General features: G+C 36.3%; 2 protein-coding genes across 5 annotated transcripts; one reads left to right on the top strand and one right to left on the bottom strand.

Moving 5' to 3' along the window:
• Window positions 1–24216: 24216 nt before the first annotated feature.
• On the top strand, window positions 24217–30042 carry LOC137400575 (uncharacterized). The gene has a single exon (XM_068086904.1). The coding sequence runs from the start codon at window positions 24217–24219 to the stop codon at window positions 30040–30042; it is 5826 nt and encodes a 1941-aa protein (XP_067943005.1).
• A 9521-nt stretch (window positions 30043–39563) lies between these two features.
• Window positions 39564–52087, bottom strand: LOC137400232 (glutathione S-transferase 3-like). Of its 4 annotated transcripts, none has more exons than XM_068086562.1 (5): window positions 52077–52087; window positions 45030–45190; window positions 44247–44345; window positions 41537–41778; window positions 39564–39961 (listed from the first exon to the last, which is right to left on the bottom strand). In XM_068086562.1, exons 2-5 carry the CDS (start codon window positions 45163–45165, stop codon window positions 39797–39799), a joined length of 642 nt encoding a protein of 213 aa, XP_067942663.1. In that variant the 5' UTR covers window positions 45166–45190; window positions 52077–52087; the 3' UTR covers window positions 39564–39796. The 4 variants fall into 4 exon arrangements, with proteins under 4 accessions (XP_067942663.1, XP_067942660.1, XP_067942662.1 ...); XM_068086559.1 differs by lacking the exon at window positions 52077–52087 and adding an exon at window positions 49285–49322; XM_068086561.1 differs by lacking the exon at window positions 52077–52087 and adding an exon at window positions 49289–49312.
• Window positions 52088–62955: the final 10868 nt, after the last annotated feature.

Genomic DNA, 62955 nt, shown 5'->3' with positions numbered 1-62955 from the left:
GGTCTTAACTTTTATTAAACCAAGCTTTTCAAGCTTTTTGTGGTGATTTTTGGCCGAATTAATCTGTCTATTTATGTATAATCCGATCAGATGGGTAAGTTTTAAGATACTGTCGACACTTTTTAAAGACTTGGAAATATATTTACATAGGTTTATATGTGTTTTGTATCGTTATTATACTTCAACGACTCTACAAAAAAATGGTTAAATTTGTTGATGAGATTTTGTTACAAGGGTTTGCGACACTGTTGATGAATAATTTTCGTAAGTTGTGTGCACATGCATTTATCATAAAAACTCTCAAACTTCGCTCCACTTGTTTGGTCGTGGGATAAATAAATGTATATATTATGGTGAGATACAGTGATTTGTGGTTTTCCTTCCAGTTAGCATCTGACATCCTGGGGTAGTCTGTGTGTTGTGTCTAAGATGAATAGGTGATTAAATTTCTTTTCTGTGTGTATTGTTGTCATCAATGGTCATAGATAGTAGTTTCTGGTTTCCTTGGCAAAGTAGGTTCTCCTGTTTTCTTCCAGAACTGATATCTGACAGTAGTTTGAAAAAGCTTGAAAACCTTTACAGTTGTTTTCTTTTTCCTCTTAATTCATTTGAGCTGTTTAAAAAATGTTTGTTCAAGATATGAAGTTTAAAAGTTAAAATGGTAAATGTCAAATATGGTAGGTTATATAAAAATAAATTTTCTGTCCAAAGACTTTTTTATTACTCGCAACGCCGGGTAGTACAGCTCATAGTTGATGGCAGTCGATTAGCTTCCCATCACACTAATGTAATACAAACCTAGTATGACTATCTATCTTATCTATGAGTACCTGATTGAATTAACTCACTTAACACTATCTATTCAGTGCCTTTTCAAGTCATGTCGGAAAGGAATTGCTTTAAATAATAAGCATGTATTAGAGTAATAAACTATAATCATCATTTCTTTAATATGAGCATTAATTACTATCTGAACTGTGGAAATTCATGATCCTTGTTTAACCATTCTCATGGCTGATGTTATTGATCTAGTCTAGGGCTGGGCAAAGATTAATAACATTCAGCCAATCTCGGCTGAATGTTATTCGGCTAGTCAATCACTGCGATTGACTAGCACAAAAAGGGGCATGGCCTAAACGCTCCTTGTTGGTACCGGAAACGCTCGTGTTGTTATTGCTCTAAGGAAAAATAACTCTATGGCCTAGCCTGTTTTGACAAACTGTTGTTTTACTCGCCTCCTCTTCGAGGGACAACTCCGCAAAAACAACAGTTTTTCAAGACAGGCTACTCAAACCTGGTCAGTTTCTGGGTCGTCTTTTGTAGGGGTGGAGCTTAATCCAGAAATGCAAAAGCTTAGTCGTCCTACCATAGACCTATTAACCATTGAACTCAAAACCCTTGGAATGGCAAAGGTCATTCACGAGTATGGAAGTCTGGCCGGCGCCATGTTAAGTTAACGTTTGAGTATACTTCATTGTGTTCAATGTGAGAAAGAAATCTAGTTTAAGATTTAACAGCTATGGAAGATCAATGGAACAGACTACTGAGATTACTACTGATAATTTATGTAAGAGACAGAAGGGTGTAGGCACGCAGTGCTATTGCTATTCCATGAACTGCAAACATCGCAGGAATGAACTTTCAAAGGAAAGGGTATGACATACCTACTACTAGTTCTATTACTGTTGCTAAAGTCTACTACTACTACTAGTTGTGGTACTACTAGTTAGTGCTGCTACTAGTTCTACGACACCCAGGCCTGCCAACCTAAGAGTGGGGAAATGCTTGAGATGTGGTTTTGGGGCAATTGTTGTATCAACGATAGTATATATATATATTTATACATTGTATAAATATTATCATTGATACATTAATTGCATCAATATAAAATTTTGGAAATTGGGACAAAAATCTCACGAATTTCTCACTCATTTTCATTTTTTCTTTAGTGTGATTGTGTGAGTCACACGTCCAATGCGTGAGTCTCACGCCCAATGCGTGAGATTTGGCAGGCCTGACTACACCAGTCACTTGGTGAGTGAGAGTCGATCAGTGTCACTACTGAGTGTACAAGTTTGACTGTATGTTGTCGGTGATTAGATGAATTTATAAGCTAGTGAATGAACTTTTTCCTCCTTCAGAACTGTCAGGGTTAGAAAGTTTGAAAGTTTGCAGAAAGCAGCAATCCCGCTAATATTGGCATCGCGGATATTATAATGCTAAAACAAAAGCGTGATAAACTGCCAAGCTAGGAATACATCAGCATTGGAAGCTCTGACAGATCAGCGTATCAGACTGCTGCTAAAAGGCCAAATTGAAATAGCAACTCAATCAATGGAGATGGGCACTCCTATAGTTCTCCTTGCAACTTGTTTTGACAATGACGCGATATTGCAATGATAAGCCGGAGTAGCAAAGTTCACAACAAGTACATAATATTGATATTGCAAGGCCTACTACTACTTGTAGGCAATTATTGTAATAGACAACAATTATGCACCAGTAATTTGTTTTCAAGTGTCTGTAACTCTATTTCCTTTAGAAGAACAAAAATAACAGTAATGCTGTCAATACTCACTAGCCAAAGCAAAAATAACAACACGCTTGTATAATTAGCCCTATTAGTTATGGCCTTTCTAGGTTTAATAGTTACACGCAGACAGTGAGGAGGCGTGTAGTGACGAGGCGTGTAATGACGGCTTCTTCTGCTGGCAGGGGGCTGAACGAATTCTATTTACTCAGGGCTTTGTATTTTATGGCTTCCCGCCTCTTTGGGTAGATTGTATTTGCTGTATGTTCCCTCCTCAATGGGTTGATCCTCTGCAGGCTGTCTGCTGCAGGCTCCTATGGCTTATATTAGCCTCTTTCTGCGCCCTCTTTCTGCGCCCTCTTTCTGCGCCCTCTTTCTGCGCCCTCTTTCTGCGCCCTCTTTCTGCGCCCTCTTTCTGCGCCCTCTTTCTGCGCCCTCTTTTGCTGCTTGGCTCGCTGCCAAGTTGCTGTGCCTGACTCGCTGCCAGATGCGCTCTCTATGTGCCCTCTTTTTGCTACTTGGCTTGCTGCCAAGTTGCTGTCTCTGGCTCGCTGCCAGATGCGCTCTGCTTTGGCTTGCTGCCAGCTCCTCCTTATATACTTGTTCTCGGATTAGTGTCAAATGTCACTGGATTCTTACAACATTTTCGTAATGTCTATTTCTAGTGCAGTGGTTCCCAACTACCTTGGAGCCATGGACCCCCTGAGCTATTTATCTAAAAGTCATGGACCCCTTTATAAACATCATAATATATGGTGTTTATAACAATGTATTGTAAACTGGCGTACATTATAAATTAGAATAATATAAGAGTCAATAGATTTGACATGTTTCTATCTATTTACTTACATAAAGGAATGCTATACTAAATTGCTTTGACTGTTAATTTTTAGTTTGTTAGTGCGATAGATTATACTTCTTGTTTTTCACCAAATTCTCGACCTTTGTGGAAATGGTTGACAAAGCGCATCGGATGTCATTTTCAAGTCCTAGTCGGTTTTGTTGTTTCGATTTGAAAACAACCATGGAGGAGAAAGCGGACTCGCATAATTATGTAGACACAAATGGGAGCAGAGTTTGAAGGGTATGTTTGGCTGTCTGTGGATGAATCATGGAAGGCCAAAGTTCTTCAATGGTTCTATCTTCATAAACATCTTTGGTTATTTTACTGATCTGCTAGTTTGATTTTGTTGTCAAATAAATATAGTTGCCAAATATTGTCACAATTATGATCAGTCAGCTGCCATTAACAAGCATTCATGATATTAAAAGTCGCCATTGTGAAATGACCCAAATTTGGTTTTACATTTAGATTTTGAGTATGAAAACTACACTGCACAGCGTTGCTGCTGTCCCATCTTATTGGCCAGGTCAAACAATGTGACAACGACAAAAGACTGCTATTTCATATTATAGGTGGTAAAATATTAATCAAACACTAGAGAAAAAAGACCGTTGTTTGGGTGAATTCGGGTAAATTATATTCAAATTTAAGCATATACTAAGACCCCTACCAATCTGAAAATTGGTAAAAATAAGTAAGTTGAAATGTTTTATTTTCCATGGATCTTAGTAAATCGCTGAAATCGAAGAGGGAAAGAGAGAATTACGTGTTTGCTGGTTACAGGTTTTGTTGTGTTGTACTACAAACTGGAAATCAGGTAATATCCAGCGATTGACGCACATAGGTAATAAAAGTCTAGACCCAAAAACCTAACAAGACAACGCGACCACCCCGCGGGAACTGCATTAGCCCGGTAATCCAGGCTAGCACAATCCCAACAGACTTCGATCATTAAACCCCGCTCATATGATAGCCGTTTTCTATCCTTTTAGGGTTTTATATCATTGATCCAACCACTATGACAGAAATAGCTGTAAATATCTAGCTAGAAAAACCAATACTGGCACCAGCCTGTGGACCCCCTCAAAACCTCCTGTGGACCCCTAGGGAGTCCATGGACCACCAGTTGAGAACCACTGTTCTAGTGTCTCGGATGCCAGCCAGCGGTCCTTTCTGACATTTGATATATGATGCCTTGACAGTTGACATCTTATGGGATTCCATGATGATGCGATACGCCCGCCCGTGAATGAAACTAATGATTTGTACAAGACTTGTCTTCTATTTCAGCCAGCATTCTTTTTCTGTCATTTGATATATGCTGCCTTGACAGTTGACACCTTATGGGATTCCATGATGATACGATACACTCGTGAATTAAACTTAAGTCTTAAACTTAAAATTAAACTAAGACAATAATTTTTACAAGATTGGTAATAACATGAAAACCGTCAATAGCTGATTCATATAAAATGGATTTTGCTACAATATTCATTCTGAGACAGTTACAATAATCTATCTTACATAAAGCAAAAGATATATTCATATTTCTTGCTTTTTTATATTCATTACATCAATTCTATTTTTCAAAACATTAAAATTCATGCATAGTTATATTATGATTTCACAAAGTCATATTATCTATAATAAATGATGTTATAAGCTATATCTATAAAACGTGTTGTAAATATTCGATTCGTTTATGACTGGTCGATGGTTCGATGTATGTATGGCCTTGCTTGTGCGTGTCCCTGTAATTGATTAGCGTACGGCTATACTTCTTCATGATTAGTGGTGACATCATATACAGTCAGGCTTGTTAATATCTCTTCATCAACTGGAATGGTTAGACCGCTACTATGTTTGGTACATGAGAGCATAGAGGTAATACATCAATTATTACGTTGTTTGTAGCAGTGGGGAGAGATTGCCATTAGTCTTAGTTTTTCCAAGCTTCCTATGCCGGCGTTACCTGCCAAACAATTTACTTATAAATTGTTTTGACAAGCAACAGCTGTTGTAGCAAGGCTTCCAACACGGTTGCTGACCTAGCTTGGCAGATTTTTCATGCTGCCCTGTCATCACTTTTATCACTGATGCAATCCTATCTCCGCAGTCTGACTGCTGATCTGTCAGAGCTTCCAATACTGATGTATTCCTAGCTTGGCAGTTTATCACGCTTTTGTTTTAGCATTACAATATCCGCGATGCCAATTTTAGCGTGATTGCTGCTTTCTGCAAACTTTCAAACTTTCTAACCCTGACAGAACGAAGGTTTTTTACTATTTAAATTTGAAATTTTTATTATATAAATATAGCAGTAAGGAGATAAGAGTAATAGTACTACTGTTATTACTACTGTTGCTAACTAACTACTACAGTTTCATTTTAATTTTTAGATTTCCAAACAAAGTAACTGAGAACAGTCGTTATTTACAATGGTATCGCAACCGCAGAAGAGTGAATAAGCCTGGTCCTTGGGCACTTGTCTGCAACAAAAATTTCACTGATCCATGTTTTGACAGAACAGGTCAAAATGTTCGACTGTAACCAGATGCTGTGCCCACACTGTTTACACTGCCCAGTCATTTAATTAAAGGTTTATTTTTCAATATTGAATGGTGATTTTTATGAGCGCTGCTAGGTTGTTCTATATATAAATTTAGATATATCTAAATTTCTTTCAGAAACCTCAAACAGCACGCAAAACAGCGACAGCTGCCACAGCAAGTGCTTATGAATATGTCTGCAGCTTAGCAGAAGATGTTGATGTGAGTCTCTCTAGTAATGCATCTGTGGCAATGGTTAGTACTTCTTTGCAGTATTTCTGCAATTTGTTTGTTGTCATTTCTATTGAAATATTTTTTCATTCTTCACTTTCTATTGCTCATGGGTGCAATCCATTTTTGATCCATGCTTGATAAAGAAATTTCCATTAAGCGTTATGCCTAAGATCACCGAGATTGATTTCCAGCAAAGATTGCCACATTTTCATTTTACATAGCGATATGATAGGACTTTGACCTATTTTATTTTAGCTTATTTTATTAGCTGTATTGTTGTATCTTAAGGGTACTATGTTTCATGTGAATAAGACATTCATTTTTGTTGATTTTCTGTAATTGTTATAATTGATGCTTTTGTTTAGGTGGTTGGAATAATAATTTTACTGTTACTCAGTTTAAGGCTACCTTTCGCAAACTTATCAGCAAATGTGGTGCAAACTTGGACACTGGTAAGACAGGTAATGTTACTGCTCAAAACGAGATTCTCATCATACAGGCTACTCTAGAAGTTGATCAGTTTGTGGAGCCCAGAATGATTTCAGATGTCAAACTTCTGTTATAGGTAACTGTATAGTCTATATAGCTGGCTACATTGTGTGAAAGCTAACTAAAGTGCTGTCATGTGACATTGGCCGTCAGTCGCTGGTTACCAGTAAGTCAAGTATCCAGTACCGACATCTCTATACTCTACTCGAGCTACAAAACAATGGAGGACGGGTGTCATCAGGATCCTGCTAGGTTAGCTGCAAATCGATACTTTCGTATTATCGCAAAGCCAGATCCACTCCGTTGTGTGGTGTATGTTATCAGTAGTGTAGGATTTAGTGATGTGCTATGCCTTGGGAAACACTTTATGGACACAGCAGATGGCATATCCAACCACTGCTTCATTGATGAAAAACCTTATTCAGTCGTTTTATAATCTTCGATGGTATCATTATGCTAAAATCGAACATTCAAACTGCAAGGTGCATATTTGCGGCATAAAATACTAAAGCAGTACTTTTTAAAGGCCAGTAATAATGTAATCACTGTAATATTCATCTGTAGCTGTTGTTGTACTGCTATTTCTAATCTGATTTAGTTCTAAGAAACTCTGATGCACCTTGGCTCAATATCCAGTGCTATACAAATCTCCTTTTACGCAGTTTCTGTAACGTGTATGTATAGGTTTGATCATCTGATTACACTCATTCCTGCATTTCCTTGTTTGCATTATTTTGATTATCCTCTATTACAACTGTTTTTAATTTTCGTTTAGTTGTTGCAGTAGTTTATTCCATTTTTCACAGATTCTGTATTATACATATCATACATTCATGAGCTATTATCACTTAAATCTTGAAAACGGTTTGTCTTGGCAGCATATGTTTTGTTTTTATCGAAATACTTTATGTGCTAAGTTTCTCCATTATGGTTTATGCATATATAATATAATCTGTAATATAATGGAACAGTTGTTATTTGTCTAAATATATCATTTGCTGGATTTATGCATCTGTAGTACAACAGTTTGTATGAATAATATGGTCCACAATAACCTATTTTACATTCACTTATCATTTATTATAGTTTACTCCATATGTTATAAATAGGTTTTCTTTTATCAGGGCACTCTAAATGTTGTGTAGGAGAAGTTTTCATTAGCATCCAGGTGGAAAACAACTATTCAACATGTACGTTTCTGTAATTTTTCACTGTTTGTTTACAAACGGAATTAGTACACGATTAGCTCCCCAGTATGGCGCATGCATTACGTATCCCTATCAATGTAAAAGTCACGTGATTGCCATTCCAGAAGTTTAAAGTTCAATGCTATTAACTATACTAGACTAGGCAATGCCAAGCCAGGGTGTCCTACAAAAATAGCCACATTCTTTGCGATGTAACGCCATTGCTTTGTTCACATTCTCCTAGTCAGGCAAGTGAGTCATCATTGTTTACATTGAAAGAATGAAGAGACATTTTTGTTGCTACAAGTAATTTGACATAACTACTAAAATACACCAGATATTTGTTTCAAATTTTAGATACAAAGCTTATGCACTATGCACTTTCTACCCTGCAAATTTTTAAACATAAAGATGAATATTTCTTTGTAAAGTACGAGTAAAAATTATATTGATCTATTCCAAAAATATTGCAAAATCATCAATGTTGCCCATGCTATGGGCAACATTGATAATTAACATGTCAGGTAGCTACGTAGATGTACAAACTGATTTCAAATGCATACACACTGGTAAATAGTACACTGATCGCAGTCTGCCATAAATAACTAGAAATTGCCGTCATACAACCCACGAACAAAGTGATAATGGAAAAAAGAAAGGGTACTGCTGGTTGAGAAATGCAATATTAGCAGTCAAATGGCACTGCAGTGCAATAGGAGAACTGCAATGGTAGCTGTTATGTACTGGGTTTTATTATGTACAACAAACAGCAATAATGAAAGGAAAAGATTATATGTTTATATCTCTCCCCTGCAATAGGAGAAATGCAACATTTGAAGTAAAATGGCAAGCTGCTGTGTAATATACACAGTTTGAAAGTTGGTTGTGTTGAAGAATGTAGAATGGTTTTAACAGCGATCTGTAACCAAAGTGAAAACATTGGTCATGATCACAGAAACCATGGTTAAGTCGGGGGGGGGGGGGGGGGGGGGTGGGGGGTGTGAGATTTAGAGTTATCTACACTAAAAGAAGGAGAAAAATCTTAGTTATTCTGCAAAAAAAATTTGATTCCGGCTTAATTACAGCAGATTTTATGGTCAATAAATTGAATGCATGTTTACCATTAGTGCGAAAACATAGTTCTGAGAAAACTGGTGTTAAAATTTGAGAAACGAAAACCAATGCACAACTTTGTTTTCTTTTCAAAACGTCATAGCAACCAATATCAAGAAGTGATATTTATCTAAACTTTTGTATTTATACGCAAACAATTATGCTGAATTTAAAAATCTCAAAAAATTTTAGTTGGTTGTCATGGAAATAGCTGTATATCTATAAGAAAGTGTAGGCCTATAACTTAAATTTGCAGATACTAAAAACGGCTTGGGAGTACCACGATATTGGGCACAGCCGTAGTATCATCAACAAAATCTTTAGAAAAATAATAACAGTAATATATTGCACACCATCGGTCACTATATACTTCAATCTTATAAATTCGAAGGATTATTATTATAATTAAATCTTATAATATTCTTATGAAACCAAATAATTATTCTTATAATTAAATATTTTTGCAAGATATTAAAAACGGCTTGGCAGTACCGCGATATTGGGCACAGCCTTAGTATCATCAACAAAATTTTTAGAAAATAATAACAGTAACACATTGCCCATCAATGGTCACTATATATTTCAATCTTGTAAATTCGAATAATTATTCTTATAACTAAATATTGTAATAATCTTATAAGAATCGTTAAAAATATATCATCGTCATTTCCTTTGCTTTCACTGCTTTAGACATCAGTTGGAATACCAAAGTACTCATTATAAGTGTCCAAAATGTCAGTTATCTTTAAAATCGGCAAAAAGGAAAAGATTACTTTTTAGTACTTTTACGTTAATTACAGAAACCTTCGGCAATTGGACAATGCCATAGACTGGTGAAATGTGCACGTTTTTCTCATGAAATGCACATGATTTAATGGTTCTACTCTCTGTCGCACGGCTTTATCGGCGTTTCGTTAGCCGGTCTTAATTTTGATTAATTAAGGCTTGTCAGGATTTAATGGCGATTTTAGGCCAAACTAATCTGTCTAATTATGTATTATTCGATCAGATGGGTAAGTTTGAGTATATTGTCGAGAATTTTCAAAGACTTAATAACATATTTAAATAGGTGAATATGTGTTTTGTATGGTTATTATACTTAAACAACTCTACATAAAAATGGTTAAAATTGTTGATGAGATTTTGGTACAAGGGTTTGCGTTTGGCCATTCGCAGATACTTTTCGGGAGTTGTGTGCACATATGCATTTATCATAAAGCTCCCAAAAAAAGCGAAGCGAGTGTTTGCTTGTGGGAAAATGTTGGTTCTTGGGTGTTATGCAAACAGCATAACACCCAAGATAACTGAGCATCAGGATCATAAACAGTTATGTTATAATTCTGATAATATTGATAATAAGAATGAATACCCTTAGTACAGCAGTTGACTTTAGTATGGCAGCCATCTTCCTACCATGAGCTTTACGATAAGAGTCTATTGTGAAATGATCACTACAGAGCACAGAGTATTTGGAAGGCATCCAGTCTTTGTTGCGTCTGTGTAGGTATTTTTCTTCCGATGGAAAGGTGTGCAAACTCAGTATACTGTCTTTTGCTGGAGTATTAGAACACCCAAATGCACAGCAAAAATTTCTACTCTTGCCCTGCAAAATATTCAGTAAATGATTACATTCTTAAGAGACCATCATAAAGTAAAAACCTTTCAGGTTGGGTTTAGCTACATCTATATATATATTTCTCAAATGTGGTCGTATGTGTATTCGTCGTTTTGATTGTCCAGCTATAGCTATTACTTTAGCATTGCTCCTACACGTTACGCTACGATGCCTCTGTCTATATTTATATACAGTAAAACATGGATAACTCGAACTTCACGGGACCGAGCGGAAGTGTTCGAATTATCAGAGGGTTCAAGTTATCAGAGCACTGTCGCAAGTCCATGTATTTACTTATTTATTAGTAGATACATGTACATATACAAACTATAATATAAATCAGAATCACAAATGGCTTGTTTCAAATTAGATGCTGCTAATGTAAAGTTTAAAACGTTTTTATCAAAAAGTAGAGATTTTTCTATCAGTTGAGACTGGTTTGTTGTTTGAGGTGATGTTATTGCCAGGACGTTTTTTAAATTGACATTGGCAAAACTTGATCGTTGTTGAAATGCTCAAAAGAAAAGACATCTTTTTCTTTTGAGCGTTTTACCCACGATCAATTTTGTCGATTTTTCTTGAAGTTTATGCAAAGATTACCTCACTTTACCTTGCTTCCGAAGGGCGGTCGCTAAGCGAATGTTTGGTATAAATCAAATTTCACCAAACCTTTAGAAAAGTCGTTGACAAAAATATTTTGCCGATGGTGGTAATAACGACGCTTACAAATTACGAAAAGTTGAGGTTTACCTCTATGGCTTGGAATAAAGTGATTTTCTAAAGCGATAACAACCGTTTCGGTAGCCGTTGGGCAAAAAACGGTTCGAGTTAACAGTGTTGAGTTCGAGTTATCTATAGCAATTTATCATTACGTGGGAACGGACCAAAGAAACCGTTCGAATTAATCATGTGTTCGAGCTATCTGTGGGCGAGTTATCCATGTTTGACTGTATGTATATATTTCTCAAAGTATGTCTGTATAATATACAGACATACTTTGACAACATATATTTTATGTTGGTCTGTTGGTACGCATTCCGGCTATTACTAGAACAGCAGAGCTGGACAACAATGCAGACGCAAAGTCATGGCTTACCGTCATTAAAAGCCTAGCCTTATTAACTAGCTTAGTGGAATTTTCCATTGGCAATATGCCAGGCTACTAGCTTGAAAGGCACTGTTGTTTGACAAAGTTTTCAAACCTTTACAGTTGTTTTTATTTTTCTCTTAATTAATTTGAACTACACAAAACACTTCTCTCATAATATGTAGTTTGAAAGTAAGAATGGGAAACGTTGTTATATGTTAAATACAAATCAATTTTCTGTTCAAAGACTTTTTTATTACCCGGGCAACGCTGGGTGTTGCAGCTAGTATATATATATTTCTCAAAGGTGGTGTGCCCGTCCGTATGTGTGTTTTTCCGTCTATAGCTATAGGGCACACTGATTATTTTACCAATGCGGCTACGCATTACGATGCTCCTGCTAAAAATATTTTTTGTAAGGTTCAATTACTACATCTAAGTTGGAGGGCAATTCTTCTCATGCGGACAAGTATACTGTATTTGTGAGAAGCGCTTCGACATTTTCTCTCCTTTCGGTCAGACAAAGTACGATATCTCATTTTTTTATTTGTACCGGTATCGAGAGATAATAGTATCATCGTACTCAATGTTTTGATGGATGTCTTCTGTTGGAACAGTAGAATTTTTAAACACAAACTTCTATGCAAGAATTGTCATTATTAATTCAACCTATTCAGGATTTTTATTTTGTTTTCTCAGTTCGTAATAATTGTATCATTACCGAACCATCCTTTATAGTAATCGTAGCAAAACCGGCTTAATTTAGCTATTACTTGCTAATTATTTCACATTTATATCTAAACCCTTTAATAGTTGTTTTATTTTTTGTAATTTGTTTGACCTGCACAAGTCTTTTTCCTTATGATGTGGAGTTTGAAAGTTACAGTTGTTTGACACAGTTTGAAAACCTTTACAGTTGTTTTTAGTTTCTCTTTCAATTTAGTTCAACTACACAAATACAAGTACACTTGTACACAACTACATTTTTCTCATGATATGTAGTTTGTACAAATACAAGCACACTTCTACACTTCTACACTTCTACACAACTACACTTCGTTCATGATATGTAGTTTGAAAGTACTGTAGTTTGAAAGTTAGCATGGCAAATGTTGTTATATGTTAAATACAAATCAATTTTCTGACCAAAGACTTTTTTATTATCTGTGCAACGCGGGGTAGCAAAGCTAGTTCTTAAATATAACACCACAAGTGTCCTTTTGCGAGATATTGCCGAAGCCGAGGCCGGGCCGTAGTCTACACACACAAAAACAACAAAGGTTTACGTAGTTATGAGCAAAAACAAAAGTATCCACCCAAGTATCTCACCAATCCGATGAGAAGCACACACAAAAACTAAACCAATCAATAGAGCCACCCATTATGTCCAAATATTCCAAGTTTCAAGTCATGTCTTGCACAACTCACCTTATGGTTTATCAAAACTTGTCCCAAAGTCCTAATTAATTTGAGACTGTCCAATTGCTGTTTTAGAAATGGTCGCCGCTAGCCTAACCTAACGCCTTATTTCAGCATCTCAGTAACTATCGGGGCATTGATGAGTGCACCCGAACTTTTTGATTCCTTCTTTTAGCAAAGCCCGATAGTTAAGTGAGATGTTGAATCAGGACGTTAGGTTAGGCTAGCGGCGACAATTTCTAAAACAGCAATTGGACAGTCTCAAATTAATAGGGACTTTGGGACAAGTTTTGATAAACCACAAGGTGAGTTGTGCTAGACATGACTTGAAACTTGGAATATTTTGACACGATGGGTGGCTCTGTCGATTGGTTTAGTTTTTATGTGTGCTGCTTATCGGATTGGTGAGATATTTGGGTGGATACTTTTGTTTTTGCTCATAACTACGTGGACCTTTGTTGTTTTTTTGTGTGCGTAGACTACGGCCTGGCCTCGGCAATATCCCGCTAAAGGACAGCTGTGTATAACACAGCCATCATGCACCATACTCATTTACTAGCTTATGTCCACCTGCCATGGTGATGAAAAACTTCATGAAATTGGCAGCACTTCGTATACTACGCACTTGGCACCTCTTGGTGCGAAACAACTTTTCAAATTGTAGTGCCAGCAACGAACTTTAGAAAAACATTTTGCAAAACAGTTATTTGTACACATATCTCAAAAGAATCAACAAGGTTCCTTGCTCTATATATCTAGATACGTTTCACAACCACACTTGAGAATAATTGGAGCAAAGTTTACCTTTGAATCCTTTCCAGTGCTGGTAGTTGCTACACTCTCCATGACTTTCTACTTAAACTTATGGCCTGGACTAGGTGAAGTGAACAAAGCAATAACGTTGCGTCACAACGCAATGGTAACACTCTCATGAAACGGAAAAAAATCTTCTCATAAATACATCATTAATTATTCTGTATTTGTTTATATTTGAAAAATATCTTTTATAGCTGTAATATGATTACACTTTTGTAAATCGGTATTACATGAAATATTGAATAGTTACGATTATGTTCTGAAGAAATAAAATGCATATTAAAACAGTTGTCCACTTGGTTACGATTCTGAGAGCTTGAAAAAATTCTACTGCATTTTACTGTAAATATTTATGTTAGCGTCTCGTTAGACATTCATTGTAAGAATGAAGGCAACAGAAGACGAGTGTCTTATCTTTACAGTATTTGCTGCAAGCACACACTTTTTTAACAACTTTATATTGCCACTAATACTACTAAGTCTCAACTGTAGCACATTTTGAAACAACGACGGCATGTAGCTAACTAAGGAACATGGATTTAATTGTGTATCTACAATTTTATTTGACCTTGTTACTACAATAGTGCGTTGTCAGTAGCACCGCCAGGCTGTATCTCATCTGTTTGGTTCACAAAAAGTGTAAGAGACTAAGCAACGTAAAGCGAACTTTTGTAGGCTCCTGCAATGTAGGGCAGTTATATTTTCGGACCAGACAGTCTGCCTGCTGAGAGGCTTTCTAGGTGTAATATATCTTTCATCAGACCATACTGTCTACCAGCTTCGCATGCTGTAAAAGTTGCGTGACGATATCACCTTAGTGCTACTAGCGCACCTAATCATACGTAGGGCATGGCTGACAGCTCCAGCCTTGCTCCGCCGAGACCTACAGTAGATGGCAATGCTGCTCAGAGTACGACGTCACAGAAGCCTGCAAACTTCAGTGCCAACACTCCAGGTAACTTCCATGCACCAGTAGATGAACCCAGGCTAGACAGTACATCACGACCCCAAGACCAGTTTGTACCAAAAACTGGTCTAAGCTGGTGAAACCTGACATGTTCTCACTTCACTAAGCGGAAAGACACAGTAATTGTCATAGTATTAATTTGGTACAAATGTCTCATATATAACCAGTTTCGCATTCATAACTGCGCTTCTTTGCATGTTGGTCTGCAACAAGACAATAATATTCATACTTTACCTTTACATGGTTGCAGGAGAATATTAGATTAAACTATGCAATATCATTTTAGTGTATATTGATATGAACTCTACTATGTGTAGGTGAGAAAAAAACTGACAAACAGGATGGTTTAGGGTTTACACTTTCTAATACTGCTGTTCACAGGACCTTTGTTTATAACTATTGCTTATGTTTTCCAGCAGCTGCCATATTAACTCATATTATTTTGCCTCATGAACTATAACATCATAATTGTATATACCAAGGATGGTTATTGGTTTTTGTAGGAATTTTTAAAGTTATTTCCTTATGTACACAATTTCCTACACATTACATCCTGTATTATTATTGTCTGTTGTTTGAAATATGATTTATCATAATATCACTGTCTGTGCATAGTATTTTATGCATTCATAGTATGCCTTTTTACGTCTACTAGTACTTTGGCCATGGCCATACGGTGGGACAGGCACGACCCTTATTACAGTGAAGTATGTATACTGTGTACCTAGCCTGTGGTCCAACAGGGTTTTCTGTGTGAGTTAACCTGCCATAAATGATTATACTATCAGAAATCCGACAAACGGATCTCTGATTGAGGTGTTTTTGGTTCTCTTTAGTGTTTTTGATGTCTCTGGTTGAGAGTCTGAAATGTCTATCGGTGTCTTTGACGTCTTACTAGTGAACTTTAAACTATGACAACACACTAACATTACAGAGGCTATAAAAAGTTGTAGCAACTAGATGGAATATTACGCAAACATGAAGTTTGTTCTCATAACGGTTAAAACTAGAAGTTGCAACATTTTTTGGCAATTTTGAAGCTAAACAACGGTTTTTTGTGCATGATTTGAAATTTTTTATACAGAAGTAAAAATACATGAGCTTGTTAATATGTTTACAGTTATCTTGAAACTGTTGAAAGTATATTTTTGCGCCCAGAAAAAAGTGTGTGTTACTTAAAGATAAAAGCAATATGCAGTTTTACTTGTATTTTGCATATTGACCAGCTTTATAATACCATGCTTTAATAATTCTCATTTTCATTAAAAAATCTAAATGAGATATGCTATTTTATCTTATCACTTTTAATTTGTTGTTATTGATTATCCACTCCTTGTACTTTTAAGCCTAACTTCTCAACAACTCATAATGGCAAGAGTTAAAATATAAGTTTCTTCTCAATTATTATTTAGATTTATTTTGAAATAGACATTGATACTGTTAACCTTTAACATAAAAACAGCTATTATTCCTACAAGCACCCTATACAGGCTGTGTTTGCAGAAAAATACGAAAGTCTGTTTGTTATAGAATATTTATAAATAAGCTGTCACAAATTCTAGTCTTAGTTGTATACATGTTGGGTGCATACAGATGTGCGTGTGTGGTTTTATTATTACTAGTATGCATGGCAATCCCTTACACTATGAGAGATCGTCATGAGTGATGAGTATGATTATCCATTAAAGTAGTAATGTGATTGAGTTGTGTAGTGGTAACACGCTTGCCATGGAATCTGATGCCCTGTGTTCAACTCCTGTGTGAAGCAAATTTTTTTTCTTAACTCTCTTAGCGTGGCTTTGGACAGACGAACTTGTCTCTAATTATAGTGAAGATTAGCTGCGCAGACCTGGAGGTTCCGAGCTCAAATCCTCTGTGAAGCAGATTTTTCTTCCATCAACTTTTTCGCTATTACTGGACAGGCGAGCCAAAAAATGCTGACATTTATATATATACTCATGCTACAGACAGTACTTTTTCGGCTGTTGAAGCCTCATCAGTGCAGCTCAGAGCAGGAAAAGGAGACAAATCCCATCACCAATGAGAGTTGACTTCCTGCCATGAAACAACTAAGTTGCCTCACAGAATGTATATAGTGTATATATATGCCAGCATTCTATATATGTATACATGTAAGATATATATATATATCTAATATGTATATACTAACTGTGCTACCCGGCATTGCCCGGGTATTAAAAATCAGCTTATAAACAATTAGAGGTAATGAGAGTTGCCTGCTGCTTGCTGTTAGCCTGGCATATTGTCAATGGATAATTTGAGTAAGGCGAACGGGAGGTTTCGAGATCACATCTTCTGCTTTACAGATTCTTTATTCCAAGATTTTAATAGCTTTAGATAGACATATACAATGACGAATGACCAGCACTAAGAAATAAATATATAGATTCACCTTTGCCTTGTGTTTTTTACAATTTTATTGTATGGTACTTTGAGTCATATTTGGACATGTAGCATATTTTGCTTTGACTATTGTGAATATGCTCTGTGCATGACCACTGCATAACACATCATGCATGTCTCATGATTGCGTAATCGATGAGAAGTAGGCGTTTCTATTCAAGAATATTCTAGAAGTTTTGTTTTTGTTTATAAGCAAGCACTGCTCTGCGGTAAGAATCAATTCTACTTCAGAATTTATTAATTCAGGCCATTTAATAAATCTAATTACATACAATTTAATTACGAGTAAATAAATTTTGTTACATTTTAATGACAGATCACCTTGCTCATCTTATCATCCTAGTTACAATAACTAACAAGCTAACATTTATGAATATATAACTAGTGATACAACTCTTTGGCCTATCAAGTGCAAACAACTGAGTGAGTACTTGCAGCATGAGAAATGACTTTGATGCAGTTAACTACCAATTACTAACACAGTCAAATCTACCAAAGGAATCTACCAAATCAGGGAATCAAATCTACTAAAGTCTGTCATGAATTACAAAACTTCCTGACAGCATTTTGTTATAAAGCCATTAGAAAAGTACAAAGTTTGTCTACAATTTGTTTCGTTGACTCCTTATGTCTTAGTGCCATAGACATAGATAGCTAACCAATCCAATTTAAGCAAAGTTTAAAAAATTGTATGTGGCAGTTGCTTTATTTTATTCTGATGCTAAAACAAGATCATGAGAAGACAACTACATGTATAAAAAAAGTTAGGTCAGAAGTTAGAGGTTAGAAGGGCACAATGAGAAGACAACTACATATGTAACAGAAGTTAGGTCAGAAGTTGGAGGTTAGAAAGTTGAACCTCCTAACCTCAAAGGAGGAGATGGTTGCAGATGGTTTTCATTGGTTTAAACTTTTTTATTTCTAAGATAAAATATGATCAGCAACTTTTATCGCTTAGAATAACATAAACTATGAAAAACCACAGCCAATAAAAAGCACCAATTAAGCCAAAGGTTATTTTTTCAATTTAAAAATAAATGTTGCGTAGTCAAATCTACAGATAATAAATGACATCTAATACAACGCGTAGATATACATAGAAAAACCTTATCATTTGCATGTTTTAAAAAATGACGCAGCACGTGAGTGATAACTATTTCATTATAATAATAAAGATATATATATATATATATATATATATATATATATATATATATATATATATATATATATGCAGAATCGATCTGCTGGTTTGCATGCCAAGTATTGCAAATCATAGAAGATCAGCGATGGACTTTTTCAGTGCTACTTCAGTTGGTTTTTCAGCCTTTTTTTGTTTGTCTTTAAATAGCAGAATCCTAAACAAACCAACAAATATCATCATACAGTCATACCACTAGTTATTTTTAATTGAATATTTAATAGATTAAATATCAAAATTGAATATTAAACTATCCAATTATTAAATTAATCATTCAAATTTTGTATGTCTTCTTTAGACTCCTTTGTAAGACTGTTAGGATGCAAAAAGTTAAGGTGGGTTAAGGTTACGTTAAGAACTCAAGAGTTAAGGTACCGCCACACATGACAATTTTTTTGTTGGTTCTGACCGAAATCACGAAATGAACAAAAAACACAAAATTATTCAGCCGAAATTCACAGAATTGTGCAGAGCTGTGCATGCACACCTCTGCACCTCTTCACAACGATACAGAAATTAAAAACTCACAAGAGATAGCCAATTGTTTTAAACGACATTTTACATCCATAGGAGCTACATTAGCCAAGGCCTTTAACAACACTCCAGGCCTTTGAGACAATGTGGAAAATGTTTATCTGTTACCAACAGACGTGCAGTTTCAGTTCAGCAGTGTTGGTGGGGATTATGTTGATGATTTGTTGCGTGGGCTAAATGCAAATAAAGCTACAGGATTAGATTCAATCCCAGCAAAGCTTGTGAAAATTGCAGCACCTGCTTTAGCTTATGCTCTAGCTCATATTATAAATACCAGCTTACAATTAGGTATATTCCTTGACAGCCTTAAGATAGCAAAAGTTAAACCTTTGTTTAAAAAGGGTTCACCAAAGCTTTTATCAAATTATAGACCAATATCTATATTGCCAGTTTTTAGTAAAATTTAGAGAAAGTTGCTAATGCGCAAATATGTCAATATTTAGGAAATAACAGCATTCTTACGACACAACAATTTGGTTTTAGAAAAAATCGAAACACTAATCAAGCATTAATTGAGCTCACAAATAAAGTTTATCAGCAAAGAACCATGACAGAACAGTATTAGAGATATTTCTTGATTTTAGTGAAGCTTTTGACACTGTTGACAACAATATACTCATTCACAAATTAAAATATATTCACTTTTCATTGTCTTCTATTCACTGGAAAAAACCTACTTGGAATATAGACAACAAGTAACCTTTATAGAAACTATAAATTTAGCTTTTCAGGTATAAATTGCGGCGTTCCTCAAGGTTCTATCCTGGCTCCAACATTATTCTTAATATATATTAATGATCTTGTGTTATCTACTAATCATCTAAAACCTACACTATATGCGGACAACACAAATTTATTTTTTGATTCTAACAATTTGAATAATGACATTGATATAGTCAGTGAAGAACTTAAAAATATGGTTGGTATGACAACAATTTAAGTGACAATAAGTGATAGCATAACAAGTAAAACAACGATGTAAAAAAAAGACACACAATCAAACAAGACAACAACATGAGTGATGACAAGTGACAGCACAACGAGTAAAACAATGATAAAATAAAAAGGACAACACATACAATAAGATAAGAAATGTAGCGTCATGGCTCGACGTTTACTATAAAATGAAATTTAAAAGTTGTAGTTGTTTGAAAAAGCTTGAAAACCTTTACAGTTGTTTTCTTTTTCCTCTTAATTCATTTAAACTGCTTAAAATATTTTCTCATGATATGAAGTTTAAAAATTAAAATGGTAAATGTTGTATACGGTATGTTATATAAAAACAAATTTTCTGTCCAAAAACTTTTTTATTACTCGGCAATGCCGGGTAGTACAGCTCATAGTTGATGGCAGTCAATTAGCTTCCCAGCACACTAATGTAATACAACTCCAGTATGACTATCTATCTTATCTATGAGTTACTGATTGCATTAACTCACTTACTTAACACTATCTATTCAGTGCCTGTGCAAGTCATGTCGCTATGGAACTGCTTTAAATAATAAGCATATATTAGAGTAATAAACTATAATCATAATTTCTTTAATATGAGCATTAATTACTATCTTAACTGTGAAAATTCATGATCCTTGTTTAACCATTGTCATGGCTGATGTTATTAATCTAGTCAATCACTACGATTGACTAGCACAAAAATGGGTATCCTAAATGCTCCTTGTTGTCACCGGAAACGCTCATGTTGTTATCACTCTAGGGGAAGATAACTGTATGGCCTAGCCTGTCTTGTCAAACTGTTGTTTTACTCGCCTCCTCGACGAGGGACAACTCCGCAAAAACAACAGTTTGTCAAGTCAGGCTACTCAAACCTGGTCAGTTTCGGGGTCTTTTTTGTAGGGGTGGGGCTTAAAGATGTGGTTGCGTCAAAAAATTTGATTCAATGAAATTAAGACTAATAAAAGGCTAAAACATCAGCCACAATTTGATGTCATTTTTGTCTTTGTACACTAACCCTGTCCAGAGATATATGCGTTTGAATGAGGTCATATTTTAAAAAAGCTCACATTTCAGCGGGTGCTTCATTCGTGACGTAACGAGTGATACTTTTGAAAAGAATCCACGAGCGATAAATATAAGATCGTTTCATTAGCTAATCATCAGCACGAAAATTTTATATTGGTCGTAATAAATGTTATCACTCGTAAAACGCGTTGTCTGTGATCTCACATTTAGGGATTTTACTCTATTATTAAATTACATGGACATTGATATTTACTAAATTAATTAACATTGGTACTTTAATGAATAACTCGATCGACACATTTTATTGACGAACAACAGAATTGTAAAACTTACTGTAAAGTTACTGCGAGTGTGAGTTCGAGTTTTCTGAGCATCAGGTGGTTAAAGTGCTACAGAGAAAGATAGGAGAATGGAGGTAAATGTATTTTTTACTTTGAGTCTCCTATAGATATACTGTTGAGTTTACATTCAGATTATATTTCCCTGTTTGAAGGTATAATGTAATTTCCTGTGCGGGCGTGCGAGATGAGGACGCACAGTGAGTTCTTGACGGCTTTTTTTAATCTATAGCATCTAGCAATACAATGGCTTAGATTGATTAATATACTAAGGGTAATAGTTTTAGTACTCACGAATACATGTACTAATTAATAGAATTATAACTTTTTGCTATCACCAAACACCGTTTTATAATTTTTTATCGTTTCACCTAACTATACCGGTATTTGCTTCAAATTTTCTTTGGTAGTTTTAGCTAGTAAATTAGATTTATGATTTGGTTTTAGATGTTCACTTCTCACTTGTAGAAAGTGAAGAAAATCAATTGATCAACGCACACCTACAACTTCCTAAACCAAAGCTTCGAATCGTTGGATTGGCGTACTTATGCTTTTGTTAAAGATTTATTCATTTTTAAAATTACACTCGCAATCTATTTAACTTCCAATTTGAAAGCCTTCAGTAGATAGTCGTTAGAATGAAATATCTATGAATGACATATATTTATTGCATTTTTTTTATTGAGTACATGATGTTTATGTAGTCCCACCAGCCGAAGCAGTTTTGTCAGTGTGGAAGCTGCCATAAATGGGAAAGAGAGACTTGAATGTGTGCTGCATAAACCATGATGTTTTGTTTGAGTTTGTTGCAGTAGATGAATTTGCCCTATTGTCTGTTAAATATGGGTCTATGCACGTTATAGGTTCCAGGGTTACGAGTGACTCGGTAAAACCTTAACCAAGATTAGGACGTCGCGTGGCGTAAAAGGGAGATCTCACCAGGCCTGTATTCATTGGTTGCAAGTTGGGGCGGCTAATGTTAGGCGACTAGTTATGAACACCTGGGGGTGTAGAGGGGGGGCGTTGTAAGCCCCCAACAGGTTTCTTTTATGTAGGGCCTCAGCCGGGCCTTTCATGGGAAGTTTTAAAAAACTTTATCGGAAAGTATTAACATTTTTTTATTTTTTGAGATTCGTTTTGTTTTAGGTGATGTGACTGATGAGGCGTTTTTAAATTAAAATAGGCAAAACTTGACCGCAGTTAAAACGCTCAGAAAAAAGACATCGTTTTCTTTTGAGCGTTTTAACAAAGATCAATTTTGCCGATTTTATTTTAAGTTTATACGGAGGTTTCCACGCTTTCATGGGACATGGCCAAGCGGATGTTTGGTAAAACTTAATATTTTGCAAACCTTTATGTAAAGGAATACACAGTCTTGTTTGCTGCCAAATATGCATTATTGATTTTTGCATTGACCAAGAATGTATGACCCCCTACTGTCAGCCGTGAATGAGGGTAATTGCCGCTCATAGCAGTATGGCCCGATATGTGGTCACCAATCGCAGCGCAGACAGAACAATTAAAAAAGGTATTTTTTGCAACCAGGTCATTTCAGCAGCCTTATGATTTAGTTTCTCAGTAGTAACCCAGCCATAAGCACACACCTACTATATTGTACAGCAAACACTAAAGCAAGATTTTGACAGCCTACGGAGGCAAAGGTAATTAATTATAACACTGTTTTAATTGTGAATTATTGTGAATTATATAACTTTTAATACGCTGCCATTGCTAGAACCTTTTATTGTGTATCAGAGCTTGTAAATGTGTCACTCATATAATTTTAACTTGGCATAATTTGATTACTACATTCTCTATTTTATATTTGTATGTTTCTTTTATGCTAGGCTTCACGGTCATGATGCTTAATAAACTATAAAGGACCAGTGAAATCAAACCTCAACACGTTATATGACTGTCACAATCTTGAATAAAGCCTAGAGTTTTACCAAAAACTCTATAGTGAAGCCTCCACATCCGGAGTGTTGAAAAAGTCAGAACTACCCAAAGTGGTTAGAAAAGCTACCCATAGAGCTATAGCTACCCACAGAGCTATAGCTACCCACAGAGCTATAGCTACTCACAGAGCTATAGCTACCCATAGAGCTACAGCTACCCACAGAGCTATAGCTACCCACAGAGCCATAGCTACCCACAGAGCTACAGCTACCCACAGAGCTATAGCTACCCACAGAGCTACAGCTACCCACAGAGCTATAGCTACCCACAGAGCTACAGCTACCCACAGAGCTATAGCTACCCACAGAGCTACAGCTACACACAGAGCTACAGCTACACAGAACCTATACAAGCCCACAATACAGTGCCTACAGATACAGAGTGACTATATTGTCGTAAAGAAATTATCAGCCAGCCAAGCTAAGTTCAAATACATATATAAACATTAGCCCAAGCGGATCAAAGAACTATAGTAAGTGTAAACTGCCACAAGTATACACATACAGCATTGACAGGTATTGCATTTGTTACTACAGACAATTAGCGCTATTAACATTAGTACACAGCCCTCAGTTAGAGCTGCTATCAGTATATAGGTCAGCAATTATCATAGACTAGCAATAACATAGTAGTATTATTGCTATTATCAGAAGCCTGTTTTATATAGATAATTTTAATAAATATTAATTCTGCAACTGCCCTTGGGTGATAATCACTGATCAGTTACCTTTCTCAGCGTATCAGTTACTAAGAGTGTACCTTTGAGTTATATAATTTGTTTGTTATAATTTTAAGACATTTTATCAATAGATTGTAAAAACTAAGCCATAAAGCTGCTGAGTAGTAAATCCCACATTTTTAACCGTACAATTTTTGGTTGTCTGTCTGTGCTGCCTTTCGCGTTGCCACAGTTGGGCTTTGCGCGCTGCGATGGGCGACACCGATTCGGAATCTGTCAATAGTGAGCCAGGCTGTGTGCAAAGTGAGCAAAATTCCGGACACTTGGATAAACCCAGTGTTAGTTCTACCGAAAATACAGATAAAAGGCCTCAAAGAAAGGCAGCTCTTTCTTTAATAGGTCAAGAAAGTAAGGTATATCAAGTGAACATAAAAGTGTTGAAAGAGATAAATGTGCAGGTTAAGGCAATCGATTTCTTGTCAGATACAATTGATGCTGAGTCCGCTGAGAATGTTGTTGAAATGTTGAAATCAGTAGATACTCAATTTTGTAGTGTGTCAGATTTATACAATGAACTTGTTGATCTTACTCAAAATAAAGTTGATGAACAAACTGAGACTATGTTTGCTATGTATAAAAGCGAAGTTGACTCCACCAAAGAGCATTGTCACAAAAAACTCTATAATCTGGACACAGAAAGGCAAGAAGAAGAAAAACTCATAGAAGCTCAAGCTGCAATAGAAAGAACAAAACAGGCAATGGCAGAACAGCAGAGAATCTTTGAAGACCTGATGAAAAGACGAAGAGCGAAGAAGGCCCTTGTTGAGGCTGCGTCGATACAGCAGCAACTCCGGCAGGTTGACCTCCTTGACCAATCAACAGACTATACACAACAAGTGGGAGAAGATGTTAGCGAAGTCAATGCCATGCATTATCAACATCCACACGGAAGTGTACCTACAAGTCAACCATCAAGCAGCACCATGCATCAAACACACCAGAGAAACAGGAGAGACGAATTTATGCAGCAACAACACACGCAACAAGATAGCCTATTAGCCAGTCATAAAATTAACAGTAATGCGCAGCAAGGTCTTATCAGTAGCCAGCAAGAAAGCATGAAACAGTTGGGTGAAACCATAGCTGCAAGTTTGAGCAGAAGTTCCACAAAGAAGTCAGTTGAACCCGAAGTTTTCGCCGGTAATACGTTAGACTTTATGGATTGGCAAGTTGATTTAGACGCCTATCTTAAGGCAGAGAACATTGAAGGATCCGATCGTTTGAGACACTTGAAGAAATACGTAAAAGCAGAAGCTAGGAAATGCATAGATGGATACTTCCTAGTGGCTACTGCAGACGCATATGAATTGGCAAGGGAAAAGCTTAGAGAACGGTATGGAAATCAGCAAAGCATTTCTAGATCATTTAGACAGAGACTTGCAGAATGGCCCCGGATAAGTGCAAAAGACGGCCAAGGCTTAAGAGAGTTAGGCGACTTCTTGTGTCACATACGTAGTGCGATGAGCACCATACCCTCACTCGAAATCTTAAATGATTGCAATGAGAATGAAAAGATGATACAGAGACTCCCAGACTGGCTACGAAACCGTTGGGCTAGAAAGATCGCAAGGATACAAGTGTCAGAAAAGAGATATCCAGACTTTTGCGAATTCACAGATTTCATACAAGAAGAAGCACATGTAATGACATTAACAATATCACTAATTTCAACTAAAGAGAACAAAGATGATAAAGACAGAAGCACAAGGCAAAGAGTCCGGAACTACCAGACATCAGCTGAAGAAGAAAACACTTGTCTCTTCTGCAAGAGAAGACACAAAGTAAATGTCTGCTATACATTACAAGCTAAACCCTATGAGGAAAGAGTGACGCTCGTAAAAGAACACAACCTGTGTTTTACCTGCTTAACCACAGGACATCGTTCAAAAACCTGTAGAAAAAAGGACACCTGTAAAAGATGTAACAGAGCGCACCCTACAGTTCTTCACGACGACAATTGGAAGCCAAGAGGCAAAAGATCAGATGAACATAAAGACAACTCAAAATCTTCACCACCAAATAGGGAAACAAAAGAGAAAGGAGAAAGTAAAGCAAAGTCAAATACTGGCCCAAACACCGAAGTAAATGTAAGAAAAACTCAACTCAAATCAGAGATTCTCAGCATGGCTGTACCAGTCTATGTATCTTCTGGAAACAAAGAACTGCTTGTTTACGCTCTATTAGATACTCAGTCAGATTCCTGTTTTGTCACTAAGACAGTTGCAAACATCATCGAGTCTAAAGGCGAAAGTGAAGATGTCGTTGTATGCACATTAAACGGTGAAACGACTAAAAGAGTAAAGAAGTACGACAATATAACCATACAAGGCTATATGACAGATGCACATGTAACTGTAAGCGCATACGAACAAGACTATATAACATGCAAGAAAGAGCAAATCCCAACTAAAGAAAAAGCTAGCCGACTGGATCATCTCTCACACTTAGGAAAAGAGATACCATCTTACCTCGACATACCCGTCGGGTTATTGATAGGGTCTGACTGCCCACAAGCACTTACACCTCTCAGCTCAGTGGCAGGAGGCCCTGGAGAGACCTTTGCGATGGAAACCATATTTGGTTGGACGCTCTGTGGAGGAACAAACAAGAAAATCCTGTTGAAGAACGTCTCATCATATAAAACAGATACAAAGAAAGATAGCGAAATACTGAACATGCTAGAAAGGGACTTTAAAGATGCAGAACATGGTATCGCATCCCAAGAGGACATTCTATTTACAAAAATGCTTACAGAAGAAACTGTTCAAAATGAAAAGGGCACCTATGTTCTCCCACTTCCATTCAAAAACGGAGCACCCACGCTCCCAGACAATCGACCTCAAGCAGAGAAGCGCCTGGCACAGCTCATAAAGAAACTGAAGGAGGATAAAGCGTACAAAGAAGAATACGTCAAATTCATGGAGGACCTTCTGCAAGCTGGTCATGCAGAAGAATGCCCAACAACCACTCAAGATGAAACCACTAAAGGCTGGTACATACCCCATTTCGGAGTAAGACACCCAAAGAAGAAAAAGCTCAGGGTAGTTTTTGATGCAAGTGCTAAATATAGGGGGATATCCTTAAACGACACCTTGCTGCAAGGACCTGACCACATAAATAGTTTAGTGGGAATACTATGTCGTTTTAGAAAAGAGAGCATTGCTATATGCTGTGACATACAGCAAATGTTTTACAACTTTCACGTGCCAGTCAAACACCGTAATTTCCTCAAGTTCCTGTGGACAAACGAAGACTTCACTCAAACTAAAGAATTAAGAATGAAGGTTCATACTTTTGGCGCCACGTCATCGCCTGGTGTAGCAACCTTTGGACTAAGGAAACTGGCCACGGACTACAGTGATATATCTAAGAGTGCTGCACAGTTTCTACTAGAAGACTTTTATGTAGATGATGGAATCACCAGTGTTGCAAACCAAACAGAGGCTATAGAACTTATAAAAGACTCAAGAGACATTTGTTCAAAAGGAAACATTCGACTACACAAATTTGTGTGCAATGAAAGAGAAGTGCTTGCTTCAGTTCCAACCAGCGAAAGAAGTGAAACTGTAAAAAGTATAGATTTGTTCACAGATAAACTGCCAAACGAAAGAACACTTGGCTTAGAATGGGATGTAAACACAGATGAGTTTCATTTCACCAACAACGTGCAAGCTAAAGATGCCACAAAGCGTGGACTCCTATCCAGTGTCGCTCAAATCTACGATCCACTTGGCTTATTGGCACCCTTCATATTAAAAGGCAAGCAACTTCTGCAGATCTGTACATCTGACAAACAACCATGGGATGAACCTATCAGCCCAGAACTAAAAGTAAAGTGGGACGCATGGCTACAAGAATTGCAAGGATTGGTGATGGTGCGTATTCCAAGATGTGTAAAGCCATACACTACGATTCAGAGAACAGAAATTCATCATTTCAGTGATGCTAGCCTATCAGGCTATGGAGCTTGTTCCTATCTAAGATTTATAGATACAGACAGTAAAGTGCATTGCGCACTTATATTTGGAAAAGCTAGGGTTAGCCCAATGAAAAGTGTTACTGTCCCAAGAATGGAACTCCAAGCAGCTGTGATTGCCACTCGTCAGAGCATTCTCCTCAGAAAAGAATTAAAAATGCCCATCGACCGGGAATGTTTTTGGACAGACTCCAAAATAGTGCTAGGATATCTATCGAATGACACTAAAAGGTTTCACATGTATGTGGCAAATCGGGTTCAAGAAATCAAAGGAACAACGACATCTGAGCAGTGGGCTTACGTATGCTCAAAAGATAACCCAGCAGATACTGCTTCTCGAGGAGCAAGTATTAGTGAGTTGAGAGGGTCATCATGGCTGGATGGACCCGAGTTCCTAAAGAAACCAAGCTTAGACACATATCTGAAATCAAATTCAGTTGACAGAACCTTACAAGAAAATGACCCAGAAGTAAGAAGCATCAAAGTCTTCTCAACAAGTGTAGCCCCCACAATTGCTGAAAGATTTGATAGATTCAGCTCATACAGATCTCTGCTACACAGTGATGCGATTCTTAAGCAAATAGCAAAAACGGCAAGAAGTAAACAAACATCAAATATCTGGAGAACAAAGGCTCTCACGCCTAAAGAAATTCATGAAGCTGAAGTGTTCGTCATCAAAACGCTACAAGCGGAGACATACTCTGAAGAAGTAAAGGCACTAGAATGTTCTGAAGAAGTAAACAAATCTAGCGTTATTGCCAAGTTGAACCCATATATAGATAAGGACGGCTTACTCCGAGTTGGTGGGAGGATAAGAAGGGCGAGCGAACTAAGTCAAGATGAGAAGTTCCCAATCATCATAGCAAAACGCACGCATATAGCAAGACTGATCATTCGTAATTTACATGACAAAATACATCACTTAGGCCAAAGAAGCACATTGGCAGCAATTAGAGAGGCTGGGTTCTGGATAACTAATGGCACATCTATGGTAAAAACAGAGATTGGTAAGTGTGTCACATGTGCAAGATTGCGCAAACCATTGGAAACACAAAGAATGGGTGAACTACCAGCTGAAAGACTTGAAAGAACAGCGCCTTTTAGCCATGTAGGCATGGATGTATTCGGTCCATTTGAGGTAAAAGACCGAAGAACTGTCCTGAAGAGATGGGGCGTCTTGTTTACTTGTCTCTATAGCAGAGGAGTTCATATAGAAATGATAGAGGATCTCTCTTCTGGCAGCTTCATAAATGCTCTCCGCTGTCTCATATATCTCAGAGGACAGGTAACAACACTTTACAGTGATCAAGGTACAAATTTCATTGGAGCAAAGAATTTGTTACAGAAAGAGCTAGAAAGTGTAAAGGTCAAGGAACTGAAAGCATATCTCCTGAACAATCGCATAGAGTTTAAGATGAACACACCCAGCTCCAGCCACCAAGGAGGAGTATGGGAAAGGCTCATACGTTCTACCAGAGCCGTCTTAAATGGAATGGCACTGAAATATAAAGGAAGGCTAGACTCGCAAACATTGAGAACAGCCTTTTGTGAAGTTGCCAGTATTCTTAACAGTCAGCCTCTTACAGCCACAGAAATAGGAAACTCCGAGGATCCTTTAATTACTCCAAACCACCTGCTAACTGGAAAGACAGGACATACTCCTGCTCCACCCCCTGGAGAATTCTCAAATGGTGAGATATATGGAAATATTCACTGGAAGAAAGCACAACAGATAGCGGACGAATTCTGGAAGATCTGGAGATCAGAATACATCTCTCACATCAGTCAAAGACAGAAATGGACAAGCGCTAAAGATAACATCAAGGAAGGAGACGTAGTGCTACTTAAAGATGACAACCTACATCGGAACCTTTGGAGTACAGGCATAGTGGACGCCACCCAAATTGGTGATGATAGCAAAGTACGAAAAGTAACTCTTCGCTTGGCAAATAAGAACCTGAACCACAAGGGCAAGCCAGTTTCACCAACCACAATCGTCCAGCGACCAGTACAGAAATTAGTTTTATTACTTAGAGCTTAACACAGCAAATCTTACTACTCGTGATTCATGCCTATATAATCAGACTTATTACTCTTTGTTGTCAATAATGTAGAAATGTAGTTTACTCAATTTCATAGTTTTTGTAGACTGTAGTGGTAGCTGTGTGTATGTGTTAATCAGTTTATTTACCGTAACATAAATGGAGTAGTTGTAATGCAGTATTCACTTTATGCCAGATATTGTCCTTTTTTTAAAGAAAATTTAATTTGGATAAAATAAATTTAAGTTACCACTTAAATGTTAGGTGGGAGTGTAAAGGAATACACAGTCTTGTTTGCTGCCAAATATGCATTATTGATTTTTGCATTGACCAAGAATGTATGACCCCCTACTGTCAGCCGTGAATGAGGGTAATTGCCGCTCATAGCAGTATGGCCCGATATGTGGTCACCAATCGCAGCGCAGACAGAACAATTAAAAAAGGTATTTTTTGCAACCAGGTCATTTCAGCAGCCTTATGATTTAGTTTCTCAGTAGTAACCCAGCCATAAGCACACACCTACTATATTGTACAGCAAACACTAAAGCAAGATTTTGACAGCCTACGGAGGCAAAGGTAATTAATTATAACACTGTTTTAATTGTGAATTATTGTGAATTATATAACTTTTAATACGCTGCCATTGCTAGAACCTTTTATTGTGTATCAGAGCTTGTAAATATGTCACTCATATAATTTTAACTTGGCATAATTTGATTACTACATTCTCTATTTTATATTTGTATGTTTCTTTTATGCTAGGCTTCACGGTCATGATGCTTAATAAACTATAAAGGACCAGTGAAATCAAACCTCAACACGTTATATGACTGTCACAATCTTGAATAAAGCCTAGAGTTTTACCAAAAACTCTATACTTTATAAAAGTTGTTAACAAGAATATTTTGCCACTGATGATGATAATAATGACGCCTAAGAACTACTAAAAGTTGATGTTTGTCTCTATGGCATGGAATAAAGTGATACTCTACAGCGATAAAAACTGTCTCTAAAGCCGTTGAGCAAATAACTTTTCGAATAAATAATGTTGCGGTCGAGTTATCTGAAGCAATTTATCATTGCGTGGGAACAGACCAAACAAATCCGTTTGGGTTAACCTCGTGTTTGAGATGGAATGTTACATTTTATCCGAGGGCGAGTTATCCGAGTTTGACTGTACTTAGCCGCGGAAAGTTCCTAAAAAGTTGGGGCGGCTCAGCCGGCCAGCCGCCCCAGAGAATACGGGCCTGAATCCCGTGATATTATTATATATTATTGGGACCGCAGACGAGGGCTGTTATTCAAATTTCATCTTACTGGTCAGTGACCAGTAGGAATATAACATTGTATGAGTTGAAACTATGTGAGTGGCCACGACTTAGGTGGATATTTTTAATAAAAGCTTTATGATAAAGGGAAAATTTTTTTGCTTGTAAAAATTATATAATAAAATAGTATTGTTGAAAATAATGCAAAACATGATTTGCAGAACATTGAATACATCATAGCTCCGTTGACACCTGTGCTGAAATCTTGTCTGATAGATGAATTTATGGAGCGCAATCAGAGCTGCATGGACAGGCGTTTTTTGCATAGCTCGACCATTGGTTTAGTACTTCAATCAACTAATCAAATGTGACCAGTGAATTTTTTCTACAAATTGATACCAATAATGACTGGATAACGTTCACAGTTGATTATACAATGTACATGACTTGTAGGGATGTAGTTTGTTTCGCCACATATTCTTTTCAAAGACGCAGCTTGCGTATTTTACTAGGTAAGAAACTAGTTTTTGGTGTGGTCAATGATATACAGCCCCTCCCCCAGGATAGGCGACAGGCATCATGTGGATGGGGCTTTTGTGCGGCTGTATATCATTAGTACGGGTAGCGACGGAACTGTGCCAATACAAAGATCTTATCTTACATAGTTTGCTTGACATAATTACTGCAGACCGGTAGAATTGATAGTCGGTACTAAAATGTTTACTCAGCATTTAGAAGAAGTTAATATGACAAGTTTTTAATTTTCCTTGTTTGAGACATTGGTAATAATATATCTGTAGCTAGGTTTAAAATTTTATTCTAGTTAACATGAGCAAATACAAGACAAAATTTATGCCAATAGAGCTGCGTAGAACTAGACTTTTATCGCAATTGCCGATGTGAATACGAGAGATAGAGACAGGTTGTATCACGCGTTACATCATTTTGGGCAAGTCTGGGCATGTTTTTTTGGCCTGAGCGTTTTTACCGCGATCAAATTTTTTCGATTTTAATCTTCAAATATCTTGACAATGAGATCGCCTAACACAACAAAACAACAAAAAAAACTTTCTTTTAAAATCATCTCAAATTTGACGCAACCACATCTTTAATCCAGAAGTGCAAAAGCTTAGTCGCGGTACCATAGACATATTAATCATTGAACTGAAAACCCCTGGAATAGCAAAGGTCATTCGGGAGTACGGAAATCTGGCCGGCGCCATGTTAAGTTGGCGTTTGAGAATACTTTATTGTGTTAAATGTGAAAAAGAAATCTAATTTTAGATTTAACAGCTATAAAAGATCACGAATACACCGCTAAATCAAAGGAACAGACTACTGAGATTACTACTGATAATTTATGTAAGAGACAGAAGGGTGTAGGAACGCAGTGCTATTGCTATTCCATGAACTGCAAAAAAACGCAGGAATGGACTTTCAAAGGAAAGGGTATGACATTTAACAAGTGAGTCACTTCTACTACTAGTTCTATTACTATTGCTAAAGTCTACTACTACTACTAGTTGTGGTACTACTAGTTAGTGCTGCCACTAGTTAGTTCTACTACACCCAGGCCTGCCAACCTAAAAGTGGGGCAATGCTTGAGATGTGGTTTTGGGGCAATTGATGTATCAATGATAGTATATATAAAATTTTGGAAATTGGGGCAAAAATTTCACGCATCTTTCACTCATTTTCATTTTTTCTTTAGTGTGATTGCGTGAGTCTCACGTCCAATGCGTGAGAGTTGGTATCTCTGACTACACACCAGTCACTTGGTGAGTGAGAGTCGATCAGTGTCACTACTGAGTGTATGAGTTTGATTGTATTTTGTCGGTGATTAGATGAATTTATAAGCTAGTGAGTGAACTTTTTCCTCCTTCAGAACAAAGGTTTTTTACTATTTACATTTTAAATTTTTATTATATTAATATTTAGGAACTACAAACCATCGCGTTATTTCTAAAAAAATATTTGAAATAAATGTTTTTAGTGTCTATAATATTATTTATTGTTCTACCTGGATATAGCTAGCAGTAAGGAGATAAGAGTAATAATCCTATTGTTATTACTACTCTTGCTAACAAAATACTACCATTTCATTTTAATTTTTAGATTTCCAAACAAAGTAACTGAGAACTCTCGTTATTTACAATGGTATTGCAATTGCAGAAGAGTGAATAAGCCTGGTCCTTGGGCACTTGTCTGCAACAAAACTTTCACTGATCCATGTTTTGACAGAACAGGTCAAAATGTTCGACTGAAACTAAATGCTGTGCCCACACTGTTTACATTGTTCAGTCATTTAAAGGTTTATTTTACAAAATTGAATGGTGATTTTCGATGATTGAGTTCAAAACAATATTGTCAAGCACAGCGCTGCTAGGTTGTTCAACTTAAAGTAGATATATCTAAATTTCTTTCAGAAACCTCAAACAGCACGCAAAACAGCGACAGCTGCCACAGCAAGCGCTTATGAATATGTCTGCAGTTTAGCAGAAGATGTTGATGTGAGTCTCCCTAGTAATGCATCTGTGGCAATGGTTAGTACTTCTTTGCAGTATTTCTGCAATTTGTTTGTTGTCATTTCTATTGAAATATTTTTTCATTCTTCACTTTCTATTGCTCATGGATGCAATCCATTTTTGATCCATGCTTGATAAAGAAATTTCCATTAAGCGTTATGCCTAAGATCTCTGGGAATGACTTCCAGCGAAGGTTGCCACATTTTCATTTTACATAGCGTTATGGTAGGACTTTGACCTATTTTATTTTAGCATATTTTATTAGCTGTATTGTTGTATCTTAAGGGTACTGTGTTTCATGTGAATAAGACATTCATTTTTGTTGATTTTCTGTAATTGTTATAATTGATGCTTTTGTTTAGGTGGTTGGAATAATAATCCTACTGTTACTCAGTTTAAGGCTACCTTTCGCAAACTTATCAGCAAATGTGGTGCAAAATTGGAGACTCGTAAGACAGGTAATGTTACTGCTGAAAACGAGATTCTCATCATACAGGTTACTCTAGAAGTTGATCAGTTTGTGGAGCTCACAATGATTTCAGATGTCAAACTTCTGTTATAGGTAACTGTATAGTCTATATAGCTGGCTACATTGTGTGAAAGCTAATTAAAGTGCTGTCACGTGACATTGGCCGTCAGTCGCTGGTTACCAGTAAGTCAAGTATCCAGTACCGACATCTCTATATACTCTACTTGAGCTACAAAACAATGCAGGACGGGCGTTATCAGGATCCTGCTAGGTTAGCTTCAGATCGATACTTTCGTATTAATGCAAAGCTAAATCCACTCCGTTGTGTGGTGTATGTTATCAGTAGTGTAGGATCTAGTGATGTGCTATGCCTTGGGAAGCACCTTACGAACACAGCAGATAGCATATCCAACCACTGCTTCATTGATGAAAAACCTTATTCAGTCGTTTTATGATCTCCGACGGTATCATTATGCTAAAATTGAACATTCAAACTGCAAGGTGCATCTTTGCGGCATAAAATACTACTGCAGTACTTTTTAAAGGCCAGTAATAATGTAATCACTGTAATATTCATCTGTAGCTGTTGTTGTACTGCTATTTCTAATCTGATTTAGTTCTAAGAAACTCTGATGCACCTTGGCTCAATATCCAGTGATAGACAAATCTCCTTTTACACAGTTTCTGTAACGTGTATGTATAAGTTTGATCATCTGATTACACACATTCCTGCATTTCCTTGTTTGCATTATTTTGATTATCCTCTATTACGACTGTTTTAATTTTCGTTTAGTTGTTGCAGTAGTTTATTTCATTTTTCACAGATACTGTATTATACATATCATACATTCATGAGTTATTATCACTTAAATCTTGAAAACGGTTTGTTTTGGCAGCATATGTGTTGTTTTTATCGAAATACTTCATGTGCTATGTTTCTGCATTATGGTTTATGCATATATAATATAATCTGTAATATAATGGAACAGTTGTTATTTGTCTAAATATATCATTTGCTGGGTTTATGCATCTGTAATATAACAGTTTGTATGAATAATATGGTCCACAATAACCTATTTTACATTAACTTATCATTTATTATGTTCTACTTTATATGTTATAAATAGGTTTTCTTTTATCAGGGCACTCTGAACGTTGTGTAGGAGAAGTTTTTATTAGCATCCAGGTAGAAAATAACCATTCAACATGTACGTTTCTGTAATTTTTCCCTGTTTGTTTACGAACGGAACTAGTACACGATTAGCTCCCCAATATAGCGCATGCATTACGTATCGCTATCAATGTAAAAGTCAAGTGATTGCCATTTCAAAGGTTTTAAGTTCAATGCTATTAACTATACTAGACTGGGCAATGCCAAGCCGTGGTGTCCTACAAAAATAATCACATTCTTTGCGACCCATTGCTTTGTTCACATTCGCCTAGTCAGGCAAGTGAGTCATCATTGTTTACATTGAAAGAATGAAGAGACATTTTTGTTGCTACATGTAATTTGCCATAACTACTAAAATACATAAGATATTTGTTTCTTTTTTAGATACAAAGTTCATACACTATGCACTTTTTACCCTGCAACTTTGTAAACATAAAGTTGAATATTTCATTCGGAAAGTGTGAGTAAAAATCTATATTGATCCATTCTAAAAATATTGCAAAATTGTCAATGTTGCCCATGCTATGGGCTAACATGTCAGGTAGCTAGGTGTACAAACTGATTTCAAATGCATACACACTGGTAAATAGTACACTGATCGCAGTCTGCCATAAATATAAATGTTGGTTCTTGGGTGTTGTGCAAACAGCATAACACCAAGATAACAGAGCATAGCATCAGGATCATAAACAGTTATGTTATAATCCTGATAATATTGATAATAAGAATGAATACCTTTAGTACAGCAGTTGGCTTTAGTATGGCAGCCATCTTCATACCATGAGGTTTACGATAGGAGTCTATTGTGAAATGATCACTGGAGAGCACAGAGTATTTAGAAGGCATCCAGTCTTTGTTGCGTCTGTCTAGGTGTTTTTCTTCTGATGGAAAGGTGTGCAAACTCAGTTTACTGTCCTTTGCTGGAGTATTAGAACATCCAAATGCACAGCCAAAATTTCTAGTCTTTTTGCCCTGCAAAATATTCAGTAAATGATTACATTCTTAAGAGACCATCATAAAGTAAAAATCTTTTTGGTTGGGTTTAGCTACATCTATATATATATTTCTCAAATGTGGTCGTATGTGTATTCGTCGTTTTGATTGTCCAGCTATAGCTATTACTTTAGCATTGCTCCCACACGTTACATTACGATGCCTCTGTCTATCGATATATATATACATTTCTCAAAGTTGGTGTGCCCGTCCGTATGTGTGTTTCTCCGTCTATAATAGCTATAGGTCACGCTGATTATTTTACCAATGCGGCTACGCATTACGATGCCCCTGTTAAAAAATATTTTTGTAGTGTTCAATTACTATATCTTGGTTAGAGGGCAATTCTTCTCATGCGGAAAAGTATACTGTATTCATGAGAGGCACTTCGACATTTTTTCTCCTTTCGGTCAGACAAAGTATGATATCTCATTTTTACATTTGTACCAGCATCGAGAGATAATAGTATTGTCGCATTCAAAGTTTCAATGGATATCTTCTGCTGGAACAGTAACCTATTTAAACACACACTTCTATGCAAGAATTGTCATTATTAATTCAACATATTCAAGATTTTTATTGTGTTTTCTCAGTTCGTAATAACTGTATCATTACCGAACCATTTTTTATAGTAATCGTAGCAAAACCGACTTAATTTAGCTATTACTTGCTATTTATTTCACATTTATATCTAAACCCTTTTATAGTTGTTTTATTTTTTGTAATTTATTTGACCTGCACAAATCTTTTTCCTCATGATATGAAGCTTGAAAGTTACAGTTGTTTGACAAAGTTTGAAAACCTTTACGGTTGTTTTTATTATCTATTAAATTATTTCAACTGTGCAAAACACTTTTCTCATGATATGTAGTTTGAAAGCTAGAATGGAAAATGTTGTTATTTGTTAAATACAAATCAATTTTCTGACCAAAGACTTTTTTATTATCTGGGCAAAGCCAAGTAGCAAAGCTAGTTCTTAAATATAACACAGCCATCACCATACTCATTTGCTAGCCTATGTCCACTTCCCATGGTTATGAAAAACTTCATGAAATGTGCAACACTTCATATACTACGCACTTGGCACCTTTTGGTGCGAAACAACTTTTCAAATTGTAGTGCCAGCAATGAACTTTAGAAAAACATTTTGGGAAAACAGTTATTTGTACGCAAATCTTGAAAGAATCCACAAGATTCCTCGCTCTATATATCTAGATACCTTTCACAACCACACTTGAGAATAATTGGAGCAAAGTTTACCTTTGAATCCTTTCCAGTACTGGTAGTTGCTACACTCTCCATGACTTCCTACTGAAACTTATGGCCTGGACTAGGTGAAGTGAACCAAGCAATGACGTTGCATCGCAAAGAATATGGCTGTTTAAATAGGATATAATGCTGAGCTGTGATGCACTAGATTGCCCAGTCTAATATAGTTATAGGTCTATGCCCTCAACATATGAAGGGGTCAAAATTTGGTGTAAAATTTTGTTCTTTATTGAATTTTAAACTGCTTAAAACGTGATTGATGGGATAAAACAGAGCTAACACTTGCAAACACTTTACAAATAAAGTGCACATAACAGTTAAAACTGTCATATAGCAACTATTTACAAAATTCTTTACACAAAGCAATGCAAAAAAGTTTCAAAAACATAAAACTATTGCAAATTAACTGAAAAATTAAAGATGTAGTTAAACAATAATACTTATTGCATTGCAGGGGAGACAACTTCAATATTTAGTTTTGTTTATAAAACTATTTTGTCAAGCTGTTTTTTGCAACAATTAGAATGACCATGAGAAGTGAAAAAATTCAAACGTTTTAACTAATTTACTATACGATATTACTTCTCATACCAGTTATATTAGAGTTATTCTACTTTCTCAAATAATCTCCGCTATTATTCCACTTGTTACTGTATTGGGCTCCGATGGTTAAAGGATTAAATTATTAAATGATGGTTTAAAATGTACTATTACCAAAATTATTATTATTAGTCTAAAATTTTTAATTCGTGAACTTTTTTCGAATACATAAAAACCAATGCTGGTTATAGTCTATTTACATATATTTCTCAAAGTTTGTCCGTGTTTCTGTCGTGTACGTCTAGCTATAGCTGTTAAAATCTTGGAATAAAGAATCCGTATAGCAGAAAATATGATCTCTTTCCCTTCCGTTTGCTAGTCCAATGCTTACCAATTAATCGATGGATTTATTAGGCGTTATATGTCATTATATGGGAGCAAATGAGCTACAGCTCTTCGTTACGGCGCAACATGATAGTGCAACGTCATGGAGGGCAGTAGCGTAATTTTATGTGTGCTCAATCAAGAAAGCAAGAAGTTGGCTCTTATTAGTAAGCTTACTCAAATTATCCATTGGCAATGTGCCAGGCTAATAGCAAATGGCAGGAAACTGCAATACCCTTCATTGTTTATAGCCTGATTTTTAATACTCGGGCAATGCCGAGATCCGGCTAGTTACCTGTAAATATTAAACAATCATAAAACAGTGATGTGCTGGGCAGCAAGATGAGTTGGCATTAAGATAAACAGCTTTTACCAAATGGTTGTTGCAGGTACAAAAGAAAATGGTGGAGGAAGTTTGTTTCTACATGATCACTGTTCATAACACAACAACAGATAGATGGTAAAATGTTCAATTATAAACTCCTATATAACTTTCCCAATCGGACTCGTATATCAATTGTATACTTTACTCTGTTATTATTCCATTATCATTAATCCTATATTGAGTTTGCAACACTTGTCGCTTATAGGGCTGTCATAATCAGACAATAGAGTTGCTGTCCTTATGGACTTAAAAAACTGTCACTATTGACTTGTGGAGCTGTCGCTATTCACTTGTGGAGTTGTCGCCATTGACTTATGGAACTGTCACTATTGACTTATCGAGCTGTCACTATTGACATATTGAGCTGTCTTCATGGACTTATAGAGTTGTCATCAACGACTCATTAAGCCATCACCATTGACTTATAGAGCTGTTACAATAAACTTATAAATTAAAATTGTCACTACTGTCACTCCGATTCAGTTTTGTTCTGTATTTTAAAAAAACAGCAAACAGTTTTTCATGTCGTTTCAGAAACCAGCAAGCAGTTTTTTCATGTCAATTTGCAAAACCTTTTTAGGCATCAGTTCATCACATATATTCAAAAGCATACATACATGTGGAAGTGAAAGCAATACAAAAAGGCTTGAAGCCAAAATGAAAATAAAGAAGAGACAATATTTTACTCAGATATGTATTTTCAACTAAACTAACATGAAGTCCATAAAGTGATATACATATCATTTAATTTACATCGGGGTTTGTGGTCGTTTAGCAAGATATGCGCTGATTTTGGGGTCAGCTTCATATGCAGAAGTAAACTCTTTGGTCCATGGAGTTATCTCCATTGCGTCTGGAAAACCAAGCTTAGCAAATTCTAAAATTGTATAAAGCCAAACATCTGCTAGCTGAATCTGCAACAGAATTTGAATCAGAGTTTAGAAATCTGTAAAAGCAAAATATTGCTCCAAATCATGTCTTATTTTTATACTTTTGGCTATCTGGGAGTCTGTTTTGCTACCATATATTTTACATATGATAAAATGGTTAGAGTGTATATGCACAGAGCAAGCTCGCAAAGTAAGAGATACCAGAAACGATGTTATTGTGGGCCATAAAAAATCTTTGGGTCCAGTTAAAAACTTGTTTGCATAAAAGAAAGGTAGCAGTTGCAACTATCAAGTTGAGCTCTTCAACTGTTCATGAAAAGCTGAGAGCTCCAAAACATTAATAACTCACTATTAATATCATTAGTATTATTATAAGTTTTCACAGTCATGTAGTGGTAGGTGACTGGTTTTAGTCCGTGTTGAGTCTGGGTCTTAACAAAAGGCCAAAGGACCCAACATCTTCCTCAATTCGACTAAGAGAGGACCTTCCTCAAAATGTGAGCTGCTCCTAAGATGGCTGTCTTCTGCATAGGAACAGCTCACATTTTGAGGAAGGTCCTCTCTCAGTGGAATTGAGGAAGATGTTGGATCCTTTGGCCTTTTGTTAAGACCCGAACTCAACACTTACTTTTATTATTATTAGTGTTGATACTATTATCATTATTATTATTATTATTAATATTAGCACTATTAGTATTAGTCTGATTATTACAGTTAAATCATTATTAGAAATGTAAGATGTGAAAGTAATTGTCTCAAACTGGTGATGTATTTTGTCAGAGAACTAATTGTAATATAACTCCCACATCCAATAATTTTTCAAGTTTTAGTACATGCCATATTTTAGTCTACAAATATTATGATAAAAACAGCCTTGATCAAAGGAAATAGAGTTTGTTTCTATATAATTCCCGCATTTATGTGTCACATGACTGCCTAGATCCACCTATATAAAATTGCTGGACCAAAGCTCATTAAAAAAATACTTTGGTATCTCCTAGTGTAAAATTACAGTTGTTGGCAGGTAATGGCATTCGAGAATCTTTTGCTGCACTCTTAAAGAGAAGAGCTCATAAGTGTGGTCAATATGTACAACATGTAGACTGAGATCATATGGTATCTTTGTGGTGTTCGAATGTTCATAAAATATATGATATGCAGGCTTTTTTGGTATGGCAATTATTACCAGAAATTCAGCTGTCATTCGTACATTATTGCTCAAAAGTTATTTTACGACACCAAAGTTATTATATAACTCGGAGTTATCCTATCCTATCAGCCAGAGTTATTTTATCACTCAGAATTATCTTATCAGCCAGAGTTATTTTATCACTCAGAATTATCTTATTATTCGGAGTTATCTTATCACTCGGAGTTATCTTATCACTCAAAGCTACCTTATCAGCCAGAGTTATCTTATTAGTCAGAATTATTTTAGCACCTTGAAAGCCTTATCTTCTTTTGTACCAACGTTGACTTTTTCACACACAAGTTATCTTATCCTGCCAGAGCTATACTGCCTCTCAAACTAAAACTGCAGACAACAAAAAACCAAAATTATATGTTCAAAAAAATGATTTTAACAGCCAAACAAGTTACCTTGTCAGCCAGGAGAAATTTGGGATTGCCACGTTTTTCCGAAATGGATCTGATATAGTCGAGTCGCTTAAGAAGATCTGATCGTATATTCTCGACAATCTTATCGCTGTTCTCCGGTTCTGGTGTCCGCTTCAGGAATTTCCAGTAAATGTAATTAGCAGAGTAGTTATTGACAAACTCTTGGAGTACCTCTACTATGAGGTCATTCAGCGTCTCATTCCAAAGACCTTCTCCAACCAGCCCTGGAGTATACATCAGGTTATACAAGTAGACTTGATCTGCCAACTAGATATGAGCAAATATATAAGACGCAACAAATTAATAAACTGTTTGGCTACTGGAGAGACAAGCTCATAAACACTGAAAACTTAAATTAATCGTGAATTGCGTGTTAGTGGCAATAATAGCAAGAACTACCTGTAAAACTTCTGTCAGATGTTTAAAACTAACTGCACAGTTTAGCTTGGTTAGTATTCATTAAGTCTTGCTTGCACTTGGCAAATATGACTTCGATATAAATTTTTCATTACAAACATCAGTTACTGGTAATCTTAAAGTCTTAAAATTGATACCTCGTTATTGTCCGTGATTACTTTAATATTCAGCTGAACTTTGCAGAGCTACTAAAACATCTAGCAGGTTTTGAAATTTTTTATGACATACAGTCAAACATGGATAACTCGAACTTCAAGGGACCGAGCAAAAGTGTTCGAATTATCAGAGCATTCAAGTTATCAGAGCACTGTCACAAGTCCATATATTTACTTATTTATTAGTAGATACATGTACATATACAAACTATAATATAAATCAAAAGCACAAATGGCTTGTTTCAAATTAAATGCTTCTAATGTAAAGTTTAAAACGTTTTCATGAAAAAGTATAGAGATTTTTCTATCACTTGAGATTGGTTTGTTGTTTGAGGTGATGTTATTGCCAGGACGTTTTTCAGATTGACATTGGCAAAACTTGATCGTTGTTGAAATGCTCAAAAAAAAAGACATTTTTTTCTTTTGGGGTTTTACCAACGATCAATTTTACCGTTTTTTCTTGAAGTTTATGCAGATTACCTTACTTTACCTGGGATTCGTTAAGAGCAACACTCCGAGGCAGTTCAATTAGAAGTTTTACGAGGTTTTACGGTACATTCTATATCACTCACGCTTTTTTAATAGATACTTATTGAATGTACACACGTATTCTGTGTTTAGGTCAAACGATGAATAGTTTTTTGTAGCTCAGACAACGTATACGTTTAATTACAACATTTTTAAGACGTTTTAAACATTCAACATTCCGACGTTGATTCAACACGGAATCAACGTCGGAAAACTATTCATCACGGGCTAGCCGAGTCACGCACTCAAGGATTTTCGCCACGCACATACAAAACAACATGCGATTTCTGTTTTGTATGTGCGTGGCGAAAATTCTTGCGCGCGTGACCCGGCTAGCCCGTGCTATTCATCGTATCGCAGTATAAATCAAATTTCACCAAACTTTTAGAAAAGTCGTTGACAAAAATATTTTGCCGATGGTGGTAATAACGACGCTTATGAATCACGAAAAGATGAAGTTTACCTCTATGGCTTTGAATAAAGTGATTTTCTAAAGCGATAACAACCGTTTCGGTAGCCGTTGGGCAAAAAAACAGTTCGAATTAACAGTGTTGAGTTCGAGTTATCTATAGCAATTTATCATTACGTGGGAACGGACCAAAGGAAATGTTCGAATTAACCATGTGTTCGAGCTATCCGTGGACGAGTTATCCATGTTTGACTGTATTTATAAATCTCAGTGTTTGTTTTTTATCATCTCTTAGTCTAGTTATAGCGATTGCAATAATAATAATAATAATAACAATAAAAAGGCGCTTAGCAGAGGATTTGCTGTTACTACCTTCAGGCATGACAACCAGCGATCTAAACCAGTGCGATCGTGCAGCTGACTGTAATGATGAATGATTGTGATTATGCCAACTACATTGATTAAAATACTCACACCTGCAGTGCTTGGGACTAGTTAAGCTTGGAGCTACTAACTAGCGCTGTATGGCGTAACATAAATAATTAGTAGAGATTAAGACTACTAGAATACCATGCATTTTGCTGATATATGCATATATATACTCTATATACTCGTAAATGAAATACACTATTTATATGTTTATACCGAATGTGAATGTATATATATATACACATACATATAAATCTCAAAGTATGTGTGCATACGTGCGTGTATGCGTGTGTACTAGCTTACTCAAATTAGCCTGGCAATGTGCCAGGCTAATAGCAAGTGTCAGACAACTACATTACCTGTCACTGTGTATAAGCTGATTTTTAATACTCGTGCAACACCGGTCATTCCGCTAGTATTTGTATATAAGTATATATATACATAAATGTATATATATATATACTTATATACATATAAGCGTATATATATATACTTATATACATATAAGCGTTATATATATATACTTATATACATATAAGCGTTATAAATATACATTTATGTATATATATATACATAAATGTATATATATATATACGCTATTTCTATACTTATACTGTATGTGTACAGTTGTAGCATTTAAAAATGCTTTTTAGAACCTGAAGAATGTAATACTGCTTTTTTATTATTGCAGATGAAGATTAAAAAAACTTGGAATTTTATATTCCTCTTCAACCACTGTCACACATCCTCTTACCAAATTTCTTGGCTACATATCTAGCCATGGTGTTAGAAAGACACAGTATCCCATCCTTTGTCTTTAGGGTTGGAATTTGGCCAAGAGGCATCTCAACAGCTGCAATGTAACAACAAACAGATTATGACAGGGTCAAACCTTTTCATGTATAATTCATTTTGTCAAAAGAACATCTCAAAAATCTACCAAAAAGTAGCTGAAGCCTAGTTTCAAGTCATAAAGTTTATACAAGGAGTGATATGTGTCTGTTGTACTTGTTTTAACCAGTTACTTTTCTAGTGTGATAATTTCATTTCACCTTCAAGCAAAAGAAAAACTTACTAATTACTTGTAGTGTTACTACATGTACTAAATTTGTGGTTCATGAATTCTATCATTTGTGATTGTTGCTGATGTTCGAGCTGAACTGGTTTCAAGATTGAAATCAATAAAATATGATCATGATTAAAACACTCAGAAGAAAAAACAAAATGACAAAATGGCAAAATGACGTCACTAGTTGTTATCGTTGGGATAGTTCATATCGGAAATTGCGTTCAAGATGAAGCGATTTTGTCAGTTTCTTTATAACTATATACGTCATAATCACACTTTCACTTGATCTGAGCGTTTTAATCGCAATCAAATTTTATCAATTTTAATCTTAAAACATCCTAGCTGTCAGATTATCTCAAACATAAAAAAAAATCGCAAATGATAGAAAAATACTGATACTTTCTGATAAAATCTACAATTTTGTGGAAGTTCACTTTTAAAGCGAATAAAAGGTATTTGGCTTCTTACTGGCTCTTATAGTCTGCCATTGTCGGTTATCATGCCTGATATCATGAAAGTCTTCTCCAGCAATAGCATAGAGCATGCGCGTTGCTTCCGCTCTTCCTTTAGCGTTAAAGTATTCTAATCTGTCTCGCTCAGCCATTTTATATAGTTCTCGCGTTTGAAATCTGTAAAAATAAACTGTACAAAATATTTGGCAGATGCAATTTTTTGATTTTTTTAATGATCTCTCCTTGATTAGAGCAGATGGCAGCTGTGAATGATGGAGCTGCGAAAAGAATGTTAGTTAAAGGAATTTAATCAGGTATGACCGAACCTAATGATGCAAGTGATTTGAAAACAAAAAACAATCAACTGCTTTATTGAGATGGAGGAACCTCTTCCCCTCATGACTGAGAGCTAATGTGGAGCATCTGGTCTACTGTTTTTCTCTAGCGATTAGTGATCAGTGATTCCAACAGAGAAGACTATTAGTCAGAAATATGGAATTATATCTTCTATGTAAAATCAAGTGTTTGTTTGCTGTTGTTTGTATGTCCATTTAACAGCAACTGGTTAAAATACGCGCCCTAAAGGTGCTTGAGAATGCTAAAACATGCTTGCAGTACGGTGTGTTGTGGGAGACCATGATGTGTAATGATTATATGCACAATTATTCCTAAGTATGGCAAGGTGGCTGCATGATCTAGTGGTAGTGTGGTTGGCTGTCCATGTGAATGTACGAGATAGATTTCTGTAAAGCACAATCTTTCTCCTAATGGTCTTATCTGGTTTTGGACAGACACGGCTCTTATTATAGTAAAGATTACAATATTAGTTCAAGTTACTAGCTTAAGTTACTCAAATTTATCAGATAAAAAAACTTAGCCAGTGGCCTGCCACTGTTACCTGCCACTGTTTATAAGCTATTTTAAACCTTGACTGAATGTGTAGCATAAGAAGTAAGAAATGTTTTCTGCCAATCTGTTTTAGCTATACCTCAAGCTTTCGAATGTTTAAATTATGCTTTGGTTGGACACAGAGAAATAAACAAATACCTTCATTTAAAAGTTAGAAGGGTAAATGTTGTATATATGTTGATTATACATATACAACATTTATTCACAACTTTTTTATTACCCGTGCAATGCTGCTCATTCAGCAAGTAGGAGCATCAAACTACTTATTTAGCAGCCTCTGTTGTTGCAGAAAAGGGTATCAGGTAATAAACCCAATTACTGTTTAACAAACTTATCTACTGAAACTATCTGTTACAGTATACTTGAATTTAAAAATTCCACTTTACTGACTGTTAAAATCTACTGAATATTTTGCAAGACAAATGTTGATGAACTATACATTGCATACTATGAGAAACTACTTTTTCATAGTATGCATTTTGCATACTTTTTCGTTAGTTTAGAAAAACTTTGCTATAATGATGAAGAAATTATTTTTCTTCTTTTTCCACTATATTTTTTTCCTAAGTAGCCCTATATGCTAATGCACCTAGGACAATCTATTTAATGATAGCATTAGAAGCTGTTTTATTACTTGTTAGTTGCACACTGCAAGAATTTACAAAAATTATTGCAAATTTCGGCAGATCATATTTGGGGCAACCATAACAGACTGATACGCAATATGTTCAGCAAAGAGACTAGGCAAAGCTCTCTCTGAGATTTTGAGTTGGATGCCCTCCCGTCACCTTACTTAACCTTTTCGGGAATTAATTTGCAACTCGGAGTTTTCTGTTTGATACTTTAAACTGTCAGGTTACAGACTGTAACTTACAGTCACTCTTGTTAAAACCATGTAAACCAGTGATTTTATCAATTAAAATCAATTGAATAAGACTAGAAACTCCAATCAATAGTACACCTGTGGCAGATTGAAATGGTCTAGGAGTAAAAAGAGGTCCATGTTGATCAGTCACTCCCAACCCTATCCTAGTCATAAAATAACTTATCACCTTACAATTGAGTAGTTGTTTCACATCTATCAATCATACAAAGCACACAGTAAGTTGGGCTCTTTGACAGCCTTTTGAAATTTTATTCAATGTACCACAATAATATTTACTATCATAAACACTATGTTTGTCTGTCTGTCTGTCTGTCTGTCTGGAACTGCGCCTAGAGCACTGGGACACACACAGCAAGGAAGTCCAACATGTGATACTTGAACTACCACCGCACCCCTTTACCATCTTGCGTGCACACTGATTACAAATGCTGATTTATCCCGGCACACGGAACTGCCAACGAAGTAGTTCTTTTTAAAAAGAACAAGGAACAACGCATGCTCACTGGTTGTCTGAACATTGCTACACTGTAGCTAATATATATCATCAATATATATCATCTATTAATTTACTTATGTTTATAGGCCTATTATAATAGTGATGACGTACTTACTATATTACTTAATAATATAATATTTGCATGTGCGTCACTCTTTGTCAAATTGATCTTTTTCAGTTATATTTACATTTTAAATTTTTTGTGCTACTCACTAAGAAATAAAATTTGCAAAAAAATTGGTAACTTTTTTTAGTATCTCAACCAGCCTAATGACAAAGATACTAGTCTCAAAGTAGCGATTTTAGCAGGTGCTCTTAAGACATCACAAAAAAACTAATTCATTGAAGAGTCTTGAGTGACACCTCGTCGTGCACATCTGTCAACAAGTTTAGCAAATTACATGTTCTGGTACCAGGATATTGTGAAATATTTATAGCTTAATTCAAACCGATTGAGAAAGACACAATCTAAGCTGATGGATCTAAAGATCTAATGTGTTTTAACATTTCACTACTGTAAGATAGCCCTAGAGCTCTAACAGACTATAGACAAGTTTAGTTTCTGCATATAAACAAGTTTTAGTTAGATATATTTATACAATGAAAACACTATAAACCTGACCCAATAGATATTGCGCAGATCAAAAAAGGCATCTACTTTTTTGAAAGATAGTCTGCAAAGTTTGTGACATTCTATTAATCATACATATTTACTCTTACACACTTTGTAGACACTAGTTAGAAAAGCTTCGCGTGACGTCTGAGAAAGTACTATAAACAGTTTGTAGACTGTTATATGACACTCACAGATATACGATATATATATATTTATACTGGCCTAAACAAATAATCATGAGAACAACCAGATGATATGCTAGCAATTAGCAGCCATATTAACTTATTGAAAAGCTGTCTTATCTTTTTGTACTCAAAAGACAACAAAAGTGAACCCAGAAAACATTACAAACTTGTAAATTTAATTTAAATTTAATGTTCAGTGTGTAGCTTAGTACATCACTTGCAACTCAGTTTTAACAAAAGCCAAAATTACAGTCTGTCAAACATTTTATTATTGCCAGTAATGTTATTATTTGCGCATCAAACACTTTTAAACAATAACCGATATACAAAGAATTAGAGATGTCTAAAAACTTCAACACACTTCAATCAACTTAAAAAAGGTTCAACTTTAAGTAAAGTAGTAATGGTCAACTGCTCTATCAAGATAGAATAAACACATTCTTTCGGACCTCTCCTGACTGTGAGCTAATGTGGTGCATTCGATTTATCAATTGTTAATAGCTCAGGAGATCGGTAATTCTAACAGAAAAGACTACTAGTCAAATACAGAAGGTATGTGAGAGCATAAAACCAGCTGTTCAGCACTCTCTATTGAAGCAGCAAAGGTTATTGTGTAGCAAAACCTGACTACAGCAAACTTGTACCTACAGAAACTGTCTGTTATATTTATACTTATACAAGATCTACAAAAACCTTAAGAGAAAAGAAATATCTTGACGACAGTTCAACTTACTTGTCTCTGTATATGTATCGCTAAAAAGGTTACAAACTCTAAAAATCATAAACAATCACATTCCCTGATATGTGCTACTTTTCCGAATCAATCGCTAATAGATTTATGCATAGGAGTTGCACTTATGCTTGCAGTAGTTTAGTATATTTTCATTGATTTGTGTTCCTTGTCTGCGATGTGAGCTAAAACTAGTTGGTTGTATGGAAACACACCACAAAATTCTGTAGAAACTCTTAGGCGACTTTCAAGTAGCTGGAAAAGTCAAAAATAGCTGTTGGAAATAATATCAGTTCTACTGACATGCTTTCTCTCTGAGAGAATAGAGCACACTTTTAACAGATTAACAACTGTCCCCAACTGGCTTTTATCACAGCTTTAGTTGTAATAAATCTTATTAAAAGTGACCGATCAGCCACTCTACTCTCTAGTATAACATAGTAACTCACCTACCCTACTCACAAGCGTCTGAAGCCGGTGCCTGTTCAAAACAATCTGTCAAGTTAGCTACGCTACTGACACTGATAATGGATCAAGTAGCAAATCAGAACGCAGAGGAGCTAATTAAATTTGGCACATAAAACAAAAAATGTGACGAGTGCCGATCAATATCAAAGAACTAAACATCAGATTTCAACTGCTCCATTCATGCATTTCATTGCTATGGTTACATTTTGTTGCAATGGTTACGCTTCACTTGAAAGATAACTCTATGGAACATTTATGCAACACGACTGGCTGCGTTGGCAATGACTTAAACTATTCCGCTTGCTTTGCTGGTAAACAGAAACCATATTTAGGTTCTAATAGTTAGGTTTGATGTTATTCTGCTAACTGTACCAAGTTTATAATCTGTATGTTTGAGCCATCGTTCTTAGCTTTCACCTCGGAGTACTTTTTCAATAGGCTACCATCATTAAGATGGTATAAAACAACTTCTCCCATTAATCAAAAGGCAGCAAAACTGACAGCAAGACTACAGTTTAAAATTGTTAAAAGACAGGTTTGAACTGATTTAGTAGTTCCAATAATACACATTTAGAATTAATACTAGTTGAATGCTCGGTGTTGCTTCAGGTAATAAAAAAGTATTCGAACAGAACATTTACTTTTAATCAGTAGAAACATTTGTCATTCTAACTTTTAAATGAAGGAGTTTGTTTATTTCTGTGTGCTGTGTTTATTTATGTTTGCTGTGTTTATTTCTGTGTAATTCATACCGTATCGGCTGCAGTGCCTACTATAGCTCTATACTGATTGCAATAGTCTTGTTGGCTATATGAATTTAAACATTTTTTCACAAATAGGTATGCAATTTTCTTCGGATATGGCTTCCCACATTTTTCTTCTGGTATGACTTTCTGCATAACACTAGCTGCAGTGTTTAACCGGAAGCCATGAAAGATTGGCGTGTGTTCTAAGTATGTGCCCAATTATTCCATGGTATAGCTAGTTGGACGGTGTAGTGTATAATTAAATAAATGGCTATCCGCATAAATGGAGGTTGTGAGAAAATTTCTCATTCTTAAAACTTTATTCCTATAACTGGACAGACAGATGGACAGACAGACGAGCAAAAATTTAGGTTTATATGTATATATATATATACATATAAACCTATATATATATATATATATATATATATATATATATATTTATATATATATATATATTTATATATATATGTGCTGGTGCCAGCACATTGACTTTCTTAAAGTCTGTGAGGCAACCTAGTTGTTTCATGGCAGGAAGTCAACTCTCATTGGTAATGGGATTTGTGTCCCTTGCCAAAGCTCTGAGCTGCACTGATGAGGCTTCAATAGCCGAAACAGTACTGTCTGTAGCATGAGTATATGCTCCCTCACTTCGGTTTGGTTGAGCACTCTGTGAGAGGTGCGGCACTATTAGCCTTTGTGCAAAGCTCATCACTTTTGTGATTTGAGCACTCTGGTGCCAGCACATTGACTTTCTTAAAGTCTGTGAGGCAACCTAGTTGTTTCATGGCAGGAAGTCAACTCTCATTGGTAATGGGATTTGTGTCCCTTGCCAAAGCTCTGAGCTGCACTGATGAGGCTTCAATAGCCAAAACAGTACTGTCTGTAGCATGAGTATATGCTCCCTCACTTCGGTTTGGTTGAGCACTCTGTGAGAGGTGCGGCACTATTAGCCTTTGTGCAAAGCTCATCACTTTTGTGATTTGAGCACTCTGGTGCCAGCACATTGACTTTCTTAAAGTCTGTGAGGCAACCTAGTTGTTTCATGGCAGGAAGTCAACTCTCATTGGTAATGGGATTTGTGTCCCTTGCCAAAGCTCTGAGCTGCACTGATGAGGCTTCAATAGCCGAAACAGTGCTGTCTGTAGCATGAGTATATATATATATATATATATATATATATATATATATATATATATATATATATATATATATATATGTATATAGATTATTATAAGAAGCGAAGGAGGTAGTCAAAAGACAGAAGAACAAAGATAACTATTCTAGCTTTCAAACTGCTATTGGTGTTTGACATTTTTTTAGTAACTATTTTTTTAGCCACTAAATTATGTTTACTCAGAGGTACAAACTGACTTTTGTGAAAAGCTTTTGTAAGTCTGAAGAACCTGAAACCATACTGGTATATTAGAAAACTGCAAAATCTTTGTCCTAAAGTGATGATTTCTTATATAAATGGTTAAAACCTACAATTGGAGACCCGTAGCCTTGATGAACCTTTGGTATTTTTGAATTTGTGCGGTTCAAAGTACTCTAACAGACTGTCCTGTATACCCAACCACCTACTTCATAGCTACATTCCATAAACATAAGTCACTGAACAATCCAGACATAAACATCTTGCCGTTGCTGTATCTAGGAATTCTCATATCACAAATTTTTTTTTAAATACTATCAATTTTCCACGGTATTATTTTCAACACAGCCCGATTTTTTATTTATCAAATAAAATATAGTTAAAAGTGAATCTGTTTGAACATTGCTGTAAGGTTATGAGAGCTGTGAAGTGCCGTAATGCTAAATGAAACTCTATAATTGAATTTATGGCTTTCTAATGATAGTAACACATTACTCACACTTTTTCTAAAAGAATGGCAAAAACCGCTATAGCAGTTGTATAGTTTAAACTCACCGCAAAGTAATTGCAGTTGTCATGGTTACTAATGACTCTCTTAGTCTAGCTTGGTGAAAGCATAAATTGGTTTTATGTTAACAATTGTCATACTCACAATTACTCAGCTCAAATACAGACACGCCGGTGATCAGATGGTGTTGACGTACAAATGATGAAATGATTGAAAACATGTGGCTGCATTAATATGTATCATGATGATATCTGTTATTTGGTTTAGAATCCGGCCTGTTTGACAACGAAGATATCAGCTTTACGCTCTGTTTGGCTGTAAAACCAAGCTAGCTCTATGCATCGATGAAAATACAGAGCCAAGACAGCTAATGTGGGCACCAGTACAGAGACAGCAAAATTAAACATAGGGCCTCTATTCATAACAGGACCTCTACTTTATTCTCTAAGGGAGTAAGTCAAATTCAAATTCCCTTCTTGCTATTGACAGTGGCCTTTTTGGAAATCAAACCTCAACCCAATGCTCGCCAGTTGTTGACTTCAAACCACTCAATTGTTAAAGCTTAATACAGCCATACCAACACTGACAACAGTAACAAAAACAACCGCAGCAACAGTAAGAAAAAGCCATAACAAACATAACCATGACAACCACAACAGGAATGAGAACAATAAAGTAAGGTTTATATTCCCAAGCTATGGCAACACAAGTTAATGTTTCAAGACACTGATGACCAGCATATGTCTATTTTATATAGAAACACAGGCTAGCCATGTATGTCGATGTTCACCTCATGATGTTTTACACTATCAAAACTTTTTGCTGTTACTGTTGTTGTTGATGTATTGTTTAATAGCATTTTGCATTCAAATATACTTTCAGAAACTCATTTTATCTTTATTTGAAAAATGTTCTTCAGAATGGCTGACTTTCTATATCTGGTAACTTTTAAAAACCTAGTGCATGAACACGCGCTCTGATTGACCAATGAGATGTAGGCAATGTAAAAATATTCTGAACAGGCCCAAGCATGCTGGTACTAGTACGGTCTTTGAAAGTATGTGTCTAAATAGGTATTTCAGTGCCTACATCTGTGCCAAACATCCAACCACTGTAGTCATGCTATCACTGTAGGTCAAAAAAAGCTTAATACTATGTCAATATGTCAACCAGCATAATGCCTACTATGAGAGACAAGTAACGGTTGAGCTTTTCATAATTAGACTGACATCAATGAAGAGTTTATACCAGCTTGTTTCATAGCTACTGCCTGCATACCAACTACCTCACAACAATGTGTGTATGTCAACACAGGCTATGAGCATGCTTTATTCTTAACAGCTTTACCATAGTAAGTAAGGCACCACCATCACAGCAGACCCTTTACCACAGCAGGTCAGGTACCACAGCAGGTCAGGTACCATAGCAGGTCCAGTACCATAGCAGGTCCAGTACCATAGGAGGTCCAGTACCATAGCAGGTCCAGTACCATAGGAGGTCCAGTACCATAGGAGATTCAGTACCACAACAGGTGTGGTAGTTGGGTAGCCAGGCAGTGTCATACAAGCCATTATAGATGATGAGCTAAAGAAAAAGATTTTTAGTTGTGTTTCTGTCAAGTTGTAAGAGCTAAACCTTAAACATAAACATACAACTATCAGAAAACCTTTTACAAACATTTGCTTTTAACGCTGCATTGTTAATCATCTCAAACCCGTTAGATTTCATGCGCTTTCGCTTCTGAACACGTCTCTCCTCAGAAGGACTCCTGTTGATGTTAGCACAAAATGTTCCTAAAATATTGACTCCAAATACTGAATAAAAACTGTACACCATACCATGGCATAGTTTAAAAAAAAATCTTAATCGGAAAGTTTTGACAGCCTGAATCCCATTAGCATTAGCATTTGTGTTTAGAGACAAATAATGGGTAAAAAAGAAACGGGAGGGCTGAAGCAAAAAAACTAGTATCAACAGAACATGGTTTTATGACCTCTAGGATGACCTATGACCCTAAAATGGGCTAACACTTTTAGGATGGACTATGACCTCTAGGATGATCTATGGCCTCTAAAACGGGCTAACACTTTTAGGATGGGCTCTAAAATGGGCTAACACTTTTAGGATGGGCTATGACCTCTAGGATGACCTATGATCTCTAGGTTGACTTATGACCTCTAGGAATATCTATGGCCTTCAGGATGACCTATGACCTCTAAGAAGACCTATGATCTCTAGGATAATCTACGCTACAGACAATGTTCTATGATAATATGAAGTGAAAGCTGATTGACAATGACAGCCATCAGCAAGCTACACATTAACAGAATATTATTTATCAACAGAGCTTAATAAATAGGAACTATAGAAATAGTATGAGGGTACATGCTCAGCACTAGCTCTTGTAGGAAAGAAGGTATTGAGTGGCAGAGCCTTTTCCTAGCAATCTTACATATAGGCTATATCTACAAAAGCTATTAGTTATACTTTATTCTGAAATTCCTTTTTCTTGACTTCTGAAATCTATTGGATTTTTGCAAACAAATGCTAATACGTTATACATGGCATACTAATAAAAACTACCCAATTTGAATAAACACAACTTTTGATTGATGCATAAAAAGATTTGCTATTATTATAAAAACAGCCTTTTTGTTTTAGGTGTTTTTCAAGAAGCATTTTGCTAAAGAATCTAAAAAAGTACTATATAATGATACCATTAGAAAATATTGTATTATTTGCCCTAGCAAGTGTACCAGGAAGTGTTTTACCGCTTTGACCACTGCCAACAGCTCTCTGCATGTCACGCAGTAATTTCGCTCTGAGGGGGTGAGTGTTTTGCTGTAGAAAGCAATCACTCGTTCCTGGTCGCGATACTGCTATGACAGCACAGCTCCTACGCCGCACCCTCTGGCATCTGTGTCCAGGATATAGGTATTCCCCGGATTCGAATACTCCAGCACCGGTGCTGTGTTGAGGCTGCGGTGCAGGGTATCAAACGCTGTCTGCTTCTCGCCTGTCCATCGCTAGGGCTCTTCCTTCCACCAGCCGGTAGAGGGGTTTCGCAATGGTGGCAAACCTAGGGACGTACTGCTGGTAGTACCCGACAATACCCAAGAACTCTTGCAGTTTCTGGACTCCAAGCGGAACTGGCTACTGCTCCACCACCTCCACTTTGGCTGGGTCTGTGGCAACCCCTTCGTTACTTACTATGTGGTCCAAGTATCGCACTTGAGACTGTAGAAGTTAGTACTTTGCTGGATTGAGCTTGAGTCCGGCTTGCTGCATCCTCTGGAATACTTCCTCCAGCCGCTGGAGGTGGGTCTCAAAATCAGGTGCAATAACAATCACGTCATCTAGGTATAATAGCAACGTTTGACCAGTGGAGCTCGTGCTACACCCTCTCCATCGATCGCTGGAAGGTGACTGGGGCGGAAGTCAGTCCGAAAGGAAGGACTCTCCATTTCCACAATCCTGAGCGAGTGATGATGGCTGATTTTCCTTGGCATCTTCGTCCAGCGGAACCTGCCAATATCCGACTGGCTGTCACCCCGACTGCCCTTCCGCAGGACTCTACCTCTCCCTTTAAAGCTTCTCTGAGGTGCAGTGTGCTGGCCTCTTCGGCCCACCTATTTGCAGCTGCGATTTCTCTGAATCTGGTAATGAAATATTCTGGGTCTGCGATGCCATTATACTCGGGCGTTTTGAACTGGGAGGCCGGTTCCGGGTTCCGACTTAATCTAACAAGTTGCCCAATGGTATCAGCTAGTCAGTACGTGTCCCGGTTTACACTCCTTGCTTTCATTTGAGACATGACTTGAGCTTCTCTCCTAGTGAGGGGGACCGTTATAGACTATCGTGGCCTGACTTGGAGTGCTTAGGCCTTTTTTTGGAAGTATCGAGCGCCTTACAGAGTGGGGGTGGTTGGCGTAGTGCCAGTCATCAACCCTTCTCTGGAGTGCTAGATAACTTGCTTATCCTAAAACACCAGGTTTCTCTAAGAATGTAGGGGATAGCTGTACAGCTATCTTGGCCAGATTCGGAACCCTCAGTGTTTGCCGTATTACTCCAGTTTTCCTCTATTGAGGCTGCTTTTGCAAGCAGGGCAGGATGTCTGCAGGAGTTTGATTTCTAAATTTTTAGATGGTGCCTACCGGGTTCGGCGTAATTCTACTGTTACCAACAGCGTAAAGGAATTGCCAGCCTTTACTTGGCACAATTTAGACTATTTCATACAGAAATAATTTGCGTGTGGCTTCGTTCAAGTTTTAATTAGAGAAGGAAATCTACTAGCCGAGGAGCGTACGGCCATTTGCTCTGCACAACTATGTGAGTGCGCTCCTTTATATATAATAACATCACCCGTTCCGGCTAACGGCAAAAGGTAAGAATACCGGCTAACAAGGTGAATAAAAAGGATTGCTAGTGCGTTGGTATGACAACAATTTAAGTGACGATAAGTGATAGCATAACGAGCAAAACAACGATGTAATAAAAAGAACATACAATCAAATAAGACAACAACATGAGTGATGGCAAGTGACAGGACAACGAGTAAAACAACAATAAAACAAAAAGGGCAACACATACAATAAAATAAGAAATGTAACGTCATGGCCTGGCATCTACCGCAATATGAAATTTAAAAGTTGTAGTTGCTTGAAAAAGCTTAAAAACCTTTACAGTTGTTTTCTTTTTCCTCTTAATTCATTTGAACTGCTTAAAATATTTTCTCATGATATGAAGTTTAAAAGTTAGAATGGTAAATGTTGTATACAATATGTTATATAAAAATAAACTTTCTGTCCAAAGACTTTTTTATTACTCGGGCAATGCCTGGTAGTACAGCTCATAGTTGATGGCAGTCAATTAGCTTCTCATCACACTAATGTAATACAACCCTACTATGACTATCTATCTTATCTATGAGTAACTGATTGCATTAACTCACTTACTTAACACTATCAATTCAGTGCCTTTGCAAGTCATGTCGGTATAGAACTGCTTAAAATAATAAGCTTATATTAGAGTAATAAACTATAATCATAATTTCTTTAATATGAGCATTAATTACTATCTTAACTGTATAAATTCATGATCCTTAAATTGTTTAACCATTCTCATGGCTGATGTTATTGATCTAGTCATTCACTACGATTGGCTAGCACAAAAAGGGGCGTGTCCTAAACACTCCTTGTTGGCACTGGAAACGCTCGTGTTGTTATCACTCTAAGGAAGATAATTCTACGGCATAACCTGTCTTGAAAAACTGTTGTTTTACTCGCCTACTTGACGAGGGACAACTTCGCAAAAACAACAGTTTGTCAAAACAGGCTACTCAAACCTGGTCAGTTTCGAGGTCTTTTTTGTAGGGGTGGGGCTTAAAGATGTGGTTGCATCAAAAAATTTGATTCAATGAAATTAAGACTAATAAAAGGCTAAAACATCAGCTACGATTTAATGTCATTTTTGTCTTTGTACACTATGTCCAGAGATATATGTGTTTGAATGAGGTCATAATTTAAAAAGCTCACATTCCAGCGGGTGCTTCATTTGTGACGTAACGAGTGATACATCTGAAAAGAGTCCACGAGCGATAAATATAAGATCGTTTCATTAGCCAATCATCAGCATGAAAATTTTATATTGGTCGTAATAAATGTTATTACTCGTAAAACGCGTTGTCTGTGATCACACATTTAGAGATTTTACTCTATTATTAAATTGCATGGACATCGATATTTACTAAATTAATTAACATCGGTACTTTAATGAATTACTCGATCGACACGTTCTATTGACGAACAACAGAATTGTAAAACTTACTGTAAAGTTACTGCAAGTGTGAGTTCGAGTTTTCTGAGCATCAGGTAGTTAAAGTGCTACAGAGAAAGATAGGAGAATGGAGGTAAATGTATTTTTTACTTTGAGTCTCCTATAGATATACTGTTGAGTTTGTATTCAGGTTATATTTCCCTGTTTGAGATTATAATGTAATTTCCTGTGCGCGCGTGCGAGATGAGGATGCACAGTGAGTTCTTGACGGCTTTTTTTAATCTATAGCATCTAGCAATACAATGGCTTAGATTGATTAATATACTAAAGGTAATAATTTTAGTACTCACGAATACATGTACTAATTAATAGAATTATAACTTTTTGCTATCACCAATCATCGTTTTATTTTTTATTGTTTCATACCGGTATTTGCTTCAAATATTCTTTGGTAATTTTAGCTAGTAAATTAGATTTATAATTTGGTTTTAGATGTTCACTTATCACTTGTAGGAAGTAAAGAAAATCAATGGATCAACGCACACCTTCAACTTCCTAAACCAAAGCTTCGAATCGTTGGCTTGGCGTACTTATGCTTTTGTTAAAGATTTATTCATTTTTAAAATTACACTCGCAATCTATTTAACTTCCAATTTGAAAGCTTTCAGTAGATAGTAGATAGATAATGAAATATCTATGAATGACATATATTTATTGCATTTGTTTTATTGATTACAGGATGTTTATGTAGTCCCACCAGCCGAAGCAGTTTTGTCAGTGTAAAAGCTGCCATAAATGGGAAAGAGAGGCTTGAATGTGTGCTTCATAAACCATGATGTTTTGTTTGAGTTTGCTGCAGTAGATGAGTTTCCCCTATTGTATGTTAAATATGGGTCTATGCACGTTATAGGTTCCAGGGTTACGAGTGACTCGCTAGAACCTTAACCAAGATTAGGACGTCGCGTGGCGTAAAAGGGAGATCCCACCAGGCCTGTATTCACTGGTTGCAAGTTGGGGCGGCTAATGTTAGGCGACTAGTTATGAACACCTGGGGGTGTGGAGTGGGAGGGGGGCGGTGTAAGCCCTCAACAGGTTTCTCTTATGTAGGGCCCCAGCCGGGCCTTTCATGTGAAATTAAAAAAAAAAATTATTGGAAAGTATCAACATTTTTCTATTTTTTGAGGTTTGTTTTGTTTTAGGTAATGTGACTGATGAGACGTTTTTAAATTAAAATAGGAAAAACTTGACCGCAGTTAAAATGCTCAGAAAAAAGATATCGTTTTCTTTTGAGCGTTTTAACAACGATCAATTTTGCCGATTTTATTTTAAATTCATACGGATATTTCCACGCTTTCATGGGACATGGCCAAGCGGATGTTTGGTAAAACTTAATATTTTGCAAACCTTTATAAAAGTTGTTAACAAGAATATTTTGCCACTGATGGTGATAATAATGACGCCTAAGAACTACTAAAAGTTGATGTTTGTCTCTATGGCTTGGAATAAAGTGATATTCTACAGCGATAAAAACCGTCTCCATAGCCGTTGAGCAAATAACTTTTCGAATAAACAATGTTGAGGTCGAGTTATCTGAAGCAATTTATCATTGCGTGGGAATGGACCAAACAAATCTGCTCGAGTTAACCTTGTGTTTAAGATGAAATGTTACATTTTATCCGAGGGCGAGTTATCCGAGTTTGACTGTACTTAGCCGCGGAAAGTTCCTAAAAAGTTGGGGCGGCTCAGCCGGCCAACCGCCCCAAGAAATACGGGCCTGGATCCCACGATATTATTATATATTATTGGGACCGCAGACAAAAGCTGTTATTCAAATTTCATCTTACCGGTCAGTGACCAGTAGGAATATAACATTGTATGAGCTGAAACTATGTGAGTGGCCACGACTTAAGTGGATATTTTTAATAAAAGCTTTATGATAAAGGGAAAATTTTTTTGCTTGTAAAAATTATATAATAAAATAATATTGTTGAAAATAATGCAAAACACGATTTGCAGAACATTGAATACATCATAGCTCCGTTGACACCTGTGCTGAAATCTTGTCTGATAGATGAATTTATGGCGTGAAATCAGAGCTGCATGGACAGGCGCTTTTTGCATAGCTCGACCATTGGTTTAGTACTTGAATCAACTAATCAAATGTGACCAGTGAATTTTTTTCTACAAATTGATACCAATAATGACTGGATAACGTTGACAGTCGATTATACAATGTACATGACTTGTAGGGATGTAGTTTGTTTCGCCACATATTCTTTTCAAAGACGCAGCTTGCATATTTTACTAGATAAGAAACTAGTTTTTGGTGTGGTCAATGATATACAGCCCCTCCTCCAGGATAGGCGACGGGCATCATGTGGGTGGGGCTTTTGTGTGGCTGTATATCATTAGTACGGGTAGCGACGGAACTGTGCCGATACAAAGATCTTATCCTACATAGTTTGCTTGACATAATTACTGCAGACCGGTTGAATTGATAGTCGGTACTATAACGTTTGCTCAGCATTTAGAAGAAGTTAATATGACAAGTTTTTAATTTTCCTTGCTTGAGACATTGGTAATAAGATATCTGTAGCTGGGTTTAAAATTTTATTCTAGTTAACATGAGCAAATACAAAATAAAATATATGCCAATAGCGCTGCGTAGGACTAGACTTTTATCGCAATTGCCGATGTGAATACGAGAGATAGAGACAGGTTGTATCACGCGTTACATCATTTTGGGCAAGTCTGGGCATGTTTTTTTGGCCTGAGCGATTTTACCGCGATCAAATTTTTTCGATTTTAATCTTCAAACATCTTGACAATGAGATCGCCTAACACAACAAACAACATATTAACTGATGGACAAAAAAACTTTCTTTTAAAATCATCTCAAATTTGACGCAACCACATCTTTAATCCAGAAGTGCAAAAGCTTAGTCGCGGTACCATAGACATATTAATCATTGAACTCAAAACCCCTGGATTGGCAAAGGTCATTCGCGAGTACGGAAATCTGGCCGGCGTCATGTTAAGTTGGCGTGCCTGGTCCCTGGGCACTTGTCTTCAACAAAAATTTCACTGATCCATGTTTTGACAGAACAGGTCAAAATGTTCGACTGAAACTAGATGCTGTGCCCACACTGTTTACACTGCCCAGTCATTTAAAGGTTTATTTTTCAATATTGAATGGTGATTTTTATTGATTGAGTTCAAAACAATATTGTCAAGCAAAGTGCTGCTAGGTTGTTCAACTTGAAGTAGATATATCTGAAATTCTTTCAGAAACCTCAAACAGCGGCGCAAAACAGCGACAGCTGCCACAGCAAGTGCTTATGAATATGTCTGCAGCTTAGCAGAAGATGTTGATGTGAATCTCTCTAGTATAATGCATCTGTGGCAATGGTTAGTACTTTTTTGCAGTATTTCTGCAATTTGTTTGTTGTCATTTCTATTGAAATATTTTTTCAATCTTCACTTTCTATTGCTCATGGATGCAATCCATTTTTGATCCACGCTTGATAAAGAAATTTCCATTAAACGTTATGCCTAAGATCTCTGTGAATGACTTCCGGTGAAGATTGCCACATTTTCATTTTACATAGCGTTATGGTAGGACTTTGACTTATTTTATTTTAGCTTATTTTATTAGCTGTATTGTTGTATCTTAAGGGTACTGTGTTTCATGTGAATAAGACATTCATTTGTGTTGATTTTCTGTAATTGTTATAATTGATGCTTTTGTTTAGGTGGTTGGAATAATAATCCTACTGTTACTCAGTTTAAGGCTACCTTTCGCAAACTTATCAGCAAATGTGGTGCAAAATTGGACACTGGTAAGACAGGTAATGTTACTGCTCAAAACGAGATTCTCATCATACAGGCTACTCTAGAAGTTGATCAGTTTGTGGAGCCCAAAATGATTTCAGATGTCAAACTTCTGTTATAGGTAACGGTATAGTCTATATAGCTGGCTACATTGTGTGAAAGCTAACTAAAGTGCTGTCACGTGACATTGGCCGTCAGTCGCTGGTTACCAGTAAGTCAAGTATCCAGTACCGACATCTCTATACTCTACTCGAGCTACAAAAAAATGGAGAACGGTGTCATCAGGACCCTGCTAGGTTAGCTGCAGATCGATACTTTCGTATTAATGCAAAGCCAGATCCACTCGGTTGTGTGGTGTATGTTATCAGTAGTGTAGGATCTAGTGATGTGCTATGCCTTGGGAAACAGGTTACGGACACAGCAGATGGCATATCCAACCACTGCTTCATTGATGAAAAACCTTATGCAGTCGTTTTATGATCTTCAGCGGTATCATTATGCTAAAATCGAACATTCAAACTGCAAGGTGCATATTTGCGGCATAAAATACTAAAGCAGTACTTTTTAAAGGCCAGTAATAATGTAATCACTGTAATATTCATCTGTAGCTGTTGTTGTACTGCTATTTCTAATCTGATTTAGTTCTAAGAAACTCTGATGCACCTTGGCTCAATATCCAGTGCTATACAAATCTCCTTTTACGCAGTTTCTGTAACGTGTATGTATAGATTTGATATCTGATTACACTAATTCCTGCATTTCCTTGTTTGCATTATTTTGATTATCCTCTATTACAACTGTTTTTAATTTTCGTTTAGTTGTTGCAGTAGTTTATTCCATTTTTCACAGATACTGTATTATACATATCATACATTCATGAGCTATTATCACTTAAATCTTGAAAACGGTTTGTCTTGGCAGCATATGTGTTGTTTTTATCGAAATACTTTATGTGCTAAGTTTCTCCATTATGGTTTATGCATATATAATATAATCTGTAATATAATGGAACAGTTGTTTTTGTATAAATATATCATTTGCTGGGTTTATGCATTTGTAATACAACAGTTTGTATGAATAATATGGTCCACAATAACCTATTTTACATTCACTTATCATTTATTATATTTTACTCCATATGTTATAAATAGGTTTTCTTTTATCAGGGCACTCTAAACGTTGTGTAGGAGAAGTTTTCATTAACATCCAGGTGGAAAACAACCATTCAACATGTACGTTTCTGTAATTTTTCACTGTTTCTTTACAAACGGAACTAGTACACGATTAGCTCCCCACTATGGCGCAAGCATCACGTACTGCTATCAATGTAAAAGTCAAGTGATTGCCATTCCAGAGGTTTAAAGTTCAATGCTATTAACTATACTAGACTGGGCAATGCCAAGCTGTGGTGTCCTAC

Source organism: Watersipora subatra, chromosome 7 (genome assembly GCF_963576615.1).
Source record: "Watersipora subatra chromosome 7, tzWatSuba1.1, whole genome shotgun sequence".
In the NCBI taxonomy this organism is placed as follows: Eukaryota; Metazoa; Bryozoa; class Gymnolaemata; order Cheilostomatida; family Watersiporidae; genus Watersipora; species Watersipora subatra.
The sequence above is the reverse complement of the archived record's forward strand: the minus strand, read 5'-3'. Positions and strand labels throughout refer to the sequence as shown.

Bases quoted from the DNA above. Each gene is read 5' to 3' on its own strand.
- LOC137400575 (XM_068086904.1), top strand. From the start codon at position 24,217: ATGGGCGACACCGATTCGGAATCTGTCAATAGTGAGCCAGGCTGTGTG.
- LOC137400232 (XM_068086562.1), bottom strand. From the start codon at position 45,165: ATGGCTGAGCGAGACAGATTAGAATACTTTAACGCTAAAGGAAGAGCG. The intron at 44,346-45,029 runs GTAAGAAGCCAA...GTTACATTGCAG, and splicing joins ATGGCAGACTATAAGAGCCA to CTGTTGAGATGCCTCTTGGC. The intron at 39,962-41,536 runs GTAACTTGTTTG...ATTCTGTTGCAG, and splicing joins AATTTCTCCTGGCTGACAAG to ATTCAGCTAGCAGATGTTTG.